This window comes from Erythrolamprus reginae, chromosome 5, assembly GCF_031021105.1.
Source record: "Erythrolamprus reginae isolate rEryReg1 chromosome 5, rEryReg1.hap1, whole genome shotgun sequence".
NCBI classification, from domain to species: Eukaryota; Metazoa; Chordata; class Lepidosauria; order Squamata; family Dipsadidae; genus Erythrolamprus; species Erythrolamprus reginae.
Genome location: NC_091954.1, coordinates 68,337,536 through 68,409,624, shown reverse-complemented (window position 1 = coordinate 68,409,624; position 72,089 = coordinate 68,337,536). Strand labels below are relative to the sequence as shown.

At 40.9% G+C, this 72,089-nt stretch overlaps 2 protein-coding genes across 7 annotated transcripts; one reads left to right on the top strand and one right to left on the bottom strand.

The window, feature by feature from the left end:
* The first annotated feature begins 22,584 nt into the window (after positions 1-22,584).
* GOT1 (glutamic-oxaloacetic transaminase 1) lies at positions 22,585-34,277 on the top strand. The gene is made up of 9 exons (XM_070752967.1): positions 22,585-23,002; positions 25,794-25,975; positions 26,928-27,051; positions 27,268-27,380; positions 29,262-29,366; positions 29,942-30,092; positions 30,844-31,009; positions 31,108-31,250; positions 32,585-34,277. The coding sequence occupies exons 1-9, from the start codon at positions 22,879-22,881 to the stop codon at positions 32,719-32,721; spliced, it is 1,245 nt and encodes a 414-aa protein (XP_070609068.1). The 5' UTR covers positions 22,585-22,878; the 3' UTR covers positions 32,722-34,277.
* Positions 34,278-35,254: 977 nt separating this feature from the next.
* On the bottom strand, positions 35,255-71,733 carry CNNM1 (cyclin and CBS domain divalent metal cation transport mediator 1). Of its 6 annotated transcripts, none has more exons than XM_070752960.1 (13): positions 70,177-71,733; positions 64,743-64,886; positions 61,137-61,277; positions 59,837-60,006; positions 58,055-58,154; positions 56,341-56,388; positions 51,685-51,747; positions 47,997-48,163; positions 43,796-43,976; positions 42,871-42,984; positions 42,654-42,770; positions 41,220-41,325; positions 35,255-36,318 (listed from the first exon to the last, which is right to left on the bottom strand). In XM_070752960.1, exons 1-12 carry the CDS (start codon positions 71,696-71,698, stop codon positions 41,249-41,251), a joined length of 2,844 nt encoding a protein of 947 aa, XP_070609061.1. In that variant the 5' UTR covers positions 71,699-71,733; the 3' UTR covers positions 35,255-36,318; positions 41,220-41,248. The 6 variants fall into 6 exon arrangements, with proteins under 6 accessions (XP_070609061.1, XP_070609060.1, XP_070609064.1 ...); XM_070752959.1 differs by having other exon boundaries at positions 42,871-43,014; positions 70,177-71,732; XM_070752963.1 differs by lacking the exon at positions 51,685-51,747.
* Between the last annotated feature and the right edge of the window lie 356 nt (positions 71,734-72,089).

Sequence of the window (72,089 nt, the reverse complement as noted above, 5' to 3'; positions counted from 1 at the left end):
TGGGGGGGGGCTTTTGGAACAGCTCCTCCCCCAGAGATTTGTACTGCCCCCACCCTCCTCACCTTCTGCAAGAGCTTGAAGACCTATTTGTGCTGAGAGGCCTGGGGCCATTAGACAGTTTATGAACTCAAGTTTTTAGATTAGTTAATCTAACTTTAATTGGATTCAGGATATTTTTATTGTTTTTTATATGTTGTGAGCAGGGGTGGGCTACTGCCCAAATGGGTGGTGGTGGTGGTAACGCTGTGGGGTAGCGAAAATGGAGCTCCACCTCAGAACACTCAATTTGCACTGAAAGATGTTGAAAGGAAATGCATAAGCCACGCCCACATTGTGGTAGTAAACATTTCGGTAGCCCTCCACTGGTTGTAAGCCAAGACTCCCAAGTCTGCGGAGAGGGGTGACATATAAATCCAATCAATCAATCAATCAATCAATTCATAGTTAGGGAATAGTAGCTCCCTCCTGCTCTTAGAACTGGGACGAAAGCCCTCTGAAGTCCTCTTCTCTCTTGGTCAAGTTTGTTCAAGCTATTTTATACCTTAAGGCAGTGTTTCTCAAGCTTAGTACCGTTTAATGTAAGCTGTGTGTACTTTGACTCCTACAATCCCCCAGGCCCCAGAAAATCTTAAGGTAGAAACACTGCCTTGAGGAGTTTATTTCCCAAGCACCTCTTCCCATACTTTGGCTGATAAAAACAACTACGGTAGCATGATATTTAATCAAGGTTCCCCCAACTATTGAAGAATCCTTAACTAAAAAGCAGCAAGGATTTGCCTCAAATATTGAATGAGAATGTCCACTGGTTTCAGCTGCTGCCGGAGGCTTGCTACAACAGAATCTTGTGCTCCTTATCTGCATCAACCATCTTTATCCTCAGGTTTTTAAAAAAGAAATGTCCCCAGTGTAGCAGGCTCTGCTGCAAGCTTAACTCTATCTTGTTTCCTGCTTCGGCATTTCTAGTAAATAACGGGCGATGCCGTGACACAAATCCCAGCGCTTAAAATGAAATGGCCACCCACTGCCTGATCCCTTAGCTGGGGCAAAACTGTGTTTGTTTGAATTCCTGGATGACTAAATACTTGGGATGATTCCGCTCAAACTAGAGGAACATTTTTTAAAAAATTAAATTGATTGCATCTTCTCTTAACTTCAGCTGACCCTAAAATCTTTTTCTTCAGCTTCCGACTTGGTGGCACTTTTCTAATCTTCATCTGAACTGCTGAATCATCCCTGTTCATTCTTTTTGGTTCCCCTGCCTGCCCCACAATGTTTAATATAGCCTTTAAACATCCCAATTTATGGATCAGAGATTTGCCTCTTCTATGAACAAAGAGAACATAAAATAGGGCAGTTCACAACAAAAGTTAAGACAAAAATATGTAAGGAATCTAAATTAAGGCAATCTAAAAACCCCAATACTTAAAATTAACCAATCACATTCATGCCATCATGCACCATCCATTCAGTCATTGGCTGGGGCTAGATGTTAAAACTCAGTGGCCCCAAGCCTGTCGGCAGAGGTGAGTTTTTAAAACCTTGAGGAAAGCAGAGAGGATGGTGGTGGTGTGAATCTCTGGAGGGAGTTCATTCCAAAAGGCTGGGGCTACCACAGAGAAGGCTCTTCCCCTAGGCCTCACCAGACGGTATTGTATGGCTGAGGGACCTGGAGATATACAAACTCAAGGTAAACTGCTCCAAACTCGATTGCAGAAAATACGACTTCAGCAACAGAGTAGTCAATGCCTGGAATGCACTACCTGACTCACTTGTTACATCCTCAAACCTCCATAGCTTCGATTGCCTACTGTGGACCTCACTCCATTCCTAAAAGGTCTGTAAGGGTGAGTGCGTAAATGCACAAGAATGGCTACTGTCCCTGTCCTACTGTCCCCATCTATTCACACTCATTTCCTGAGTTCATGTCCATGTTTATTTATTTATTTATTTTGTCCAATACACAATGAGGGTTTTAGTGGGTATATATCTATATACGCATAGTAAAATACCTGATGAAGGTTATAGAGGAGATACTCATAGTAAAATATATCTAAGAAATAATAGAAAAGAAGGTATAGTAATAGAACATATCAATGAAAGAATAGAAGAAGAGATATAGGAATAGAAGAAAGGTATAGAGATATAGGAGAGCAATAGGACAGGGGACGGAAGGCACTCTAGTGCACTTGTATATGCCCCTTACTTAGAAATCTGGATAGGTCAACCGTAGATAATCTAAGGGTAAAGTGTTGGGGGTTTGAGGATGACACTATGGAGTCTGGTAATGAGTTCCACGCTTCGACAACTCGGTTACTGAAGTCATATTTTTTACAGTCAAGTTTGGAGCGGTTAATATTAAGTTTAAATCTGTTGTGTGCTCTTGTGTTGTTGTGGTTGAAGCTGAAGTAGTCGCCGACAGGCAGGATGTTGCAGCATATGATCTTGTGGGCAATACTTAGATCTTGTTTAAGACGTCATAGTTCTAAGCTTTCAAGACCCAGGATTGAAAGTCTAGTCTCGTAGGGTATTCTGTTTCGAGTGAAGGAGTGAAGGGCTCTTCTGGTGAAGTATCTTTGGACATTTTCAAGGATGTTAATGTCTGAGGTGCGATATGGGTTCCAAACAGATGAGCTGTATTCGAGGATTATATGCTTATACCTGTTATCTCGTATATGTTTGACAAACTAAATACTGTAAATCAATAAATAAAAGGAGTGGAGGAAATCCCGATGATTGCCTGTGGTTTTCAGCCCCAAGGGCTGCCGGCCTCCAGGCTGCCCATATCTCCTCCGCAACAAATTTTGTAAGTCATGAAGTGTTTGATCCATCATTCCCCTAATTTGATGACAGACAAATTTTGAGACCGACACCAGGCTTGCCTTGCAGCTATCATTTCTTCTTTATCTGCCCATTTCATTTCTGGCTTGCCAAATGCTTATATCTGCAGTCATTCTACAACATTTTGTGGTGTCTGCTTCTTTCAGCATTTTGCTCATCTGCATTTTTTTCCCTCACTCAGTGTAGCTCTGACTCTTCTATGCATGTATTGGAAGATAAAGAATATTTGTTTAAAATTCTCATTTCTGTCTCCCTTCCCTGCTGGATCTGCTTCTGTGTGAACCAGAATCTGCAAACGTTTGCATCTTATTTCCCAATTTCTACCCTTCCAGAAAGGTTTCTATAACAGCTGTTCATACTTTGATGATGATTATGATGTTGTTATTTTTATTGTTGTTATTGTTATTATCTCTTTTATTCATTAAATATGAAACTCAGTCAACTGAACATTTAAAAAAGTGTCACAAAGGCCACTGATGGGTGCTATTGGTTGATACGGTTTGCTGCCAGCATTCTAGGTATCAAGCAAGTATCTTCTTAAAATATATGATATTCCGAGTAGTGCAGAAAGCTGCAATTTCTTGATGGGATTTGTGAAATTCTTGGACATAGTACCAGTGAAGGGCTGCAAAAAAATTTACTACCACACTGTGGCCGTGGCTTATTTTGTGGGTGTGGCTTGCTGACCATGTGACCAGGTAAGAGTGGCTTGATGATCATGTGACTGGGGGTGGCTTAATGGTCATGTGACTGGCTTAAAGGTGGCCAACTTAACATCACTCACATCAAGGCTTTGGGTTAGGGTTACGGTGCCTGGCCTCTCCTCGCCTCAAAGAGATACAATTTCCCCATCTATTTACTATTACTGAACATCGAAAATATACTATTTGATTCTATGTATATATGCCATATGTGTACATACACATTACACACAGGAACACAAAAATATACATTATCTAGTATTTAAACTGTATGTGTATGCGCACATACACACACATACGCACGCATAGCTCTTCTAAAATTATACACAACCTACCTCATTTACTGCGATAGGAAAAACATACCCAGAGCCCAGAACGGAAGAAAAGAAAAAAAAAAGAAAAAAAATTCTACTGGTTCTGCATACCTGACCGTAGCCATAGGCGCCCATCACTGCATGAAGTACCCCGATGACAATGGGTATCACTGTTACATGTGTAGTTTCAGTGTCCAGGTCGTGATATTTTGTCATTTTTTCCCCACCTCTTTTTCTTCAACTCTGCCATCTCCTACTACTCTTGTACTCTTCAGCCCTTGACAACCATGATATCTGGTGTGTTGTGTTCCAAATGACCATCTGTCTGTATTTGAAAGTCCCACAAGGTCATCACCATCTCATTTTCAGTAACTTTTTCCACTTTTTACTATGACATTTCAAATACATGTATTTAATTTTTTTACATAATGACCAATGGATTAATTTAGCAACTCGATCACGTCTAACTTTGTTTGAGCAATTTTGCTGCACTCACATATTAAGTGTGAAACAATTTCAACTTTCTCCTTGCAAATTTGGCAGTTTGGATTTTTGTATCTTCGCTTTGATGGCATTAGTTTGTAGTGCTTGTTCTTGAGCAGCGAGTATTAAACCTTCTGTTTTTTTCTTGATAGTTCCCATTTGATAGTTCCCATGCCCATGTAAGATTGTCATCACATTTTCCTTCAATGTTTTTCAAGTATTGTCCATGCAAAACTTTGGTTTTCCATCTATTTAATCTGTCATCCAGCTGTTTTTCTTTATATTCTGCCTTTGTTTCTGTTGTTTTTATAATGTTCTTCGTTTCCACAGCCTGCAGCAATTTTTCTGTACTTTGGTTCGCATAATCATTCAAACTTTGTTTTTCTTCTTGTACAGCTTGATGGATTTGCAATAGCCCTCTGCCTCCTATTTTTCTTGGCACGTACAACTTGTCATTGTCACTTCATAGATGTAAAGTGTGGTATATATTCAAAAGTTGGCATGTTTTCTGGTCCAGGTTTTCCAGTTTAGCCAAAATCCAGTTGATGATTCCAGCTGATTAACATATAGAAGTCTGACGGCAGAAAAAGGCCTCATGGTCCATCTAGTCTGCCCTTATACTATTTTCTGTATTTTATCTTAGGATGGATATATGTTTATCCCAGGCATGCTTAAATTCAGTTACTGTGGATTTATCTACCACATCTGCTGGAAGTTTGTTCCAAGGATCTACTACTCTTTCAGTAAAATAATATTTTCTCATGTTGCTTTTGATCTTTCCCCCAACTAACTTCAGATTGTGTGCCCTTGTTCTTGTGTTCACTTTCCTATTAAAAACACTTCCCTCCTGGACCTTATTTAACCCTTTAATATATTTAAATGTTTCGATCATGTCCCCCCTTTTCCTTCTGTCCTCCAGACTATACAGATCGAGTTCATTAAGTCTTTCCTGATACGTTTTATGCTTAAGACCTTCCACCATTCTTGTAGCCCGTCTTTGGACCCGTTCAATTTTGTCAATATCTTTTTGTAGGTGAGGTCTCCAGAACTGAACACAGTATTCCAAATGTGGTCTCACCAGCATTCTATATAGTGGGATCATAATCTCCCTCTTCCTGCTTGTTATACCTCTAGTTATGCAGCCAAGCATCCTACTTGCTTTCCCTACCGCCTGACTGCACTGTTCACCCATTTTGAGACTGTCAGAAATCACTACCCCTAAATCCTTTTCTTTTGAAGTATTTGCCAACACTGAACTGCCAATACAATACTCAGATTGAGGATTCCTTTTCCCCAAGTGCATTATTTTACATTTGGAAACATTAAACTGCAGTTTCCATTGCTTAGACCATTTATCTAGTAAAGCTAAATCATTTACCATATTACAGACGCCTCCAGGAATATCAACCCTATTGCACACTTTAGAGTCATCGGCAAATAGGCAAACCTTCCCTACCAAACCTTCCCCTATGTCACTCACAAATATATTAAAAAGAATAGGACCCAGAACAGATCCTTGTGGCACACCGCTTGTAACCTGACTCTGCTCAGAATACTCGCCATTAACAATAACTCTCTGATGTCTACGCTTCAGCCAGCTGCAAATCCATTGAACTATCCAGGGATTAAGTCCAATCTTCACTAATTTATCTATCAACTCTTTATGTGGAACCGTATCAAAGGCTTTGCTGAAGTCCAGGTAGGCAATATCCATGGCACCACCTTCATCCAACACCTTTGTGACATAGTCAAAGAAATCAATGAGATTAGTCTGACATGATTTGCCTTCAGTAAAGCCATGCTGATTTGGGTCTAATAAGTTATTGTTTTTTAGGTGCTGATTTATCCTCTTTTTGAGTAGAGTCTCCATCATTTTAACTACAACTGATGTCAAGCTAACTGGCCTGTAGTTACCAGCTTCTTCTCTACTGCCCTTCTTGTGAATAGGCACAACACTGGCCATTCTCCAATCCTCAGGAACTTCTCCTGTTAACAAGGATTGGTTAAACAAATCAGTCAGGGGGGTAGCAATGACAGATCTGAGTTCTTTAAGAACTCTGGGGTGGATGCCATCCGGACCCATTGCCTTATTTATCTTTAATCGTTCAAGTTCTTCTAAGACATCGGCTTCTAAGATCACTGGAGCTGAATCCGTACAGCTGGAAGCAATGCTATATCCCTCTATAGTATTATTTTGTAAGGTGTCTGCTATATCACTGGAACTGCCCATGTATTAATGGCTTTAAGTATGTTTCCAGGATTCAGTTTTGATTTTAATATTTTGTGGACTCTTCTGATGCATTCCTTTTGTGTTGACTCTTTGACTTTCCCATTCAAGATGTTATCTGTTTCCAATATGCCTAGGCATTTGTAACCATTATTATTATTATTATTATTATTATTATTATTATTATTATTAGTAGTAGTAGTAGTAGTATTAGGTTAGATTCACAATCTAAGTAAAAACATAATAATGGAAGTTTTAATCAAGGGCCATAAAATTATTAAGGCCATTTCTAAGGATATTATTACAATTTGCATTGTTATATTTGTGGTTTTTCTATTGTTCACTCTTATAGGAAATGAAAACATAAATAAATAAGTTTGTATATGCACATGGGCATGTGTATGTATATGTATCTGTCTACATATTTACCTCTATATGTCTCTGGGGAAATGTTCATTTCCCCCTTTAATTCTAAAAGGCTCTTACTAATAATTTGGTCTTAATGTTTTTTTTTAGATTTGCACCAATCTTTTTATTTAGCAGAGTTTTTAATCCATTACATTGTCTCCGATATAAGATGGCTGCTGTAACCATTAAAGCATATTTAGTGTTGTCTAGTTCTTCTACTATGCTTATAAAACAGTTGAGAAGCAGATGACACTTTTAGATTGATGCTTTCCATCAACAATGCCCAATTTTTTTAGCTCTAAACCTATCCTTAATTTGTGTCAGGCTAGCCCAAATTATTGATATGTGATGAGTCTAATCCACTACCACTCTTATAGTAACTAAAGCATATTTATTACCCTTTAATAATGCTTCACATATGCCTTTGGCTGACCCTGATATATGTGTGGACAAATTCCCAGTTGGTATAAATGAATACGCTAACCTGTTAACAATGCATGGTTAACATTGAAGGCTATTGCATATAAATCCTCAAGATTGCTACAGCACCAGAACCAATCTGCAGGGTGTTTCATTTCCTCCTCAAATGATCAGTTTCTGATGAAGTAGATTTCAATTTTGCCCATCTAGTTCTTTTCTAACAAAAAATATTTTCAGGCAGAGGAATGTAAACATGCTGGAGTTTTGCTGTCTTTGGATTTCTGGTTCTTGTCCCAGAACAAGAATGCATTAATGAGGAATCTAGGAAATTGGAGACATCTCTCTCTTTCGTCCATTCACAACACACGGCCCATAATTGTACTAGTGATTCTAAAGAGATGGCCTACAATATTAGGAGAATATATCTGTGAAATCTGACATTCTTTAGACTCTAAGGCTTAGAGGAACTTACCTAAGTGATGGTAAAGTTTTGAATTTTTTTAACGCTTCCAAGATCTCAAAAGAGGAAATGACAGTGATAAGCACGGGAAATAAATGATAGTTCATATGATTTTCAAAATAATTTGTATGTACATGCTGGGTGAATAAAGACCTCCAATATAGGCAATCACTTAAAATTACAGCAGATTCAGTAAGATGAGAAAGAACTATGAAAAAGGAAGAAAGGCTAGGAGAACAGTAGCACAACCTGGTCAACATAGTGTTATCTGATAAATATGAGCTTCAAAAAATCCCACTTCTCCAGCTCTTCAAATGGAAAAAAATAGAAGAATGTTTAACAGTATGTAAAGATGAAGCTCAAAGAGTACCAAGGGCCCCACAATTCAACTTCAAATATTCTCTTTAATCTGAATTCTCTCCAACCATACTTTGGACTCCACTGAGTCAACCAATCCAAGGACAGAAACTTAATCATATTTTGCAGCCAATCAAAACAGTAAAATTTGACTATGTTATTCTTTCCTAAAAATCAACAAGTAATTAAAACAGATGGCTCACCCATGTCCAGTCAGTGAAACTTTCTCCTGTGTTTACAGTGAAGTCCATTTGTTCTGTTTTTTCAATGTGCAGAATGTTTAAAATCCCTTATAAACATTCTTATAAAAATACTTATTCTCTTATAAGGTGGTCCAAGGGCTCCCCTTTATTCCCCCCCCCCCGGTGTTCTTATTATGCAAAAAAATTATAAGAATAGAATAGAATAGAATTTTTATTTGCCAAGTGTGATTGGACACACAAGGGATTTGTCTTGGTGCATAGGCTCTCAACGTACATAAAAGAAAAAGATACATTTGTCAAGAATCAAGTAGTTCTAAAGAGCAAAATGACTGCTTCTGAAACCATCAATTTGGCCACAAATGAGCCTGTTACAAGGCAGACATATTTCTATCCATATATTTGTCCCTAGGAAAATGACAGGGTATGATATTTGTCACTTTTAGGATTTTTCGTGGTGATGACATTGTAAATGTTCAAGTGCCAGTTACAACAGTAGGTAAACTTTCTCTCCATTTGGAACAGTTATTCCTTATGAAGCAAAAAGGGAAAAGTTAAAAAGGCAGCCTCAGTCCAACTTGTTAGTGTATCACTGCCTAGTGCCAATTTGTTCATTAATATCCAAATGATAAGCATAAAATAATCCATTCACTATTGTAATGTCCATTTGCCTATCAGACCAGGGAAGTGAAGCTTTTTCAGGTTGCATTGTTATTATAATTAGGATCAGAATATAAATTGACCGAATTCCGCAGCAACTCTGTACTGAATCTCTGACATATTTTATATCATAGAATTGCCTTTCATCTTTAGAATTGCCTGTTTTGTAATGACACCAGCCTATAACAACATAGATATAGAATAGTGATGAAGACCTATCTACCTGTTGTAATTGAGATTTAGTTAGAACTGCTGCAATACAGTAATCTTCAAACATCTTGGAGATTGCTAAATCTCTATGTCCTCAATGGAAGGCAGGTTGGTAGCAATTGTTTTTTCTGCTGTTCTGTTTATCCTCTGAAGTCTGTGTCAATCTTGTTGGGTTGCAGAACCAAACCAGACAGTTATAGGAGTGCAGATAACAGACTCAATGATTCCTCTGTAGAACTGTAAGAGCAGCTTCTTGGGCAGTTGAGCTTCCTGAGTTGGCGCAGAAAGAACATCCTTTGTTGTGCTTTTTTGACGATGTTTTTGATGTTAGGTGACCATTTTAGGTCTTGAGATATGATAGAACCTAGAAATTTGAAGGTCTTTACTGCTGATACTGTGTTGTCTAGTATTATGAGAGGTGGTAGGATGGGAGGGTTTCTCCTAAAGTCTACTACCACTTCTACGGTTTTGAGTGTGTTCAGTTCTACATTGTTCTGGTCGCACCACGAGGCTAGTTGTTCAACTTCGCATCTGTATGCGGTTTCATCGTTGTCTCGAATAAGACCAATCATTTTTATGTCATCTGCAAACTTCAGCAGTTTAACAGATGGAAAAATATTATTGTTGAAAGGATGAGTAGAGTGTGTATACATGTAAACAAATAGGGGTCTCGCTGTCTCAAACAAACCTTCCAGAATCACAATATAATGTTTTTAAAGGTTTCACTTTATCCTTCGTACGGACATGATATCCTTTTCAATTCAAGCTTGCATGTGAATCTTGAGCTAGTGTACGCAGGAGAATGAAGAGTTAACGAGGGAGATCTGGATCAGCTTTTAGAAATCAGATAATCTGAGAAACATGACCTCAAAAGTTTCTTGACCTGACCTTGGGGCTGAGAATGAAAACAGTCCACCCTTTCCCTAGTCTCGGCCTGTCCACAAGAGAACAGCTATGATCAGAAGAATGTTAACATGATCATGACTCTGATGCAACACAGTTGCCAAAGATGATAAGGAGTCCAAGCAGGGGTGGGCTACTGCCTGGATGGGGAGGGGGGACAGGACGCAGTGGGGTAGCGAAAATGGAGCTCCACCCCAGAGCACCCAATTTGTACTGAAAGAGGTGGAAAGAAAATGCAGGGCGTCCTGCATAAGCCATGCCCACAGTGTGGTAGTAAAAATTTTGGTAGCCCTTCACCAGTGAAGGACTACCAAAATTTTTACTACCGTACTGTGGGCGTGGCTTATGCAGGACGTCATGCATTTTCTTTCTATATCTTTCAGTGTATATTGGGTGCTCTGGGGTGGAGCTCCATTTTTACTACTCCACTTTTGAGAGAACATGCATTTGTGGTGCACCAGAAATAGAAGACATTGCACATGTGCTACTCAATTGTAAACTATACTCCTCAGTAAGACCGCAGTATTTACATCCCCTACTTGACAAAATCATACATTGGGACTGTACTAAACAATTATCATATTTTCTTCAGGGTACAAATATATATGTAGTTTCTAGAACCGCTAAGTTTATAGTCAGGGCTGTTCAGATGAGAATACGTGTTATAGAACATATTGGGGTGTCATGCAAAGGAGATGAACTCACTTAAGAATATTTTATATCAGTATCTTAGATTTGTTTAATATAATCCTTTGCACGAGTTATATTCTCATGTTTTACTACTCAATTTTAGCATATTATACTGCATTTTAACTTATTATTTATTCAAATTCCCTCTATTTTAGCCAATTTTATTGTATTTTAACCAGTCACAGTTTTATGACGACCGATGTGGTCCTTTTTCTCGCTTTGATATGGTCGATTGACTAATCAAATAAAGTTGATATTGATTGATTGATTGATTGATTGATTGATACTACTCCACTGCGTTTCCCGCCCCCCCCCCCGGTCCGGGCAGTAGCCCACCCCTGCCCTTCACTGAGTGCAAGTAAAACTGAAGCAAGTTGATTATGCCATCAGGGGATGGGTTATGGGGGATGGGAGGCGGGAGAAGGGGAGGCAAAGTCCAGGAGGTTTTTTTAGTACAAAATCTATACAGTACAATGCAATAGAATTGCCTTACTACGGACTGGAATAACTGACATAATGCTACTACTACAAACTTACTGTTGTCCATCCTGTGTAAAACCTTGGTCTAGACTCTAGAGCCAGTCTATAATTATCTAACCGTGCCACTAATTAGGACAGGAAACTACTTAGTAAGCATAGGAAACACTACTGGTAAAAATGCATAGCTCTGCAGCCGCCACAGATGTTCCTGAGGAGAACCAACAGATAGGCCGGAAAAACCCTGGTCACTTCTTGATCTGGAATCATCACCTATTTCCTTCTGCACTGCCATGACAGCAAACCTGAATGTGCTCAGGAAGAAGAACGACCCTTTCTTTGATACTGGTTCAGCTCCCTACCCTCTCCCCCTTTTGCCTGCTCTATAATTGATGGCACTTTGTTCTCTCATACGTGGCAAGAGAAGGGGGGCAACCTGAGATCATTATTCTACCTTTTTCGCTGTCATGGGGGAGCTAAGTCTGCCTGAGGGACTGGCCCATGGCTGCTCCGTTACTATTGATTAACTAAAATGTCAGGCAGGGTGACAGATACAACAAATGGTGTGTTTGTTTGTTTGTTTGTTCTCTGCAAAATCTTTCCTCCCCCAAGCTACCCCTCCCTCCTCCCTTTTCTTTCTTAAAAAGACACCCTTTCAGTGCCTTTGCAAGCACGTTGTTCTCTGCAAAATATTTCCTCCCCCAAGCTGCCCCTCCCTCCTCCCTTTTCTTTCTTAAAAAGACACCCTTTCAGTTCCTTTGCAAGCACGTTGTTCTCTGCAAAATCTTTCCTCCCCCAAGCTGCCCCTCCCTCCTCCCTTTTCTTTCTTAAAAAGACACCCTTTCAGTTCCTTTGCAAGCACGTTGTTCTCTGCAAAATCTTTCCTCCCCCAAGCTGCCCCTCCCTCCTCCCTTTTCTTTCTTAAAAAGACACCCTTTCAGTTCCTTTGCAAGCACGTTGTTCTCTGCTTTGTTTGTTTGTTTGTTTATTCCAATACATAATACACATTGAAGAGAATAGATATGTAATAATATAAATAAAGAAAAGAATAGAAGAAAAGATATAAACGTATAGGTGAACATATTTGAAAGGAAGAAAAGATAAATGAGATAAGCAGAGACAATTGGACAGGGGACAGAAGGCACACTGGTGCACTTATGCACGCCCCTTACTGACCTCTAAGGAACCTGGAGAGGTCAATCATGGATAGTCTAAGGGGAAAATGTTGGGGGTTAGGGGTTGACATTACTGAGTCAGGTAATGAGTTCTACGCTTCGACAACTCGGTTGCTGAAGTCATATTTTTTACAGTCAAGTTTGGAGCGGTTAATATTAAGTTTGAATCTGTTGCGTGCTCTTGTGTTGTTGCGATTGAAGCTGAAGTAGTCATTGACAGGTAGAACGTTGCAGCATATGATCTTGTGGGCAATACTTAGATCGTGTTTTAGGTGACGTAGTTCTAAGCTTTCTAGACTTTGCTAAAGAACTTGACAAAGTACAGGGAGTCCTTGGCATACAACCATTCGTTTAGTGACCATAGCCGCCCTGAGTCTACGGAGAGGGGCGGCATACAAATCTAATAAATAATAATAATAATAAATTCAAAATTACAACAGCAATGAAACAAAAAGTGACATGATATTTTTTTCTCACTATGACCATTGCAGCATCCCAACGGTCATCTGATCAAAATTCAGGTGCTTGGCAGCCGACTCCTTTTTATGATTCGGTGTCCTTGGGTCATGTGATCCCCTTCTGACCGGTAAAATCAGTGGGGAAGCCAGAGTCACTTAATAACCATGGTACCAACTTAACAACTGCAGTGGTTCACTTAACAACAACTATTTATTTGTTTGTTTGTTTTGTCAAGTAGTATTGGTGGTAATAAGATATAACAATGTTTAGATACATGATGCTAGTAAGAGAGAAACATTAGGACAGGGGATGGAAGGCACACTGGTGCACTTATGCACAACCCTTACTGACCTCCTAGGAATCAGGAGAGGTCGACAGTGGACAGTCCAAGGGTAAAGTTTTGGGGTTTAGGTGATGATGATCAGGTAGTGAGTTCCATGCGTCAACTACTCAGTTACTAAAATTGTATTTCCGGCAGTCGAGTTTGGTGCGGTTTAACTTTGTATCTGTTGTGTGCTCCTGTATTGTTGTGGTTGAAGCTGAAGTAGTCGTTGACAGGAAGGACTTTGTAGCAGATGATTTTATGGGCTATGCTATGATTTTATGGCCAAAAAAAGCCGTAAAATGGGGCAAAACTCACTGTCTAGCATAGCAATGGAATTTTGGGGGCTTAGTTGCTAGAATTTGAAGAATCCTCTTCTATGTCTAACCTCAGTCATTTTCTAGAGAAAGGGAGACCCAAGAACAAATATATTTACACCCACGCCCAGCTCTCCACATTCTCTGTGGGGAGTCCTTTTCGTAAAGGCCTCCATGGTGGATGTAAAAACATAAACATGCATCTCTGCAGGGGCCTTGCCATGGGACAGGACTATACAAGGAGTGGGGGAAGGAGAGTGTCTCTTTTACACTTGATTCAGGTGTGTGAGTTTATGTTGAGTGGCAGGTCATTTCTCGGCATCAATCATAGTCAAGAGATGAAGGGACAGGGGTGCCTCAAGGCCCCTTTCTGCATTTTCTCTTTTTACATACTTTTCCAGGATTGCTTTTGTGTACCTGTTCAAGATTAAAGTGCAGTGGGTGGGGACCTTGAGGGTGGAGTATTATCTTTCTTTTAGTAAACTGACTCAACAATCCTTGCTGATGCTTAAATACTTTTATAGATTTCTGGCTCATTTCTGAGCACAAGAAGAAAAGTTAAGTTTTTGAAATTTAAACTTTAAAAGTTTGAACTTTTTACATAGTTTTAAAGTCTTGTATAATTTGGAATTTGTAGAGAGTGTGATCTGTAAATCAGGCAGATGGAGATCAATCAAATATATTGGGTTATGGATATAACTGACAAATAAAATAGCTGATAGAGGCCAATCCAGTGGAATTTGGATATACCTTTCAACTATTAATATTTTCCTAACTTTTAGTCTGATATATTATGACATAAGCAATTTTGTTTAAGGCTGTAATCTTCAACACACTTTGGACCACAGTATGACTTGCTAATGAATAAATACACATAAGATCCCAAAATAATGGTGACTGATTTTTACAGCCCTAAGAATTCTCAGCATTATCTAAACATCTACAAGCAAGAATTGCTTGCACTTGGTTTGCCATCAACGGCGAATTAATCACTTGATAATGCTATTTATTTACTTTGGGTGACTATTAGCAGCTCTTCATTCTCAGAGCTATTTAAAATAAGAAAACTGGAGAAACAATCGCACTAAAACAATAGTCTAGAATAACTTTCTAAAATAAAACACTTTCAAATTTAAACACCAGAAACATTTAGATACAGTAGAACCTCTGGTCATGACCATAATTTGTTCCATAACTTTGGTCATAATATGAATTAGTTGTGACCCAAACTTAATTTTGGAGATTTGGTGCTTAAAAAAATAATGGTGCGGAAGGGGAAATTGCTCAGAACCCAATTTGGTCAGAAGCATTCATGACCTGAGGTTCTACTGTAAGTAAAATTATTTTAAGTTGGAAGACAGAGTACAAGGAGTATGTTTAAAAAAGCTTGAGTGTAATTATTCTTATTTTACTTTAGACAAGACACTTTGCAGCAGCATCTTGGAAGCTGTTCTAAATACCACTGTGATCCATTTATTAGGTGTCATTCAAAAAGTTATGGCTAACCGTAAGAGACCTTTCCCAGATTTCCTGTCTTGTAGTTTAAGAATGATCTGTTAGTATCCAGATTATGAAAACACTTTAAGCTTTCTGTGATAGAAAATGTCTTTAACTCAATTCCTATTTAGAGGAAACGAAGTCTTGAGCCAAGAAAGTGGTGCAGCAGTGCCTCCCAGTGGCTACATTCAAGTAACTATACTGAGCATAGAAAATTGAGAACAATGTACCAGGGATGTCCAGAAAGTAATGCACCACATTTTTTCTTCAATTATTTATTGAACACAATGAAACTTACACACAAGAAAGAATGATGTTTATTTTACCCTCCATATTTTTACACGTAATCTTTGTCCTGTTCTATGGCCTTTCTCCAGCGAGACACACGGCCATACTGTATATGCCCTGTTGATACCACTCCTTGTTCTGGTTACGAAGCCTTTTCTGCACTGTGCGAATCACTTGTTCATCATCTTCAAAATGTCTTCCGCGAATGGCATCCTTTAATGGCCCCAAAAAGTGGAAGTCTGAGAGAGCTAGGTCGGGGCTGTAGGGTGGATGGGCTAACACTGTCCAACCCTGTTTAGTGATGTGTTCAATGATGATACGCTGCTTGTAACGTACATGACTTAGAGACGCCACTTCAAAACACTGCTGCAGCTACGCCATCTGTCTGAAGAAAAGCAAAATTTACACACGCACTCCTGACAATTCAAATAATGTATATGTAAAGTTTTGCATTCATACCATTACTGTAGGCTGAGAAAAAAAATGGTGCATTACTTTCTGGGCAACCCTCGTATACAGTGATAACCTGTCTTACAAACTTAATTGGTTCTGGGACGAGGTTCTTAAGGTGAAAAGTTTGTAAGATGAAACAATGTTTCCCATAGGAATCAATGGAAAAGCGATTAATGCGTGCAAGCCCAAAATTCACCCCTTTTGTCAGCTGAAGCGTTGGTTTTTGCGCTGCTGTGATTCTCCTGAGGCTCCCCTCCATGGGAAACCCCACCTCCAGACTTCCATTGCGCTGCTGAGATTCCCCTGCTGGGATTCCCCTGCAACATCACAAAAACACGGAAGCCCGGAGGTGGGGTTTCCCATGGAGGGGAGCCTCAGGGGAATCCCAACAGCGCAAAAACAGGGGCTTCGCTGGCAAAGGAAGTCTGGAGGTGGGGCATTCCAACGGCGGCGGCGTGTTTGTAAGGTGAAAATAGTTTGTAAGAAGAGGCAAACAAATCTTAAACCCCGGGTTTGTATCTCGAAAAGTTTGTATGACGAGGCGTTTGTAAGACGAGGTATCACTGTACAGTGGAACCCCGACATAAGAACTGCTCTACTTAAGAGCAACTCGAGATAAGAGCTGGGAGGGGAGAGATATTTTTGTTCTACTTACAAGCCCAAATTCGAGATACAAGCGCCAAGGAGCAGTCTCCTGAAGCCAAACGCTAACTTCCGCGTTCGGCTTCAGGAGACAGCTGCGAAGCGGCGCGCGTGTTTTAAAAGGTTGCAGCCGGCCTGGGGGGCTCGGGGGGGTGCTTGCAGCTTTCTTTCTTGCTCTTTTTCTTTCTCTCTTTTACCTTCCCTTCCTCTATTTCTTCTTTTCTTTCTCCTTCCCACCTTCTTCCCTCCCTCCCTCCCTTCACTCATTCCTCTCTTACTCTCCCCTTTCATAAGTTTCCTTGCTTCCTTCCTCTGTTCCTGTCCCTTCCCCCTTTCTTTCTTTCTTTCTTTCTTGCTCTTTTTCTTTCTCTCTTTTACCTTCCCTTCCTCTATTTCTTCTTTTCTTTCTCCTTCCCACCTTCTTCCCTCCCTCCCTCCCTTCACTCATTCCTCTCTTACTCTCCCCTTTCATAAGTTTCCTTGCTTCCTTCCTCTGTTCCTGTCCCTTCCCTCTTTCCTTCCTTCCTTCCCACCCTCCGTCCATTCATTCACCCATTCCTCTCTTGATCGCTTAAAGCCGGTCCCTGGTGCAAAAAGGGTTGGGGACCTCTGTCCTACAGGATTGGGTGGCAGAGAAGTTGAACATATGTAAATTTAAAAGTTTAAGAAAGTTTACAAATTAAGTGAAAGAAACTTCATTATTCATTTATATGTACATGTACATTTCTTCATTAAAAACATGTCTTTCTGCATAATTTAGACTAACTTTGTGAGTTTTTTGAGGGCTGGAACCAATTAAAATTATTTACATTAATTCCTATGGGGAAAAGTCGTTCGAGATAAGAGCTGCTCGACTTAAGAGCCCAGGTCCGGAACGAATTAAACTCGTATCTCGAGGTACCACTGTATATGCATGTATTGTGTATTTATTTATTTCCCACTTTTATTAATTTTGGAAGCAATGCAAGGCAACGAACATATTCAATATATCTTCTTCCTCCTACTTCTCCCCCCCAAAAAACCCCAATCCTGTGAGGTTGGTTATTTGGGTTGAGAGAGTGATTGGCCCAGAGTTATCATGCTGGCTTTCAGGGCCAAGGCAGGACTTAATATAAATGCATGTACATTCTTTACATTTGTATGTAGTGACATTTGAAATGAGCTTTGTAATCTTTAATCGGTTATTTTTTGTGAGAGGAATTTTGTCAAAAACTTTGGGGCTTCAAAAGGTTATTGAGATGTGGGAAGTGATTGCCATGGGTAGTGTTTCAAAAATCTAATTCTTTATGGAGGATTTTACCCAATCCAAAATAGATTCCCCAACACAAAATTGGAGAACCCCCTAGTCACAACCTTCAAGAAAGTAATTATTTTGGAGTCCATATTGTTTTCTGAGCTTGATTTTTTGCTTTCAGAGCTGCACTTATGTTGCCTAGTTGATATTGGAACATCTGCAAACAAAGAACCAAGCTCAGAGAACGATAAGGACTGCACAGTTCAATCCTGAGCTACATACATTATCTTCTATTAAAACTAATTATTTTATCAATTTCAAAGCACTGCAAATAATGTACTATATTTATTAAAGTAAATAATGCAATATCAACATGAGCCAATACAGAATTATTAAATGCAATAAAATCTAATATATATTATTACAATGACATTTGCTGTCAACAGCATTACAATATAATACTCAAATTCTTTACATAATCTTTTAGATTACCAATATCCAAACCCACTTTTTAAAAACAAAGGGCATTATCATTTTTATGAATTTTGGAATAAGGAATTAGAAAGCTTATACTCTTGAATCAGTATAATCTTCTTCTAGATCACACTGAAATTACATGCCCTTCTGGAAAGGAATGATAATTTCCAAAGTAAGTTCCCCAAATCTAATGCAATTTCTAATTTATTTCTGGAAACTATCAAACCACATTAAAAATGGGGCGAAAAAAGGAACAGAGTATGCTAGACTTTTACAGAATGTTCCAGTCTTGAATTGGTTTTTTTTGTGTGTGTCATTTCTTCTTTCACTTAATATTTTTTCTTACATAATTAAATTTAACTGTAATAAAAATCCCCAGAAAAGACAAGTAATCAAAGCAGCAATGAAGCTGAGTGGGCTGAAAATGGATTCTACATGCAATGTGCAAAATGGCATCAAACCACTTCAGCTATGAATCTTTTTATATCATTAATTTGTCATTTGTAAGATAGGACTTCAGTTTTGCAGTTCTTTGCAAAAACTTCTATTTTTTCAAACCCTCATTTTTAGTCCTAAATTGAATCAAAACAGAAATCAGGAAATGGAGAAAAGCTTTCTTCCTTCTTTTTGTGCCAAGACTGTTTTCTATTTCTGAAAGGCATGAAGCTGATGTTTTCTTGCTCAGTTTCTTCAGGGGGGGCTGGGGCACCCGCTGAATTTTTGCTTGTGATGTAAAACATCTGCCAGGAAAACAAAAGTTGCAAACATTTGTTTAAATTCTTCCATCCATCTTCTGGATGAAATTGGATGCAGAAAAACATCATACATAAACAGTTTTATACTGTTGTTCAAACAGAAACAAACATTACAACGCGTTGATTCAATATTTATTGGGATAAATTATTGAGCATTGCCTTGATTTAGGAAGTGATCTGATCTAAGAGATTTGTTTAAATTAGCCTGACTAGGACACTGAGCTTGCTGATAAAAAGGGTTGGCAATTGGTGGTTCGAATCCCAGGAGTCTCCTGTGTGAACAGGGGGTTGGACTAGATGACCTTCAAGATACCTTTCATATTACTGTTAAGTTCTTGAAAGTTATTATTAATCATTTGCAGCTATCCGCCACAGTCTCTCTTAATGAAGGGGCATATACCATATAATCTTTCCTTCCAAAAGGCTCAAGAAATGAATTAAAAACCAAAATTGGATGGAATTCAAAACAACATTTTGAATTTGCACCCAAATCTGTCTCGAGGGGCAGATAGCGTTTTATAACAAGGGAAGATACTGTTAAAAAGCTTTAAAAGTCTTCCTTTTTATTGTTATTGAAGGTATCTGATGATGTCATAGAAAGAGAAGTAGATAGTTTCAGTCCTTTTTAACCACCAGTGCCGAGAGTTGAAGAGGCTTTTTAAAAATGTTATAAAATTAGGTTATGCGGAGAGGGGCGGCATACAAATCTAAATAATAAATAATAAATAAATAAATTTTCTTCAATTTATTGCTTTCCCCAAGAAAATGAGATTGCCAGTATTCAACAGTTTGCTTTCAGTCATAATACTTGAGGGTTAGTTAAAAAAACAAAACAGGGTGGTGAGTAACATATAGCCTGGTACATTGTCCATTCCCTTCACTAAGCCATAATGAAATAGCCAACACTACGTTATGAGAAACAAGGTAAGTGAAGGACAGGATACCTAGGGAGGAGTAGACCATGCCTGGGAGCACAGAAAGTGTTAAGTATAGAAGCCTTGTATTTCAGCCATCTCAGTCTTAGAATACTATATTTCTGTCTTAAAGGGTGCCGGGAGGCCCAAAGTGATGGCTGGAATAGCTATAAGCTTGGGAGTCTGAAAGCCATATTCCATGTTCTCTGGCATCCACAGTCCTGAAATCAGGGAAGAGGTATAATATTCCCTCACCACTTCACGGTTCACCTTTTGTGGATTCAGTGCATCACGGTTTTTAATATATTTTATACATGTACGCATCTACGGTCAGTGGCTTGCAGTGTCTGCCGGAACCAGCGGTGGGGTTCCACTGCGGGTGAGTAGCCAGTCAGGGTAGGGGGAAAGCTTTGGCGGCTAGGATTCTAGGGCTGCCCAGGGGTCGGGAGGCTGTGGCAGAGCCAAGGGGGAAGAGGAAGGCTCACCATCTTCTGCCTCAGTGGCTTTTCTGCTCTGGACAGGATGAGGGGAAGCAAAATTCCTACTTCACGGATTTTCCTTTATCGCGGGTGGTCCTGGAACGTAACACCCGCGATAAACGAGGGATCACTGTAGTTCCAATATGAGCTGATCCATTCTTATAGTATTGGGGAAGTTCAACTGCTATGTCCTGGAAATGGAGATGAGATGTGTTCAGGATTGCATTATCCCTGCTGCAATCATCAGCTACATGTAGTTTTAGGTTTTCCCAGCCTCAAGCCATATAGGTGGTTACTTATTAGATTTGTATTTCTTTGGATAGATGACATAGGGCATTATTTGTGCCATGGTTAGATCATTCTGGGAAAATGTGACATTGTTAGCATCCTTGACTTCCATAAGCATAAGTGCCGCGGCACCTGATGAATCCAGGAGATTTATGGGCACTTGGGGGCTTTCATTATGACTTGATGGGCAGGATTCTCATGTGCCTGGTCACTGTCTGCAACATGTAGATGGCTAGTACTTTAGACAAAATTGCTCTTGAGAAGCCTCTCACAAGAGTCAATGGCAGGGTGCCATTTGACTTGACAGCGAGCTCCAGGACATCAAACAGTTGAAGAGATGTTTAGAGCAACAAAGATAAGAAGTGAAGAATGAATACAACAAAGTTCAAGTACATCATCATGTTCAAACCCGCACTGTGGTGATTTAAAACAGCAAAGGATGCTTATTTCTCTACACTTATTCCTTTGAAAGTTCCTTTTCTGGTGACTTTGAAAAGTGTGACTTGCTCTGCAGGGAAAGAATTGACATTATTATTATATTATTTATTAAATTTGTGTGCTGCCCCTCTCCGCAGACTTGGGGCGGCTGACATGCTGATGCGTCTCAGGTTGCTAGGACATATTTCTTTGCAGATAAACTAATTCATATTCTTTTGAGTTTGGATGCTATGTGGATGATTTGGGTAATATTTTATTAAGTTGTCTGGGATTAAACATTCAAAGAATTTCATGCAGTTCTCTGTAATATAATCTGCCCGCTGTCCAATGATGTAACCTCATAAGAGGATGTAATCCCCAAAGTTGTCCTTTCATTGGATGCCCTCTTGCCTTTAAAACACTTGCCCACAGGTTCAGTTGGCACTGTTTATTTACTTTCTGGGGAGATATTAAGGACTACAGTGATACATCTACCTAAGAACGCCTCTACTTACGAACTTTTCTAGATAAGAAACGGGTGTTCAATATTTTTTTGTCTCTTCTCAAGAACCATTTTCCACTTACAAACCTGAGCCTCCGAAACTATAACTGGAAAAGGTGGGGAGAAGCCTTTGTGGGGCCTCTTTAGGAATCTCCTGGGAGGAAACAGGACTGGAAAAGGCAGGGAGAAGCCTCCGTAGGGCCTCTCTAGGAATTTCCTGGGAGGAAACAGGGCCTCCAGCCTCCTTATGGTTTCTCCAACAGCACACATTATTTGCTTTTACATTGATTCCGATGGAAAAAATTGCTTCTTCTTACAAACTTTTCTACTTAAGAACCTGGTCACAGAACGAATTAAGTTCATAAGTAGAGGTACCACTGTATTTTGTTTCAATGGACATTTAGATGCAGAAATTCTCAAACTTGGCAACTTTAAACCAAGTTTGAGAAACACTGTATTACAGAGATGGATGTATTCCAAGTGGAAACATGCCAAGGGTTGGACTCCATGACCTTTCCTGATGCAAGGATTGCTGGCACTGACAGTTCAGCTGCAGCCTTTTTCTTTTTTCTTTTTGCCTTCTGCTCAGATAGTCAGTAGTGAACTTGTCTGTGGAGATTCTCAGTTTTCATCATTATTTCCATTATTCATTATAATAACTGATGAAGTTTCTTGGATGAGAAACCAAACGTTTCTTTCTTCTTCCAGGAAAAAAACAGTTCAGTTGCCTTTTCTTAAGAAAACACTTATGAGTGAACTTCGCTTCGTTTCCCTCACGAAAGTTCTCTTCTTCAGAGAAAAGCAGCAGCTAGACTCCTTCATTCCGAAGGCCTCCCGGTGGAAATGGGCCTCCCGCTTCCTTTCCACAGGAATCCGAACGACCCTTCAAGCCCATCATCCGGGTCACTCCCATTCACCCGGCCCGCCAATAGGCAGCGCTGCGCAACCCATCCTCCCCCCTCCCACTTCATTGCGTAACCATTCCTTTGATACAACTTTAGGGGACGCCGATTGGTTGCCCCTCCCACTTCCATTCTTTGCAACATTGGATTAGCGGAGCCCGTGGCCGGCGGATTGAAGTCGCAGCCGATTCGCCGAGCGGGCTCGGCCACTCCCCCCCCCTTGAGAGCCGCAGCCTGATTGGTCCAGCGCCTGCCCTTGCCTGCCAAGGTGGAGGAACAAGGCAGGTACGGATTGGCGGGCGGCTTTCTCCGCTTCCGCCGGTGAAGGTGAAAGTCTCCTCCAGGCAGGCGGCGGGTTTGCACTGTTGGGAGCCGCTGTTGCTGCTTGGGACTCCCCCCTCCCTCCGTCATGGCTCCCGGGCCAGGATCCGTCTTCGCCGCCGTCCCCCAAGCCGCCCCGGTGGCGGTTTTCCAGCTCACGGCAGATTTCCGCGCCGACGAGGATCCTCGCAAGGTCAACCTCGGAGTGGGAGGTGAGCCAGAGAGTGAAGGCGAATAGGAGGAGAGCGCGCCTGCCTCCCTTCTGCCTTCCAGCCGCGTTCTCCCTTTAGGCGACCGCGGGGCTCGGTGCCCTCGCAGAGCCCCTGGGATCAAGTGGATCCCCCTCCGCGTTCCCGACTGGGCGCTGCTGAGTTGTGATCGGCTTTAATGAAGCAGGCAGCTGACTATGGCCGATCCCTTCTTAGCAGCCGCAGCTTCTGAAAGCTCAGCCCCCGAGTGCGAGTGTGCCTTAAGAATAGAACAGAATGTAGAATTCTTCATTAGCCAAGACACACAAGGAATTCGTCTTTGGTGCACAGGCTCTCAGTGTACATAAAAGAAAAAGATTAAACAAACAGGGGGGTAAACTCCATCCAGATGGTTCTTTTACACTGAACAGAAAATTTATGTTGGTTTGTCCATTTCCCCCTTTTGGCGACCTGACTATGCAAATGTTGGTACAGAGGTATATGAGTTTTGAGTATACAGTTATAAGTCAAAATGCACACACACATATACATATAAAAGGAAAGAAAGCTAAAGAGAGAAGGGGAAAAAGACAAAAGAAAGAAGAGGTAAATTCATACCTATAAATTTATCAAATGTCGTAAATAGTGTCAAGTTATCTCTTGACCCGATTACAGCTTTTAAGTTCTTTGCTATCAATATAAATGAAAGTTTTGAGCACTTGAATTTTCATGCACAGATATATTCCTCTTCTGTGTGAAGAATAATTATTAGTACAGTAATAGAATGCAGGTAGTCTTGGAACAGCTTGATTTAGTGACTGTTCTAAGTTACAAGGGCACTGAAAAAAGTGACATGACCATTTTGCGCACTCACGACCATTTTTCACAGTTAGTGGCCATTGCAGCATCCCCATGGTTACGTGATTAAAATTCAGACTTGGCGACTGACTCATATTTATGATGGTGGCACTATCTCGGGATCATGTGATCCCCTTTTGTGATCTCCTGAGAAGCAATGCCAATGGAGAAGCCAGATTCATTTAATTGTGTTACTAATTAAACAACTGTTTCATTAGTAACACTGAGCTATAGTAAGAAATGTCAATAGGGCAAAATTCACTTAACATATGTTTCAGTTAGCAATAGAATTTTGGGCTCAATGGGGGTCATAATTCGAAGACTACCTGTAAAGAGTGTTTTTAAATCACTGTTCTCTGCAGGAAACGGCTGAACAATGTGTGGTTTTCTTAGCAAGATTTTAGGAAGGGATTTGTCATCGCCTTTTTCCTAGGGCTGAGAGAGAGACTGGCCCAATCTCACTCCACTGGTTTTCTCTATAAGACAGAGCCAGTTAAAGTATCTCAATTTCTATACCCACCTGACTCTTGTAGTGTACTGGAGCTAGATAATTATTGAACCAGATAATTAGAACCCAAAGATCTTAAACTGATGACTCATGAGGATTAGTGTAATTTCCATTCTTTTCTATGCCATATGTTTCTTTGGTTTCACTTATGTTGGATTTCCTGACAAATATTAGCAGAGAAGTATTTGCAATGCATTAAGTAGAGTTAAAGGATCCTGCAGAATATGTAATGGCTGGTCTGATCTGCCCAAAGACTTTTGCAACAAGCCGTGATCACAGAGGGCAGTATTAGTGTCCTTCCCTTTATAAAGGACATCCAAAATTAGAGTCTACCCAATGCCTGCATTAATCCTCAAGGCACAGTCCCATGACACTTAAGATGAAAACCTATGCATTTTCCCATGATCTTCCTTGCAAATTTCTTTATTCTATTGATGTTTTTAATACCACTTACTGTCAGGGATATATTTTGGTTGTGCCACTTGGAAGTGGGTCTTTATACTTAATCATTAAAGATATAGAATTGTGATTATATTGTTGCTTATGCTTTCGAGATGATTTAAATACAGATGTGATGATGGTAGAGCTCTAGCCTGAAATTTGCAGTAATCTTTTATGACTCAGCACTGCTACTTATGTTTAATCAGCAATGTTATGGGGCCTTTTTGAATTCCCAGCAGTGGGAAAAGAGGAAGATGTCTATGGTTATGGTATAGTATGGTATGTAGACTTCTGGTGCCAAATATTCTAACTGGGTTGTGGCTGTCGAATATGTCCAAATCTTAGTTGAGCCAAACTGCAGGGCCTTGAGAGATTACCGTACTTCTTGAGTCTTGCAGGAACAGGAAAGGAGACTTTGCACCAGAAAATAAAGTCCAAATTGAATGGGCAGATTAGTTCTTTGTTAAACAGTAATTTTTGCCCCTGTATTAGATACGCACAAGTTCTTTCACCCTTTTATTGATCATTATATGGTAGAATAGCCGAAAAGTCATTCCAAAATTTTCTGCTTTAAAGGAAGTGCTTTATTCCCTTTGTACTAATGTTCCCTATACTTCTCAACTGTTGTTACCTGCTCCATTGTGCATCCTCATGATTTCAATCTGTTTCTAATAACCAAGACATTTCTTTCTGACTTAGTTTTTTCCCCCAAAGCTCCTATTCGGTTATAAACTTTAGAGCTCCCCAGATCTTATTTCTAACAGTAAAACTAACAATTTGAGTGTCTCCAAGAAAATTAAAATTAAAACTTTATTTTTAGCGTCTCTCCAGATTGATTATGCAACTGGCCCTGCATTATTGTTTGTTTTACATTCTTCAAAGGTTTTCAAGTGAAAACCAACAATGTAGAATTAGAGGGTGTCTGGCATTCTCTCTCAGTCTCACCGCCACCACCATCGCCATCATTATTCCTTGCATTTCTTAAGGTGATTCTATTCTCTCCTTCAGCTTATCGCACGAATGAAGGACAGCCATGGGTATTGCCAGTTGTTCGGAAAGTAGAAATGATGGTTGCCAAGAACACTGATTGGAATCATGAATATCTACCTATTCTGGGTATGCCGGATTTCCGTGCCAATTCCTCACGAATTGCACTAGGAGAGGATAGCCCAGCCATCAAGGAGAACAGGGTAAGCATGAGGCTAGAGAAGAAACTTTTGTTGCCAATCATAGTTGGCCTCTTAAAGGTATCTGAAATGTTGGTTCATCAACTATCCAGCCAAGCTACATTTTTTGACACAATCGTCAAAAAATGTCACAACAGCTGCGAAACAAAAAAGAAAATAACAATGAAATGACTCTAGTGATCTTAGAGAAGAAATTCTAAAAAAACGTTTCTGAGAGAAATGCACTATTTTGAAACAAGTAGTTTCCCCCTGTGTGGTATGAATCATTTAGACCAGAATATCTCCAGGACCGCCTTCTACCGCACAATTCCCAGCGACCGGTTAGGTCCCACAGAGTTGGCCTTCTCCGGGTCCCGTCGACTAAGCAATGGCGTTTGGCGGGACCCAGGAGAAGAGCCTTCTCTGTGGCGGCCCCGACCCTCTGGAACCAGCTCCCCCCTGATATCAGAGTTGCCCCCACCCTCCTTGCCTTTCGCAAGCTCCTTAAAACCCACCTCTGTCGTCAGGCATGGGGGAATTGAAATTTCTCTTCCCCCTAGGCTTATAGAATTTATACATGGTATGCTTGTATGTATGAGTGGTTTTATAAATTGGGGTTTTTTAGATTGTTTTTAATATTAGATTTGTCTACATTGTCTTTTTATATTGTTGTTAGCCGCCCCGAGTCTTCGGAGAGGGGCGGCATACAAATCTAATAAATAATAATAATAAAATAATAAATAATAGTCAAGAAATTGGACAAACTGAAACATTTGGGGCTAAGAAGGATGGACCAGACTGGTGTGTTATATTGTTCCTCCTATTTGAAGTAGAATTCATGAAATTTGATTGGATGGAACCATATGGAGAGGGCCGAGATCTGATTTTATCAGATCTTATGGCAATTTGGATGCCAATTTGAAAGGAAGGATGAATGGTCGCATTACAACTCAATATTTCTTTCCTTTTATTCCAGGTGGGAGGTGTCCAATCCTTGGGGGGCACTGGAGCCCTCCGTATTGGAGCAGAGTTTTTGAGACGGTGGTATAATGGAACCAACAACACAGCGACCCCCATCTATATTTCTGATCCTTCCTGGGGTAAGTGCAGGGAGCTGCTAATATTTTTTAATCTGGAGTGGAGCAAAAAGAAAACAAAATTCTTGATTTCTTCAAAGCGATGTATCCAGATGCTTGGACCTCCGCTCTCTATGATTTCCAGCACAGCCTTTGTTCATTGCTGGGATTTGGAAACACTAGACTCTTAATATAGACCACATGAGGCAACCTTAGGTTGAACCTTTTCTCCCCCCACAGAAAACCATAAATCTGTCTTTCTGGATGCTGGCTTCAAGGACATCCGGAACTATCGCTACTGGGATGCAGAAAATAGGGGTCTGGACATGCAAGGATTCCTTTCTGATTTGGAGGTGCGTCAGGTTGGGGGCAATTTATTTTATTTTTATTTTATTATTTAGATTTGTATGCCGCCCCTCTCCGTAGACTCGGGGCGGCTCACAACAGAATAAAACAATTCATGACAAATCTAAATTATAGTTTAAAATATTTTTAAAAACCCATTTACTAAGCAAACATACATACAAACATACCATGCATAAATTGTATATGCCCGGGGGAGATGTCTCAATTCCCCCATGCCTGACGACAAAGGTGGGTTTTAAGGAGCTTACGAAAGGCAAGGAGAGTAGGGGCAGTTCTAATCTCTGGGGGGAGTTGGTTCCAGAGAGCCGGGGCCGCCACAGAGAAGGCTCTTCCCCTGGGGCCCGCCAACCGACATTGTTTAGTTGACAGGACCCGGAGAAGGCCCACTCTCTGGGACCTAATCAGTCGCTGGGATTTGTGCGGCAGAAGGCGGTCTCAGAGATATTATATAGCAATATAAAAAGAACACCACAGAAAGCTGGACAAAGGGCATGGCAGAAAGCATCTTCCTGTGTAGATCATTTGTAGTAGCTGCACATTCTAGAGGTCAATGCAACATTATTACACTGCATTGTTTCAGAATCGCTTAACTGAACAATTGCCAGAAAGGTGATCATCTTTTACCTGCTTCATTCCACTCAGGTTCTCTTTACGTGTATGAATTCCAAGTGCTGGAAGCAGAACCTGTATACGCGTAGTACAGTGGTACCTCTACTTACGAACTTAATTCGTTCTGTGACCAGGTTCCTAAGTAGAAAAGTTTGTAAGAAGAAGCATTTTCCCCATAGGAATCAATTATTATTATTATTTATTAGATTTGTATGCCGCCCCTCTCCATAGACTCGGGGCGGCTCACAACAGTGATAAAAAACAATACATGGTAACAAATCTAATATTTAAAATCTAAAAATAACAATTTTACATTAAAAAGTCTAAAAAAACCCAATATATAAAAACACACACAATCATATCATACACAAAAACTACATGGGCAAGGGGGAGATGTCTCAGTTCCCCCATGCCTGACAGCAGAGATGTGTTTTAAGGAGTTTACGAAAGTCAAGAAGGGTGGGGACAATCCTAATCTCTGGGGGGGGGAGCTGGTTCAAGTCAGAGCCACCACAGAGAAGGCTCTTCCCCTGTGTCCCGCCAGCCGACGTTGTTTAGTCGACGGGACCCGGAGGCCAACTCTGTGGGACCTAACCGGCCGCTGGGATTCGTGCGGCAGAAGGCGGTCTCGCAGATATCCTGGTCCGGTGCCATGAAGGGCTTTATAGGTCATAACCAACACTTTGAATTTAAAATGTAAAAGCAAATAATGCATGCGATTGGGGAAACCACAGAGAGGGCGGAGGCCCTGTTTCCTCCCAGGAAATTCCTAGAGGGGCCCCATAGAAGCTTCTCCCCTCCTTCTCCAGCCCTGTTTCCTCCCCGGAGATTCCTAGAGAGGCCCCACCCTGCCTTTTCCGGTTACAGTTTTGGAGGCTTGGGTTTGTAACTGGAAAATGGTTCTCTAGAAAAGTTTGTAAGTAGAGGCGTTCTTACGTAGATGTACCACTGTACTTTTGAAGCATTTTTAAACTATATTTGTTCATCCCAAAAAAGGTCTATAGTAAATTTCAGAATTCTGCAGAAAAAAAGGACTGAATAATTTTGATGCAGGGAAATGCTAAAGTACGTTTTGATTTTTCTTCAGCCCTAATCCTTAGTAATCTTCTGAATTTTACAAGCATTATCAGATTTCCCACTTATGAGCAAGATGCTAATACTGTTAAACTACCTGCAAGATTGTGCAAGATTACATGGAAACCTATTTATGCTTGACAGCAACTTTAGCTAACTCCAGTTCTTCTGTTTCCTTTACCCAGAGTGCTCCAGAGTTTTCCATCTTCATCCTCCATGCTTGCGCTCATAATCCCACTGGCACAGACCCCACTCAGGAGCAGTGGAAACAAATTGCTGCTGTGATGAAGGTACTGACTCTTCTGATGATACTACTAGAAGGGAGATGCATTTTGTGTTCCAAAATTATTGCCATACATTTAAGTTCTTGCGGCAAAGGAATCCCAGTACAGTGTTCCCTCGCTTTTCGCGGGGGATGCGTTCCGAGACCGCCCACGAAAGTTGAATTTCCGCGAAGTAGAGATGCGGAAGTAAATACAATATTTTTGGCTATGAACAGTATTACAAACCTTCCCTTAACACTTTAAACCCCTAAATTGCAATTTTCCATTCCCTTAGCAACCATTTAGATTATTACTCACCATGTTTATTTATTAAAGTTTATTAAAAAAATATTTATTGAAAGCAGACGAAAGTTTGGCGATGACATATGACGTCATCGGGTGGGAAATACTGTGGTATAAGGAAAAAACCCGCAAAGTATTTTTTAATTAATATTTTTGAAGAACCGTGGTATAGACTTTTCGCGAAGTTTGAACCCGCGAAAATCGAGGGAACACTGTACAAAGAACTAGTCTGTGAAGATTCATTTCCCAGGAGGCAATTGAGGATATTATGGTGATATATTATCTCACTGTTCTTATAGCGCCGGTTCCTGTTCCCATTCTTTGACTCCGCCTACCAAGGCTTTGCCTCCGGTTGCCTGGATAGAGATGCTTGGGCTGTACGTTACTTTGTAGCTGAGGGCTTTGAACTGTTCTGTGCCCAATCCTTCTCAAAAAACTTTGGCTTGTACAGTGAGTATTCATGGGATCTGTTACTTAATTGGAAGATATTGTGTGTGTCCCTCCCCTTTGTATTTTCTGTTACATTATACATTAAATCAGTGTTTCTCAATTATTTTCTGTTACACACCCCCAGGAAGAAGTAAACATTTCATCCCCCCCCCCCCAAAAAAAAACCCCCACCTCTCTGCCGGAACGATTATTTGCAATATTCAACACATTTTTGCTGAAAAAACTCAAGCAGCTTATCATCATAATTGGAGTGTAATGTCTTTATTTATTTGGCTTCATGCTGTCCCCTGCAAACATTTTAGACCCAGTAAACATACTGTTCTTTTCTTGTCTCTCACCACTCACATTTTAAGCGCTACATACGCATCGTCATATTTCCTCATCTTAGCTCTTGGCAAACTTACGTTTGTCTCATTATCTCTCTCTCTCTCTCCTCCTTTCTTTTCACCCGTTAAATATTTTTCTATGGTGTCTCTTAAAGTGTGTTATATTCACTTCTATCTCCTACTCTGTGCTATTATTGTTCGGTGCAAAATAAACCACATTCCCTGCGGTCATATGCCCCCCACCCAGGCTTCGCTCCGTGCCCCCCAGGGGTGCCCGCCCCACTATTTGAGAAACACTGCATTAAACTATGAGCCATTTTTGGGAAATTCCTTTGGAATGCAGGTGGTTATATACAGAACTACTGATATGGGAGGAGCAGGGCTGGTTTCTTAGTTCATGGTTGTACTTTTCCCTTTTCCTAAAGATGAGCGAGTGGGAAACCTGTCCGTCGTGGCAAAGGATGCAGACAACGTGAGCCGTGCCCTATCGCAGATGGAAAAGATTGTGCGTACTACTTGGTCCAACCCACCCTCTCAAGGAGCACGGATTGTGGCTACAACGCTCACCAGCCCAGAGCTTTTTGCCGAGTGGTAAGTACGGAGCGGTACTTGTTTGCTGAGCAGTGAGAACGTGACAAAAAGTAGCCATTAAATCTTAAGTTATTCTTGCGGTTCGCATTCTCTGACAGGAAGGACAATGTGAAGACAATGGCGGATCGGGTCTTGCAGATGCGGGCAGAGCTCCGGTCTCGGCTTGAGGCTCTGAGCACACCAGGCACTTGGCATCACATTACAGAGCAGATTGGCATGTTTAGTTTTACTGGCCTCAACAGTGAGTACATTGGGGCAAGTGGATGGGGTGGGCGATTAAAGGTGGCAAGAGGAAGAACTGCATGCACGAGTGCCCGCACCCATAATTCAATGCCTGGGAAGCGTGAAAACAGCTTCTCCCACCCCCATGGGGGCTGGAAATGGCCTGCTTCCCAACTTCTGATGGGCCCAGTAGGTGCGTGTTTCACCCTCCCCAGGCTCCAAAGGCTTCCCTGGAGCTGCAGGAAGGTAAATGCCCTCCCCCATCCCCCGGAGGCCCTCTGGAGATCCAAAACGCCCTCCCAGAGCCTCTGTGTGAGCTAAAAACCAGCTGCTTGTTCACACATGCACATCGGAGCTGAGCTAGGGCAACGGCTCGTGTGCCAGCAGAAACAGCTCCACGTGCCACCTGTGGCACCCATACCATAGGTTCTCCATCGTTGGTATAGGCATTTAACTGTGACTTTAAGGGAGATGGGGGAGGAGCAGAGTCCTGGGAAAATATAAAGCATGAACAAGTGATTCAGAACATCCCTTCATTGACCTTGTTGCTCTTAAAAATGAAGGTTTTGGAAAGGATTCCCACTCCTTCTGAAACAAGAGACTCTCCCTGAGACATGTTTCTCAACAGGATTAATTTGAAGGCTTTGCAAAAGATTTTGTATTTTTACCATGAATTGTCATGCCTCTACCCACAGTCTAGCCATGTTGTCCATTTTGAAAAGAGTTCACAACAGGCTTGTTTCACTTGATATTAACTATACAGTGTTCCCTCGCTTTTCGCGGGGGATGCGTTCCGAGACCGCCCGCGAAAGTCGAATTTCCGCGAAGTAGAGATGCGGAAGTAAATACACTATTTTTGGCTATGAACAGTATCACAAGCCTTCCCTTAACCCTTTAAACCCCTAAATTGCAATTTCCCATTCCCTTAGCAACCACTTAGATTATTACTCACCATGTTTATTTATTAAAGTTTATTTTAATTTTTTTTAATTAAAATCAGACAAAAGTTTGGCGATGACATATGACGTCATTGGGTGGGAAAAACTGTGGTATAGGGGGAAAACCCGTGAAGTATTTTTAAATTAATATTTTTGAAAAACCGTGGTATAGACTTTTCGCGAAGTTCAAACCCACGAAAATCGAGGGAACACTGTATTTCCTCTGCGTGATGGTTTATTTTTCATTGTCCAAATCAAGCCTCCATAGAATATGGTAAAAAAAAAAAAAAGGGACTTGCTAGCTTGCCTTTTATATCTTATCTTGTGTGTGCTTCTAAGTAAAATCTGAAATGTAGCAAAAGTTGCTTGAGGGTTCTGCTGAGAACTGCTGACATTTCATCTTTTTCCTTTCCAGTTAAGCAAGTACAATATCTGATCAAGGAGAAACACATCTACCTGATGGCCAGTGGCCGTATCAACATGTGTGGTTTGACCACAAAGAACCTGGATTATGTCGCTAAGTCCATCTTTGAAGCAGTCACCAAAATCTAGGAACCCTGAAATTGGACATTGCATATATGTCACTTCCATAGTATTTTAATTGTTTTTAAGACACAAGCTATCACTGTTAGGGGGAATTTATGCACAATAGCCAAGGAGCACCACTTAACTTTTCCCCATTACCATTTTTTAGGCTTCCAATCCTTTCCTCCCTGAAACTGCTCATTGTGACTATGAGAGAGAAAATATTGTTATATTTTCGTATGTATGGAAAATTACTTGGAGGAAAATTGATAATTGTATACATTCAAAAAAAAAATTAAGGAATCCTCTAAATCATTTTGTCTCCTGCTAACTTTATTAGATTCCAAACCAGTCTTTGGATTTGGGAGATTAAAAACAAAAAAGTAGAACGTAACATGCAGTTGCATGCAATAGCTGACCTGACCTTTAATAGCCTGAAGAACTATCTCCTCCTTCCATTTTACCAAGATGGTAATCTCACTGTCCTTAATCTTTGTTGCTCAGAAGTGACTGGGAATTGCAGTCTTGTCCCAGAAGTGTCTTCTTGGCTCTTGATATGTGTCTATGTATCCATATGTCAGTTGGGACTGAAACAAAAACGTGTTACTTCTATATGTGAGATGTCAATTTGCACTTAGAATTAATAGCACCTGCTTCTGGAATGGAAGCATACAGCCATTTCCTGCTGCCTTGTATGTGTACATTCTGCACTTTATGTAACTGACCCCATCTGACCGGAGCCTGATGAAGCAAGAGGACAGTGCCCTAGGGGCGGATACAAAAATAATTAGTCTAGTAGTTATTGACTGTGTGGGGTTTTTCAAGAAGCAAGATTGTTAATTACTGCTGGCTTTCAGTCTCGCATGAACGGAGACTGTAAACCATTAATTGTACCTTATCCCTCAATGCAGAATAAATATTTCTTCATGTAGCTCCCATTTATAAGCCAACGTAAGTTTAAATATTGTATGTTTATATATTCAAAGCAGTATCATGATCCTGTGCTTGACATAAAATAATGTATTGCTTCTTCCTAGGAACTTGAGGACAAAAGAAAGGAACACGGGTTTGTTTGTTTTTTGCTTTTTTGTGTTCCCTAAACTACCAGAAAACTTTATTTCCAATGGGTAAATTAATATCTTAAGATTCCCTTTTGAGCCCACAAGGCTGTATACCCAAACATACCTGGATTTATCTGAAACGTATTTTTTGTAAGGAAGCTTAACTTGGTGCAAAGTGGCTATCCACTATCTTATCTAGGTTTAATTTTCCATGGTCTCTGTAAGGCTGCCACCATCTTGTTATGCCTAAAGTAAATGGGTTCTTAACCGCTCTGGAAAACAGGTAGCGGAAATTTTGAATAGTTTGGAGAACCAGTAAATACCACCTCTCACTGGCCCCACCCCCATCTATTCTCAGCCTCCTGAGTCAGAGTCCCAGCTGATCAGGAGGAAATGAGATTTTGGAGTAACCTCCCCCTGGAGTGGGGAGGGAATGGAGATTTTACAATATCCTTCCCCCTGCCATGCCCACTAAACCAAACCACGCCCAAAGAACCGGCAATAAAAAAATTTTAAATCCCACCACTGGTCTAAAGTCATGATTCTTTTCACATCATAATTACACTAAGTCATAATGTAGTGGTACCAAATTTGGATTACAAAACCCCAGATGAACACACCAGGGCAGCAAAGAACAATCTCTTTGCTGCCATCAAATGGCTTTCCAGTTTTTTATAATGCAGTACAATTCATAGTAGTTGGTTTGTTCCTTGGTCTAGTGTGTGAAGCTAAATATTTTTTTTTTAAATTAGATTTGTATGCCGCCCCTCTCCGAAGACTCAGGGCGGCTAACAACAATAAAGAAAACAATGTAACAAATCCAATATCAAAAAGCAATCTAAAAAACCCTAATTTAAGAGACCAATCATACAAACAAGCATACCATGTATAAATTCTATAAGCCTAGGGGAAAGGGAAAAAAAATCAATTCCCCCATGCCTGACGACAGAGGTGGGTGGAGCTTGCGAAAGGCAAGGAGGGTGGGGGCAACTCTGATATCTGGGGGGAGCTGGTTCCAGAGGGTTGGGGCCACCACAGAGAAGGCTCTTCTCCTGGGTCCCACCAAATGACATTGTTTAGTCGACGGGACCCGGAGAAGGCCAACTCTGTGGAACCTAACCGGTCGCTGGGATTCGTGCGGCAGAAGGCGGTCCCGGAGATATTCTGGTCCAATGCCATGAAGGGCTTTATACATCATAACCAATAAATATGCTTTTTCTGCTACTTTTCACAACACCCCCACAGTTAAACACATTTTTGATATGTCATCTTGAAATGGATTAATATATCTATTAACGGTTGTATTTGGAACATGCTACATTTACATTGTCCATATTCTCACCAGCAACCAATTTTAAATTATGCAGAATGAGAAATTATATCATTACTAGAGCCAGGTTGCACAATCGTACTGGAAAGTGGATAAGATTTTGAGATGTCAAATAAGGAGACTTCAGATAATGAAAAATCACAATATTAAGGAAACCAGTGCTACAGTCTTACACGAACTTACTTTGATATAATTTATTTTTAATTCAGCAAGTTTAAATTTTAGGAAAGCAGAAAACTCTTTAAAAAAATAAACAGAAGCAATGGTATCCCATAGAGGCAGAATAAATATTTTCTTTTTACTTCACATGCAAATACTGCCTCTCCCTTACTCGAAGAACAATAAAACTGCAGTAAATGACTCTTCAGAAATACCTCTGTGGACCTGCCACTGTTAGATGTGTCTGTCCATGAAATGTTAGTTGTGCCACTTTTGGATCTACCAGCTAAACAGTTGAATAACGGACTTCAAAACCTATTTTAAGCATTCAATTATCTCAATTTTGAGCCTGATGAAAAAGATGCATAAAGGTCACATTTGGGGGCATTATTGGGGTCTATTAAAACATTTTTTTCTTTATCTCCCCATCTCTCCTGTATGTGTAAGCTATACATCAAAGGAACTAAATTTAAAACAAGTGCATTTTATTTTTCCCAGAGATATATCAACTCTTTTTTTTGGTCAATTGATTTGAAGTCAGAATATCAGGGTCAAAAGCCCATTTATTCACAGGTTACAAATGACAAGGTGATTTGTACCATGATCTGCACTTCATACCATCAACCTAAACCCTGTTGGTGTTGTTTACCAGTACCAATATGTCTAGGGCTGACTTGGATAATGCACAGATGCAGGTGGACTCTGAGTATATGGTGCAATGTTGTTGCATATACATGCACTCTTCTCCTGGACTACACTAATGGGAGTGGCACATTTAGGAGGACAGAAGGTCTGGTTGCCCTCCTTTACGTTTTTCCCCAGTGATAGTAACTCTGAGATGGTGAGGACACTGCCCTGCTAGGCTACCTAAAGGAATTGTTATACTCCACGGATATACTGTTTCATTTCCACTTTTCCCTGAGACTTTCTCCGCTCATATTTGCTTATGCCACTTTTGAAGCTTAAATGGCTGTGGTCTCTTTAACCCTAAAGGTATGGGGTGGTTAATGTTGGAAAAGCAGGTGCAGTCACATACACATGAATCTGGTCACAGTCGGCTGTCATGCTGCAGACCTGGGAAAGAAGACAACTGTTAGGCTTATAAGTTTACAAAAACCTTTGCTTTTCCTGCTTTAATTCACACAAACTGATTGATTTACTAGCCAGAACAGAACTGGTATCTCCCTACACACCATGGGAGAAAATTTGGGGCTCCTTGGCTCAAGGACAATGCATGTCGTTCCTCATAAGTCACCTTCAAAAATATGATTATTTCTTACATTAGACTAAGCATGCACAAGAACTGTTTTTAGCAGCACAAACAGGACAGGAAGTTTACAGAAGGTTGAAAGAAAAATATCAAGTCTTGAAAAAAAAACCTGTTTACATCTGTGTAAACTTGAATCAGTAAATAAATGGAAAATGGGAGGATCATGCCTCTCAACACTTTCATCTTAAAATGCTTGCAAGTTCACATTTTTGTAATCAATATAATGATTATAAATCCTTTCTATGTGCCTTCCCATCTCCTTCCTGTTTACAGATTATTTTAAAGTAACATTTGTAGCAAAAGAGGTGAACTAAGAATTAAGTAATGACTACTAGGAAAGGTACCCCAAGTCATAACATCTACTACTCTTCAAGTAAAATAATATTTTCTCATGTTGCCTTTGATCATTCCCCCAACTAACTTCAGATTGTGTCAGATTACTACCTCCACTAGAAGTTGGTTCCAAGCTTCCACTACACTTTTTGTGAAGTAATACTTTCTAATGTTACTTTTTGGACTTCCCTCTTGTTAGTTTGAGGTTTTGCCCCCATGTTTTTTGACATTTGCTTCCTTGTTTCCTTGGTGGCCTCATTGAACCATGCAAGGCCACTAGTCAGAAGTGATAGTATTATAGGTCTACATGAAATAGGGGAAGAGCTATGAAAAAATTCAAATGTAATTTCATACAATACATTGGACTGGCAATTATTTAGTGTGGATAATTTTGTTGGATAAATATAGTTTGAGAGTCTATTACGGGCCCAACTGAAAACAGTATCTTTATGTGCTATTTGAAAATAAATAAAAACAAATATAGGGGGGTCACCCAGAAAGTAATGCACCACCATTTTTTTCTCAGCCTACAGTAATGGTACGAATGCAAAACTTTAGATATACATTATTTGAATTGTCAGGAATGCGTGTGTAAAGTTTGCATTTTTTCAGACAGATAGCGTAGCTGCAGCAGTGTTTCAAAATGGCATTTGTAAGTGATGTACGTTACAAGCAGCATGTTGTTACTGAACTTCTCACTGTGGAGAAACTATTGGGAACATTTAGAAACGTCACAAATGTGGACTCCCACTTGTTTGGGCTATTAAAGGATGCCATTTGTGGAAGACATTTTGAGGATGACGAAGAGGTGATTCGCACAGTGCAGAAATGGCTTTGTGACCAGAACAAGGAGTGGTACCGACAGGGCATACACGCCCTTGTGTCTTGCTGGAGGAAGGCCATAGAACGGGATGGAGATTATGTGCAAAAATAGGGAGTGTAGAAGAAACATCATTCTTTCTTGTGTGTAAGTTTCATTGTGTTCAATAAATAATTGTTGAAGAAAAAAATGTGGTGCATTACTTTCTGGGCGACCCTCGTAAGTACAGTTCTCTCCAAGTTGATTTGTGCCATTATGATTAGCCACATTGTTTTAAAATATTTATTTTATTTTTATTTATTTATTTTGTCCAATACACAATGAGGGTTTTAGTGTGTATATATATATATATACACACATAGTAAATACATGATGAAGGTTATATAGGAGATACTCATAGTAAAATATATCTAAGAAATACAGTAATAGAAAAGAAGATACAGTAATAGAAACATAGAAACATAGAAGTCTGACGGCAGAAAAAGACCTCATGGTCCATCTAGTCTGCCCTTATACTATTTTCTGTATTTTATCTTAGGATGGATATATGTTTATCCCAGGCATGTTTAAATTCAGTTACTGTGGATTTATCTACCACGTCTGCTGGAAGTTTGTTCCAAGGATCTACTACTCTTTCAGTAAAATAATATTTTCTCATGTTGCTTTTGATCTTTCCCCCAACTAACCTCAGATTGTGTCCCCTTGTTCTTGTGTTCACTTTCCTATTAAAAACACTTCCCTCCTGGACCTTATTTAACCCTTTAATATATTTAAATGTTTCGATCATGTCCCCCCTTTCCCTTCTGTCCTCCAGACCAGTGATTTTCAACCTTTTTTGAGCCGCGGCACACTTTTTACATTTACAAAATCCTGGGGCACACCACCAACCAAAATGACACAAATCCAATAAATAAATAAATAAATAAATAAATAAATAAATAAATACATACATACATACATACATACACACATACATACATACATAAATAACCCCCTCATATATATAATCCCATGTAACATCCCCTTATAAATACAGTCAATCATCAATCATCCCTCCTGAAATTTATACCACTGTCTCATTTATGGGTACTTCTCCTGTCTTTCCCCCTTTTCTCTCTCATGTTTCTCATTTCTCTCTCTTCCTCCCTTTTTCCCTCATTCCTTCTCCCTTTCACTTCTCCTCTTTTTCCATCCCTGTCTCTCTCCCCCCCTTATGTGTGTGTATGTATACACACTCCAACCATTTCCAAAACCAGGTGAGGGCTGGGGTTTAATTCTCTTTTATTCTTTTCAAAAACAGGTGAGGGCTGGGGGTTTTTTCTTATTATTTGGGTGCTTTTTACCATATGCTTCAAGAATCACCTCTCTCTCTCTCTTGTTTCTCTCTCCTCTCATTCTCTGCCTCAATCATTTTCTCATTTCTCCTCCCCTTTTTGTTCTCATTTCTCTCTCTCTCTCCTTTCCTCTTCCTGTCTCTCTTGCTTTCTTTTTTTCTCTCTCTCTCTCTTGCTTTCTTTCAGTATCTCTTGCTATCTCTCTTTTTCTCTCTTGCTTTTCTTCTCTCGTGCTTTTTCTTGTTCTTTCTCTCTCTCTGTTGCTCTCTCTCATTTTCTTATTTTCTCTCTCTCTTTTCTTTCTCTCTCTCTTAGTCTCTCTCTCTTGTTCTCTCTTATTTTCTTTCTCTCTCTTTCATGCTTTCTCTCTCTTGTTCTTTCTCACTCTCTCTCTCTCTCTCTCTGTTGCTCTCTCTCGTTCTCTCTCTTCCTTTCTTCTCTGTGGAGGCCAGCGAAGGTTTCCCTTAGTTTGAATGTTCCGAGCAAGCAGCCCCTTTACTGACAGCCCGGGACGGGACTGTGAGAGGGGTGGGCGTTCCCACAGCGCTTGGAGCGCCTAGCGGCCGGATCGCCAGCGCCGCTGCAGCCACCGCTGTGGAAGAAGCCGCACCCAAAAAAATCCGGAGAGAAGGAAGGATCGGGCTGGCGGGGACAGCCACAAGTGGAAGCCTCAGCCCTGGAGCCCCCTCGCGTCCATGGCTTCTCGTCGATGTCCCTGCCTGCCCGATCCGCTGGAGTGCTAATAGCAGCTGCGGGCAGGAGCCCCCCCCCGCTATTCCCGCCGCCGCCACCGCTATTAGCACTCCCGCGGATCGGGCAGGCAGAGGCATTGACGAGAAGCCATGGGCGCGAGGGGGCTCCAGGGCTGAGGCTTCCACTTGCAGGAGCCCCCCCCCCGCTATTCCCGCCGCCGCCGCTATTAGCACTCCCGATGCCTCAAGTGAAAGCCTCAGCCGCTGCTATTGCCACCGTGGGGAGGCAAGGGCAGCCGCGGCTCCCTTTACTCCTACTGCCGCACCTCCCTGCCCCTGCCTCCCCACGGTGCCTCCGGCCAAATGCGCCCCTGGCTTCTCCGCCCTGCCCCATTGCCTGCCCACTCTCCTCCGCCGCCGCCTCCTGCCTTGGGGCGAGCAATCCGGGAGTCCGGGACTGTGTGGCTTTGCGCCATGAACAGAAAACGGCAGCAGGGGAAAGTCGGCCGTTTTCTCTTCATGGCGCAAAGCCACACAGTCCCGGACTCCCGGATTGCTCGCCCCAAGGCAGGAGGCGGCGGCGGAGGAGAGTGGGCGGGCAATGGGGCAGGGCGGAGAAGCCAGGGGCGCATTTGGCCGGAGGCACCGTGGGGAGGCAGGGGCAGGGAGGTGCGGCAGTAGGAGTAAAGGGAGCCGCGGCTGCCCTTGCCTCCCCACGGTGCCTCCGGCCAAACGCGCCCCTGGCTTCTCCCCCCTGCCCCATTGCCCGCCCGATCCGCCCACTCTCCTCTTCCACCTCTCGCCGCGGCACACCGGTTGGGAAACGCTGCTCCAGACTATACAGATTGAGTTCATTAAGTCTTTCCTGATACGTTTTATGCTTAAGACCTTCCACCATTCTTGTAGCCCGTCTTTGGACCCGTTCAATTTTGTCAATATCTTTTTGTAGGTGAGGTCTCCAGAACTGAACACAGTATTCCAAATGTGGTCTCACCAGCATTCTATATAGCGGGATCATAATCTCCCTCTTCCTGCTTGTTATACCTCTAGCTATGCAGCCAAGCATCCTACTTGCTTTCCCTACCGCCTGACTGCACTGTTCACCCATTTTGAGACTGTCAGAAATCACTACCCCTAAATCCTTTTCTTCTGAAGTATTTGCTAACACAGAACCGCCAATACAATACTCAGATTGAGGATTCCTTTTCCCCAAGTGCATTATTTTACATTTGGAAACATTAAACTGCAGTTTCCATTGCTTTGACCATTTATCTAGTAAAGCTAATAGAACATATCAATGAAAGAATAGAAGAAGAGATATAGGAATAGAAGAAAGGTATAGGAGATATAGGAGAGCAATAGGACAGGGGACGGAAGGCACTCTAGTGCACTTGTACTCGCCCCTTATTGACCTCTTAGGAATCTGGATAGGTCAACCGTAGATAATCTAATAGATAACCTATTCAGAGTGAGTGACTTAGGAAGTGACCAGTACTGCCAAGAACTGGGAAATGTATAGTACCAACCTGTGAGAAAGGTAGAGCCATGTTGCCACTCATGTGATAAGCGATGTGAAGTTAGTATTATCATCTGAACTTTTCTCACTGTCTGCTGAAGGTTTTCTCCTTCCACCTGCAGTATTAAACAACAGTGTCATTGCTAATCATTGTTTGAGTGGGGAGAGGGAACACTACCTTAAAACTAATAGCTCTGAAAAGGGAGACTTTCTAGGTACCCTATCAGTCAGTTCAGCCCTTTAAGCTCAGGAGTCATGCTGGTTGGTATATCCTAGATACTTGTGCAATTTGTCTCAGACTGGTCTAACACCTGGCAACTTCAAATATCAACCAACAAATGCTCTACCCTCCACATCGGCAAAAAGAATCCAAACCGCACATACGAAATGAATAAACAATCTCTCACTGCTAACCCACACTCAGTAAAAGACCTTGGAATACTAATATCTAAATAATACAAATACAAATCTAAATAATAAATAAATAAAATAAAATCTAAATAATAAATAAATAAAATAAAATATCGAATGACCTAAGTGCTAAAGCCCACTGCAACAATATCGCCAAAAAAGCTTCTAGAGTTGTTAACCTGACCCTACGCAGCTTCTGCTCAGGCAATCTCACACTACTCACAAGAGCCTACAAAACTTTTGCCAGACCCACCCTAGACTACTGCTCATCTGTCTGGAACCCACACCACATCTCAGACATCAACACCCTTGAAAATGTCCAAAGCTATTTCACCCGAAGAGCCCTTCACTCCTCCACTCGAAACAGAATATCCTACGAAAATAGACTAACAATCCTGGGCCTAGAAAGCCTAGAACTACAGCACTTAAAACACGATTTGAGTATTGCCCACAAGATCATATGCTGCAACGTCCTACCGGTCAATGACTACTTCAGTTTCAATCGCAATAACACAAGAGCACGCAACAGATTCAAACTTAATACGAACCGCTCCAAACTTGACTGTAAAAAATATGATTTCAACAATCGAGTTGTTGAAGCGTGGAACTCATTACCGGACTCAATTGTGTCAACCCCTAACCCCAAATATTTCTCCCTTAGACTCTCCACGATTGACCTCTCCAGGTTCCTAAGAGGCCAGTAAGAGGCGTACATAAGTGCACTGGTGTGCCTTTCGTCCCCTGTCCAATTGTCTTTCCTTTCTTTCACCTATCATATATATTCTCTTCCTTTCATATATCCTCTCCTCTAAGTTCACTTTTACCCTCATATATATTACCACATGTCTATTTTTCTTCCTATGTATTTGTGTATTGGACAAAATGAATAAATAAATAAATAAATAAAAACAATATCAAGGATAAATGGAGTGGGGTGAGGGGAGGGCAGTGACTGTATTTGAGCAGCCAAAACTGCATTCCATATGCCATGAATGTGAACAAATCCCTCCCCCAGGACTTTCATACGACTTACTAAGTGTCCAAAGTAGCTTCTTTCCTAGGAGTTCCTGAGCAGCACCTGGAGATGTGCTGAGCTCCATTTCCCTGTTTGAGGACTCAGGATCCAGCCTGACAATATAGTCTTCATTTTCTGCAAGGCAGCAATAATCAAAATAAGGCCAGGATTTTTCCTTTCCTCACAGCTCATCGCATTCTTCCTGCCCTGCTATAAGGTGCTCCTAAATACTCACTCTGCATGCTGACGTCTGGGTGGCCTGTCAACTCCTCCTGGTTGTGGGGGATCCCCTCCATGTGCAGGAACAAAGTGTCTGTAGGGCTCTTTATATTCCCTTCTGACTTGCTGGCTGCATGATATAAAGAGACCTCAGCAGCACCTGTCAAGGCACACGTCTCTCATCATCAATGGATCATGAAATATACAAATCTGGTACAGGCACAGGATATGGTAATAAAATAGTTGGTTTAACTTATCCAAGCTTGGCCTGATTAAGGTGGGTATAAATTTAAAACCGAATTAAAATAATGAGGCTCCCATAGGCATCTTTTTACAAAGTCACTTTACAGCAGTGTTTCTCAATTATTTTCCGTAAATCCCCCCCGTAAACATTTTGCACCACCCCAAGTCTCCGCCGGGACAATTGTTTGCAATATTCAGCACATTTTCGCTGAAAAAATTCAAGCAGCTTATCAGTGTGATTAAGGTATAATGTGTTAAGTGACGCCTTAATTTATTTGGCTTCATGCTGTCTGTGGCCAACATTTTTAGACACAATAAACCTACCGCTCTTTCCTCGTCTCCCACCAGTCACAGTGAAGTGAAGCGCTACATACGCTTCATCATATTTCCTCATTTTAGCTTTCAGAGACTTATGTTTGTCTCATTATCTCCGTCTCTCTCCTCCTTTCTTTTCATCTCTGTTAAATATTTTTCCATGGTGTCTCTTAAGGGTTTGTGATATGCACTTCCAATCTCCTACCCTGTGCTGTGTGCTATTGTTTGGTGCAAAAAACCCCTACTTCCTGTAGCAAAAAAAGAGCATGTTCCCTGGGGTCACGCCCCCCCCCTCCCGGCATTGCTCTCCACTTCCCCAGGAGGGCCTGCCCCACTATTTGAGAAACACTGCTCTACAGGAGCATGTTTGGTGCTACACCTACCCACAATGCTACTTCTCTCATTCAAGAGGATAGCAGGTTCATCCTTGGGAGTCTGTGGGGTGCCTCTGACTGTGGGAGCCTTTGTGGAATCACCATCATTGAAAACATCCATGTCAGGGGTCTGGGGAGAGCTATCCATGCGGCTGGCAGCCAGGGCGTTCTGATACTGTTGCCGAGTAATCTAGGAATCAAACAGAGGAATGGCCAGATAAATACCCAATTCTGCACATTCATTTCTCCAGTTGTTTCTAATTTCTACTGTGTTTCTGTGTATTTCCCCCAATCTGATGCCAATGAAGAGGGGTTGTATGCCCAACAAACCTAAAGTCACCTAGGCAATGGATTTGGAGAGATGTTCTGCTACCACATACAACCCCATCACTTTACATCCTGAGTGTAAGGGCTTTTTCACTTTATACATCTCCCTTTTTTTTCATTGACACTGGGAAATTGCTGTAAAATTACACAAAGCTGTTTTCATCAGAAGCCTTTCAGATTTGGTGTGTGTGTGTGTGTGTCCTATGTGCCTTCAGGATTACTATATTTTTCGAAGTATAAGATGCACCTTTTAACACACACACCCATAAGAGGGTGAAAACTTGGGGGCATCTTATACACCAAATGCAGCCCCACTCAGCCACCCACACTCTTTGGTCTATGCCTGCCAGCAATTTACCTCCTCGCAGCAAACAGCAGCAGAGACAAGCTACTGATCTGCCTCTTGACACTCAGCTGACTGATTGAAGTTGCCGGCAAGCATTAAAGCTGCACTGAGGCCAATTGCTGCAGGGAGAGGCAAAGGCTGAAACTGGCTGTTTGTTTTTTGCTGCAAGGAGGTAAATCAATAACTATAAATGTCTATAGAATGTTCAAATTATTAGACTTATGTTTTAAAGACTGCTCTATTATTGTTCTAGACAACTTAACAAAATGAAGAAGCTTTTTAAAATAAATGCTTGATTTGAAGAGGCCCAGTGCTATTGTATCTCTGGTATCTTCTTTTAAATAGCTACTTCCAGAAAGCCACATCAATTTTAAAGATCTGTAAAAGTATAATCTGAAATGTCCTGTTTTAGTATTAAGTATTAGTATTAACGTAAGGCAACTGAGTTAAGCCCTCACTTAATCATGTTTGGAGTAGATCTATTTAAATAATTGGTAGAAATTATGTACATTTCTCCAATTCTTTGCTATTTCTATGGGTCAGACACACATGCACAGAAATACACAGCAAACAGTGTATATCTTCTGGGCTGTTTGCTGTTTGGCAAACTGCTGGGAGGCAGGGCCTTTTTTCCCTTGTTTTCCACCCCCAAAACTAAGGTGCATCTTATACTCTGGTGCATCTTATACTCTGCAAAATACGGTATACTATTTCATATTTTCCACAAATCAGGTCTTTAAAAAATTCCTTTGTCTCATCTTCCCAACTGTGATTCTTTTTCACCGCAGCTCTGTGCAATTCTCACCTGTGAAGATACACCCTTTGCTTATTTCATTTCATCATTTGCATTACAAATGCAGGAGGGTCAGTTTTTGACTCTGGCAACTGCCTGGCCTAGTACCTCTTGTTTTTTTGGTTATACTTTTCAGAAATGGTTTGCCACTGCTTTCTTCCTAGGTCTCAGAGAGAATGACTGATGCAGTCACCCAACTTAGACTTTGTGCCTAAGGTGAGATTTGAACTCACAATCTCCTGGTTTCTAGCCCAGTGTCTTAACCACTACATTCTCTACACCTTTCTTTCCTGCAATGTTATTTAAGGTTTACTATTCTGCTCCATAGGAATATAACTTTCCTCAACATATTAACTTTCAAAGCTGCATTCATCACATTGTTTTTATCTTTTTCTCACAAAATTCAAGCAGAGAGTAATCAAATCCTTTTAGTTTTATTCCAAAGTTGTTGCATTCCAGGTCCAGCACGACCTGAAATCATTATACCTTTCAATATTTGGAAGGAGCTCATTTTTGCTGCTGTTTAAAAAGCAAGAGAGTAAAGAAAGAAATGTATACATCCTAATGTCAGATATAAAATATAGTTAATTTTATTGGTGTTGAAATGTATAGCAGGGCTGAAATGCTATTCTGTTACAGAATACCTTTTTTAAAAAAAATAACATATTATTTGTAAAATAAGTGAGGATTTTTATCATGTGCTGGCCATTATGCCATGACATCTACGTTTAGTGATTTGGTAGAGGTTAGTCAAGTAAATTTATAGTACAGCTGGCAACCATCTCATCTCATGATGTACCTATTTCAGGTGCTGTCGGGGGGGTTATCGGTATGTAAGGTTAAAGAGTGGGACAAAAAATTAAATTATTGGATTGAAGAAGATAAGAGACCAAGAATAAGAAAAGAGTGGTTAATTGCGAATGAAAAAGAGGGGGGATGGGGAGTTCCATGTTTGGAGCTGTATAGAGAAGCATTTCAAATGGAAAGGTTAATGGAGTTGCAATTAAGTGAAAATAAATGGGCGAAATTGGAAAAACAGATAAACGGGATGAACAATAGAGAATTAATTTTTAGGAAGTGGAATAGGAGTGATATAGGTAAATTAATAGGCCCAATGAAAGGGACTATGGAAATTTGGAAAAACTGGCAACGGAAAATAGGATTATATAAATCTAAACTGTCATCGCTTTATGTAATAAATAGAGAAAACGAAATTAACTTAAATAGGGTTATAGGAGAGTTGAAGGGAAGAGGGATAACTAAGATAGAACAGTTATACGAGAAGGATGGCAGGCCAAGTAGAAATCGTATAGAATGGTGGTTAGGTAAGGGAAGGTGGCTACAAATAAATGCAATGTGTAAATATCTAAATGAAAGGGAGAATAAAGAAGTATTATGGCGGGAGGAGACAGGGTTAGAGAAAATAATAAGAGAAAAAAGTGAGGGGATAAAGGCGCAAGCAACTAATATATACAAACTGCTAGTGCAGTCAGATGGGGATACGATTGATGGATTGACTAAATGGTGGCAAAATGAGATATTAGTAGAGGTATAAGAAATGGAAAATATAGTAGAAGATATAAGGAAAATTAAAAATACAAGAATTAGGGAAATGAGAAGGAAAATATTACATAAGTGGTATATCACTCCCGTTCAATTTGCACACTTTCAGCAGAATGTCAGGGGGAATTGTTGGCATGGTTGTCAAGATAAAGGAGTGTTTATGCATATGTTTTGGGAATGCCCGATAGTGCAGGAATTTTGGCAAAAAGTGAAAGAGGATATCAATAGAATGTTAAATATACAATGGACAATCACTAAGGAAATGGCAGTACTAGTAAAAAGTAATGCGATGGGAGAATTTAGAGAAATAAAAAAAGCAGCAATAGAAAGCGCTCAGGCAGTAATAGTTTTGGGTTGGGAGGATGCGACAAAATGGACAATGCAAAATTGGTATAGGTACATGGTGGACCATATTCAATTTGAAATTATGGAAAAAAGGATAAATTTGGATAATGAAACTGAGTTGGGACAGCTGATGGGACGGTGGGACAAGGTAAGACGATATATGACGAGCAGAATCCGAGACCAAGCTACAAGAAATAAACTGGAATCACTCTATAATATGTAAACAGATATATTGCTCTTGGGTTAAGTGGATTATACAAGAAATACCCCCAATTTGGTGGTGGGGAATGTGTGTATGTCGGGGTGGTGGGCACAATTCACAACGCACTGTTTTATGTTGTGTGATTTTAAATTGTTAAAAATCAATAAAAAAAAATATTTATAGTACAGCTGGCAATAATGAAGAGTAAAATTGCATGTTCCCCACAACTACACTTTCCATAATTTTTAGGCTACACATTTGTACTTATCGGAAGCCAAAGGTTTACGAGGATGCCTTGCCTCTTCTAAAAAGTCAAAATGGTATGTAATACTCTACCGATTTAACATTCTCTCACCTATTTTTCCTTTATCACTCAATTTTGTCTTATCTCTTCACTTCTAATTCAAGTTAGTAAGTTCACCACTCACATTATCCCTGTGTTATGTCCAGCATGCTTGCTAATTAATGATGCAGTTTACAAACCTATTTTCACATGAAGTGCAATGTTGCATAGGCATTTTTTTGGACATGATACATGAAGCAATCCTGGCATGAGGCTATTAATAATCCATGGCATAAAAGAACAATAAGGGGGGGGGGGGCACTTCTTTCAATCACTCAGTCCAGCAGATACCTTGACAAACTGTATGTCACACAGAATATGAACAGAGTAGTCTGGAGTGTATATGTTGTTGTTGCTGCCACTATGAAGTTGGGTGCTGCTGCCTCCATAGTCATTACGCTCTCGAATTGGAGACTCAGAGCGGTTTAATCCACTGCAACGGGATGGGGATTGATTCACTAGAAATAAAGAAGAAGTGATGAGCAACAGAAAAAACACAATGCCTAAAATTTGGCTTCTATGAGCTAAGGGGAAGGATTGCTTAAGATTCTCTTAATTGCTCTTAACACTGACAATTTCTCTGGAATGAACTCCACCCATAACAATTGGCTTTTCATTTTACATAAACTTCCCCTCAAAAATCTGAATGTTGATGTGTCAAGTTATTCTTTTGGAAATCTCCACAACAAAACGTTTTTGATTTGTCTTTTTGGAAGGAACCCATTTTGATCGGGGGATTAAAATCATTTAAATCTCTCTGCCGTTATTGATGCCAAAATTTTATAATCTGTATTTAGTAATAATATATATATATAATGTATAGTTCTTTATCCATGTGAAATCTGAGTTTTCTTTCAGAATTAAATCACATTAGCATATATCCAAGTGTTTTATATCTTAGCTTCTAACAAAACCTCATTGTAAACCTCTTCACATTGACAAATTCAGCTATCCTGTAATTGTTTATATACTTTTGCTGGTAGTCCATCTGATCCTGGAGTTTTATTATTATTTTTGTCTTTTTGTCACCTCTGTCAGCTCTATCATTGTTATTTTTTCATTTAACATATTTTTAATATTTTCAGTCAGTTTCGGTAATTTGGCTTTTTCCAGATATTACATTATCCTTTCCTCTGGAATTTTTCCTTTGTCATATAATTTATCATAGTATTTCTGAATTATTTTCTTTTTAATCCTCATTTTGGAACTGTAAGTTTCCTTTTCCATCTTGTAATTTACTTATCAATCTCTTCTCTCTCTCCTTTTTCAATTGTTATATCACAAAATGTTACATAGCGTTCCCTGGTTCCTATATGTTGAGCTTTCTGTTCAGGGTCATAGAACAGGGACTTTGTAACAATGCTCACTGGTTGCAAGGCCAAGATGATTGAAGCCTAAAAGCACAATTGAAAAAGAAAAGTACTAGATTTTTTTTTAAAAAAAGGAAAACAAAAGTATATTCCAACAAAATCTTCTTAGTTTAATACCTCAGTGAAATATAAAACTGCATGTCAACTATCTTCTACTAAAATGCCTGGATTGAGCGGGGTAGGGATCAGCTTTTATGCTGCTGCCTTTTATATTGAATCTTCTTCCAGAAATTGAGGTAGCTGGTTCCTCTCTATGGTGTATCTTTTATTTATTTATTTTTATTTATTTATTAATCAGATTTGTATGCTGCCCCTCTCCGCAGACTCGGGGCAGCTCCCAGCAATAATAATACAATGTAAACAAATCTAATATTTAAGTTAATTTAAAACCCCAATTTAGAAACCAACCATACATACTAACATACCATGCATAAATTTTATAAGCCTAGGGGGAGGGAAAGTCTCAATTCCCCCATGCCTGACGACAGAGGTGGGTTTTAAGGAGCTTACGAAAGGCAAGGAGGGTGGGGGCAACTCTGATATCTGGGGGGAGTTGGTTCCAAAGGGTCGGGGCCGCCACAGAGAAGGCTCTTCCCCTGGGTCCCACCAAACGACATTGTATCTATATCTAACAGAAGAATCTTTTAAGTATCTCTTTATCTTTCTAGTGCCAAATTCCTATATTCCTCCGAGTCTGCGGAGAGGGGCGGCATACAAATCTAAATAAATAAATAAATAAATAAATAAATATTTAAATTCTCTTGTCCTCCACTCTCCTTTTTGTTTTAAAATTTTCTTGCTTGTATTAATATCCCCATTTATTTTTTGGTTTCCTATTCTGGAAAAGCTACTACAGAAGCCTGCAGCACCCCGTGTCTTCTCAAATTAAAAACCTATACCAAGAATAACTTATTACTGGGAACTGTATATAGACATAGAGCCTTAACTATTTAAATTAAAATTCTGAGTTTCATATTTTCTTAACTTTATGTCTGAATATAATCAGTAGTTTTTTTTTAAATTAAAGACAGTCTACTGACCACAACAGGATGTATTTTTGACTGGACATGCGAGAATTGTGAATAAACTTCTCATGGCACAAGGCTTTATAAACTGTGATTACTTCAAGAGGCAGTAACCTAAAAGTGCACCTTCCACACAATCTTAATTATTTCTCTTTTAATGATCTGAATTACAGCACATAGGTGTTTGAGTGAATGCATTATCTACGGAGAGGGGTGGCATACAAATCCAATAAATTATTATTATTATTATTATTATTATTATTATTATTATTATTATTATCATCATCATTACTTCTTTCCACCCTTCAATTATTGCCACCTGGATGCCTTATTAAGAAGATCTCTCTTAAGTAAGACTCTCCCTCGCACCAATGAGAATATGTTTCTATTATCAACCAGAAGCACGTATGGCTGCAGCAGTGAACCACACATACAGCTAAAGAGTTTCAGCCCTCTTTAAAATAGCTTTCTCCTCACTTGAATTGGATGACTGGAACATACTTTTGAGTTACACATTTCCTAGGGTGGAAAGGGTTAAACCATTGAGATTATGTAGTGTCGATTTTCAAAAAGTCGTCGTGATGAGCACAGCAATCCCAAAATGCCCATTTTATGCAAAACAAGCCAGCCTCCAAATTATTCTTTATAAAGTCAATGATTTATTTATTTAATTTTATTTAATTTATATGCTGCCCAACTCCCTAAGGCAGTGATGGCGAACCTATGGCACAGGTGCCACAGGTAGCATGTGGAGCCATATCTGCTGGTACGTGAGCTGTTGCCCTAGCTCAGTTCCAACGTGCATGTGTGTGCCAGCCAGCTGATTTTTGGTTCAGACAGAGGCCCTGGGAGGATGTTTTTGGCTTTCAGAGAGCCTCCGGAGGGGATGGGGGAGGATGTTTTTACACTACCACCACCCCGGCTCCAGGGAAGACTTTGGAGCCTGGGGAGGGCAAAACATGAGCCTATTGGGCCCACCGGAAGTTGGGAAACAGGCCGTTTCCGGCCTCCAGGGGGCCTCCGGGAGGGTGGGGGAAGCTGTTTTCACCCCCCCAGGCATTGAATTATGGGTGTGGGCACTCGCGCATGTGTGATAGCACACGCCCACGCTTTTTTGGCATCCGAGGGAAAAAAGGTTCCCCATCACTGCCCTAAGGACTCTGGGTGGCCTACAGCAAAAAACACATTTAAAACGAGTCCTTTGTAAGGGACCCAAGCATTTTTTTATAAATAAGCCCAATGACAGCTTAGTCCTTTGCTTTGGACTATACTAGCTTCTTCTTTTATTAAAAAACAATCTTTTAAAAATTGATTCTCTCCTGATATGACAATAGCATGAGAAAAATAGTCATTGTTGTCATAATATGCGTGGGTCTGGACACAAAATATTGCTCAGCATGGACAAAGCTGTAGACCAACAAAATACATGTACACAGGTTCACAATGATTTGTTTTGCAAGCATGCAGGATATTCTAAGCCTGCATCTTTCATAGGAGGAAAGAGTCGGAGAAGGACACACACCCAGAATTATAACACAGCCAAACTGGGGTTCTTTCTGGGTGGTATGTACAGTATATTATTACCTGGGGACCCAGCCAAAGATTCCCCTCGGCTGAAGGCAAAGGTACGAGACACAGACATGGGCACTAGAGAGAAGACAAGGGTCAGGCGAGGAAATCCAGGAGAAAAGGGGAAAGGAGCAAGGAAACTTTAGAAGGAACAAATGGTGAGCTAATCAGCATCATTAATATTACACAAGCTCTTTTCACTTTGTAAAATTTCATTTCATTTCGAGATAACACGGGCAACAAGTAAACCAAATGTCAGGGTTTTTGGGAAAATGTTCCTCTGCAGGCTTCCTAGCATTATATCCTGGATATTGCATCTCAGTTCACATCACTACACTGAGACTCATAGAAATTAAAAACATTGGATAAATGTTTAAATAAATACAGTGGTACCTCATGATACGAACCCAGGGTTCAGAAAATTTTTGATTCTTCTTATGAACTTTTTCCTTCTTACGAACCCGCCGCCGCCGCCGAGAAGCCCCGCCGCCCGGCTGTCACTTTTTGAAACAGCCGGGGGGCTTCTCAGCGTCCTCCTGAACCCGAACGCCACACCCGAACTTCCGGGTTCAGCATTCGGGAGGCCGCCAAGAAGCCTCCCGGCTGTTTTAAAGGGTGACAGCCAGCCGGCGGGGCTTCTCAGCGGCCTCCCGAATGCCGAACCCGGAAGTTCAGGTTTGGCGTTTGGGTTCAGGAGGACACTGGGAAGCCCCCCGGCTGTTTTAAAAGGTGACAGCCAGGCGGCGGGGCTTCTCAGCGGCCTCCCGAACCCGAACTTTTGCCGAACTTCCGGATTCAGCGTTCGGGAGGCCGCTGAGAAGCCCCCGCCGCCCGGCTGTCACCCTTTAAAACAGCCGGGGGGCTTCTCGGCGGCCTCCCGAACGCAGAACCCGGAAGTTTGGGTTTGGCGTTCGGGTTCAGGAGGACGCTGAGAAGCCCCCCCTGGCTGTTTTAAAAGGTGACAGCCGGGCGGTGGCGTTTTTTTGCGTTGTTTTTTTTTCCATTGCACGGATTAATTGATTTTACATTGTTTCCTATGGGAAACAATGTTTCGTCTTACAAACTTTTCGTCTTACGAACCTCCCCCGGTACCCAATTAGGTTCGTAAGACGAGGTATTACTGTACTTATTAAATAAATATTTACTTATAAATACTTCACAAGCATTTACAGATCCGAGATGCAATTCCACAAATCACCATTTGATGGCACCAATGACACAGACAATGGAATGCAGGTAGCTAAACACCAAATTAGTTTTAAAATATTCATGAGTTACAGACCCAAGCTTTAGAAGTTGCCTTATTTTTACAGACTTACCTGAACTACACTGAGTGCACATTTATTTGACTGTATTATTATTCAGAACAGTTTATTGAGGGCCAGCTCCAGCTTTCAAAGGCAAAGGAATTAATGCAAAAATGTACACATTTACAGAATGTCTGGCACAAATTATCTTCTTTTTCTGCTCTGGATTGAGCACTAAGGCAGAGGGAGGGAGAATTATTGGTAAGAAAACAAAGAAATGGGGCCAGCAGAAGTGACTAAATAAGTCAAGGATGATGGGATGAACTTTAAAATATAGTGATACCTCGTCTTACGAACCCCTCGTCATTTTTGAGATACGAACCCGGGGTTTAAGATTTTTTTGCCTCTTCTTCCGAACTATTTTCACCTTACAAACCCGCCGCCGCTGGGATGCCCCGCCTCCAGACTTCCGTTGCCAGGCGAAGGCTCCCCTCGTTGGGAAACCCCACCTCCGGACCTTCCGTTGCCAGCGAAGCGCGCGTTTTTCGACTGCTGGGATTCCCATGCAGCATGGCAAAAACGCGGAAGTCCGGAGGTGGGGTTTCCCATGGAGGGGAGCCTCAGGGGAATCCCAGCAGCGCAAAAACGGGCGCTTTGGCTGGCAAAAGCGGTGAGTTTTGGGATTTCATGCATCAATCGCTTTCCCATTGATTCCTATGGGAAACATTGTTTCGTCTTATGAACTTTTCACCTTATGAACCTCATCCTGGATCCAATTAAGTCCGTAAGACAAGGTATCACTGTATAGACATATTGAGCCCTCAGTAAGAGATAATGAAAAGTAGAGAAGAAAATGAAACCAGAAATGACATGGAGCTACAATAGATGCTGCTGTTAGTTAAAACTGTCTGCAGAAATCTCCCTAGGGGGCTATAGACACCTGTGGCAGATATATTAATATACAACTCATCAGTCAACTGAAGGTTAGATTTTATATGGTTGCCCTTGATTTGTTCATTACAGAAAAGGAATAGGAAAGAAAAAATATATTATACCAACCTCATTTACTAGAAATCAGTGATGGCTAACCTTTTTGTCATTTCGTGCAGAAAGTGTGCATGCACGAGTGTGCCCGCACCCATAATGCAATGTATCCCCTCCCCCTGCACACTGTTTTGAGCCTGAAAGGCCTCCTGCACCACCCTGGAAGCCAAAACAGAGACTGGGGGCACTGTGCATGGCCTCTTGCACCCCGTTTGAGGCCTGGAACGCCTCCTGCACCAACCTAGAAGCCAAAATGGGGTGTGGGGCGTCACACGAGGGTCCAAAATGCAATGTGAGCACCTCCTCTGTGACACACGTGCCGTAGGTTGGCCATCACGGCTATAAATTAACTATGTTGACTGATAAATAAAGAAGTCCATAATGGAGGTCTGGAAAGAATCAACTTGGTGATCAACATATTTAAATATCTCACCAATAAATTGAGTATTAAATGGACTGTTAGTAGCAAAACAGGGTGTTCACCTTTTTCTCTGGGATGTTTATGATACCTTTATGATTTTTTCATTCCTCACTCTGCTGTGACTTCCTCCCTATTTCCCACTGCTCCTGAGATGCTCAAACTTTTCCTATTGGTAAAATAGACTATCCACTGTTGACCTCTCCAGATTCCTAAGAGGTCAGTAAGGGGCGTACATAAGCGCACTAGAGTGCCTTCCGTCCACTGTCCTATAGTCTCTCCTATATCTCGTATTTCTTCTCTACTATATCCTCTATAACCTTCATTGTGTATTATTGTGTACAGTGGTACCTCATCTTACAAACGCCTCTTCTAACGAACTTTTCAAGATACGAACCCTGTGTTTAAGATTTTTTTGCCTCTTCTTCCGAACTATTTTCACCTTACGAACCCAAGCCGCTGCTGCTGGGATGAAGGGGTTTCTTTCCCCCCCCTTTTTTGAAGAAAGAAAAGGGAGGGGCGGCTTGGAGGGGGGAAAAGACTCCATTTAAATAACTAGGAGAACAGCGTGTTTGCAAGCACTGAAACGGTGTCTTTTTAAGAAAGAAAAGGGAGGGGCACCCCCCTTGCCTTTCTTCCTTCCCACTCACCCTTTAGCCTAGCCTTGCTTCTTCCACCCGCCCCCTTTAGCTGCTCCTCTCTGCCCTCTGTTCGCCTCCCTTCTAAAGTTTGGGATTTTCCTGAAGGATTTGCACGCATTATTTGCTTTTACATTGATTCCTATGGGAAACATTGTTTCGTCTTACGAACTTTTCACCTTACGAACCTCCTCCTGGAACCAATTAAGTTCGTATCATGAGGTACCACTGTATTGGACAAAATAAATAAATAAATAAATAAAAATAAATGCCATGAATTGCTCTGGAGGGGACCAATACTTTACTGTGGAACTGGTTCAGGCAGATCTTTGTGTTTATATAACCTTAAACTGAGAACTTCACAACTCTCAGCATGAGTTAACTAACACACTTGGTTCCATATTACACAGGCCATGATTTGCTTAGGGCATTTTGCAAATAAGACCAGGTATTTCTTGTGTAGTTAACCAATCTGGGTCATTCTTTGTCAAGTGGACCAGGTGTCCACTTGACTGATTTTTGCAGCCTTGTTTGAAAAGAAACCATCACAAAAACAACATATATGATATAATTTTTTTAAATCTATTTATTATTTATTTTATTTTTATGCCGCCCTTCTCCTTAGACTCAGGGCGGCTTACAACATGTTAGCAATAGCACTTTTTAACAGAGCCAGCATATTGCCCCCACAATCTGGGTCCTCATGTGGGGCTCTGTTTCATCACCTTCAATCATCTTCATTAGAAAGAGCACTTTTTTTCTATGGCTCCGTTTTCTCATCTTCAATCATCTTCGTTTTTATTTCATTAGAAAGAGCACATTTTTTCTATCATATATGTTGTTTTTGTGATGGTTTCTTTTCAAATAAGACTTCAGTTTCACTTGGTCCACTGGACAAAGAATGACCCATCTTAAAAATAGCTTAAAAATTTTGGCTCAGCCTAAATTTACAGTTCTATCAACTATGTTATTATACGTGTTACTCAAAAACAGGGTTCTCTAATCTTGGCAGCTTTAAGACTTCTACTTCCTACTTCTACTACTGGGAGTTGAAGTCCACAAGTCTGCCAAGGTTGGAGACCCCTGCTTTAAAATATGTATATCAGATTATATATATTTTTAAAAATTGTTGCAAAACTACATGATAAGACTACCTACTGTAGCTGACCCACCCCATCCTGATTCATAATTCTGTTGTAGAAGGATTGGGGTATCAAGAGAAAGTGGACTTTATTTAACTTTTCTGGCAGAGCTGCCAATGCTTAGTAAAAATGGTCGTCTGTACCACCTTATTAAAAAAACACGTCAGGTAGAATGTACATACACAAGAAAGATGATCCAGCCAGACTGCTCATTTTACGCCCATCATTATCTGAAAAGACAGGGAAAAATAGGTGAATCCCCAATCATACCTTTATTATTTATTTATTCATTTGTCCAATACATAATACATATGGAAGAGAATAGACATGAATATATATAAAGATAATATGTAAAAATAGAGAAGATATATGAAAGGAAGAAAATATATATGATATATGAGATAAAGGAAAGACAATTGGACAGGGGACGAAAGGCACACCAGTGCACTTATGTACGCCCCTTACTGACCTCTTAGGAACCTGGAGAGGTCAATCGTGGATAGTCTAAGGGAGAAATGTTGGGGGTTAGGGGTTGACACTATTGAGTCCGGAAATGAGTTCCACGCTTCGACAACTCGATTGTTATAGTCATATTTTTTACAGTCAAGTTTGGAGCGGTTAATATTAACTTTGAATCTGTTGCGTGCTCTTGTATTGTTGCGGTTGAAGCTGAAGTAGTCATTGACCGGTAGGACGTTGCAGCATATGATCTTGTGGGCAATAGTTAAATCGTGTTTTAGGCGCCATAGTTCTAAGCTTTCTAGACCCAGGATTGTTAGTCTATTTTCGTAGGGTATTGTGTTTCGAGTGGAGGAGTGAAGGGCTCTTCTGGTGAAATATCTTTGGATTATTATTATATTATTGTAACATCCCTGCTCTGAAGAAGGAAAAGAGACATTTTCAGGCATATAGAGACAGAAAGTTAATATCAACTAGGAGGGCCTTTTTTGGAAGGGGGGGGGTTCCTTTTATTTTTAGTTTTATTGAATTTTTATTTTTAAATATACAACAGTATCAATATATGAACAGTGTGGTCTCTGGGTATAATTCATTTTGATACAAACAGCAATGATTATAATAATAATAGTTGTTACGTTAATCAAACTTATATAATCCTAGTATTGATCTACAGGTTAGTTATTCAATATTTCAATGTACCATTTTCATGCCAATGATATTATTAAGAATACATAGCAATACCTGTCACCATGAAGCCATTTTACTTGGGATCTTTGGCCCACCACACTTTATGCTATTTTAAAATGTATTCTTTGCTATGGGTATATGGGAGGGGGCTGTCTTCATGTAGCTATAACAAATTCCTAGATTGTCAAGGTCATCCTTTGTATTTGTACTCCTGCACCTGCACAGAATGAGATGGGAGTTGCTGCCAATTTCAGATGAAGATTGGTCAATGTGAAGAACTTTGGGTGTGTGGGAACAAGAGCCTGAACTTTCAACTGGATGGAGTAACCCCTGGGATTTCAGATTTCAGTATCTCCCAGATGTGCCAACATGACTTTGCTAATAAATTGGAAATTTGAGGAATACCTTGCCTCGGAATCTGATTTAATTCTTGATGCTATATGGAACTCTGACACTAACCCGAATCTCCCTTAAAACTCAACAAGCTACCCTGAATCCTCAAGGTGCTGTTTGGGGTAATGAGTCCCTCCACCAACCCAGCAACAGGAGGTGTGGAGACTCAGGGAGGATGGAAGAAAAGAAGCAAGCCATGCGGAAGCAAAGAGAGGGCGGATTGGATGTTCACATCAAGATCCTCTACGTTGCTTCCAAAATGATTTTGAATATTTTAGTTTCTTTTTATTTTGAATATTTCAGTTCTTTTTCTGTGACTTCAATCATTCTATTCTGTGCTTAATTTTAGATTTCTACCTGAACAGATGACAGTCATGATTGCTGGGACACCATAGTATGTGAAAGCACCATTTTCAAATCGCAATCCTTCTTTTCCCACTTCTACCTCCACTTTTCCCTAAAAAACAAAACAAAACAGACAAAACAAAGGAATGTAATACAGCTGTACCAGTAATTTCTCTCCCATGATATCTGATCACCCATTGAAAAAAGGAAAAATATACATAATGTAACCCAAGAAAATGACTTCAGGTAAGAACAAGGCCAATTCATTCACAAATATTTGTACGCGTTCCTTCATAAAAGGGAAAAAACCCAGAAATATGAATTAAAATAGCTGCGGAACATCAGAAAAGCTATCTTGAAATGTTAGGTTGGGAATAAGAGTAGTTACAGAATGTAGAGAATCTATATTTGGTTTAAAGTTGAAAGAACTGAATAATATAGCAGCTATGGGAATATCAAAGGGAAGGACAGTAGAACTAAAGATCCTAAGAAAAAATGAGCTATGTTAACCAATCCTATGGAAATGTATTAGGGTATTAATTTGACTGGTATTAAAAAGAAATGCCCATATCTCACCATCACTCCACAGACTGCATTGGCTACCAATTTGTTTCTGGACACAATTCAAAGTGTTGGTTATGACCTATAAAGCCCTACATGGCATAGGACCAGATTATCTCTGAGACCACCTTCTGACGCACGAATTCCAGCGACCAGTGAAGTCCCACAGAGTTGGTCTCCTTAGGGTCCCGTCGACCAAACAATGTCAGCTGGCGGGACCTAGGGCTAAGAGCCTTCTCTGGGGGGCCCCGGCCCTCTGGAATCAGCTCCCCCCAGAGATTCGTACTGCCCCCACCCTCCTTGCCTTCCGAAAAAGTTTAAAAACTCATCTTTGCCGCCAGGCCTGGGGTTCCTTAGACCTTCCCCCCTGACCGATGAATGCTTAGTTTGACTGCTGAATGAATGATATTGATAGTTTTTAATTAGAATTTTAAGATTGCTTTTTTAAGGTATAATTGGATTGTTATTATTGTTTCCTATTTTTCTGTACATGCTGTGAGACGCCCCGAGTCCTCAGAGAGGGGCGGTGTATAAATCCAAACAAACAAAAAATAATAAAATAAAACAAAACAATACCAGTCAAACTAAAACATAATCTTTTAGTAGTAATTCCAAATTTATGGGACTCAAGTAACTCTTTAAATTTAAATGACTAGTTGAATAATATTTAAATTAAAAATATGAATAATGTGTTACAGTGATAGAGGAAAGCATATTGTTAAACCTATTTGGATAAAACTTAGTCACTTTAAGCCAAATTTCTAAAATTATTTTTGACTTCTAAATTGTTCTTTATTTTAAAGCTTGAAACAAATATGCTGTATATAAAATTGAAACTCAGATCTGGATTTTTATTTGTAGGCCAACTATCTATCTGTCTATTCTTTATTCTCTAATAAGTCTTGTGCAAGTTACTTGAATGAACTTGTAATTTTTAGAAAGATTTTTTCATGATCAGAACTGATGTAGCCATCCGTGAGAAATATCTAAAGCAAATCCTTGCAAAAATGGGCCTTTCCTATTTTGGGTACAAAGATTTCATATTGATATAAAAAAAATTATTTCCCATTTTTTAAAAAAAGACTAATTAATCATACAAATGCTTTGTGTAGAGCATAGGCACCAAGACAAATTCCTTGTGTGTCCAATCACACTTGGCCAATAAAATTCTATTCTATTCTATAGTAAACAATAAAGCTGATGTTACAAATTTCCGTCACAATCTTGACAAACCTGTAAAATGAGCACAAAATAGTCAACTGGCCGGTTACGCTGGTAAAGGTAGTGTTCAGGTGCTCGCTTGTTTTTGTGATCAAATTTCATCTCCTGGATGACATTGGGGTGTTTGAGAAGCCTCAGCAGGATCTTCTCTGAGAGATGGGGCATCTTGAAAGGCCCTACCTCTGCAAAGGACCAAAGGAGGAGGAAAGCACTAATTATACTTTCTGTACTTGCATAAGTCAAGAGAAAGTTAATAGGAGAAAGATTTTTTGTTTTTTCCCAAATTAAAAAAAGACTAAGAATTTAAATTATACCGGTAGCAGTAATACTAATACAAACTAAGCTGAGAATAAAAGAATGGAAAGAAAGAATTAGCGGTGCAGGAAGAAAAAAGAATGAAGAAAAAAGAAAGAATGCACAGATATCTCTTCACTCAATATCTCATTCCTTATCTATAGGCAAATTTATAGAACATCAACTTTTCAATCCTACTACCGGGATCAGCAGAAAGTCTATAAAAGGTTGCTAGAATATTTCAAAAAGGTCTTAGAACAGTGATGGGAACCTGTTTTTTCTCAGGTACCAAAAGAGAATGTATGTGTACTATCGTAATGCGCGAGTGCCCACACCCATAATTCAATGCCTGGGGAGGTTGAAAACAAACACACACACACACCAGGAAGTCCTCTGGAGGCCAGAAATGGCCTGTTTCTCAACTTCTGGTGGGCCCAATAGACCCGCGTTTTGCTCTCCCCAGGCTCCAAAGGCTTCCCTGGAGCCAGGGTAGAATAAAAACGCCATCCCCCATCCCCCTGGGGGTCCCCTAGAAGCCAAAATGCCCTCCCAGTTCCTCTGTGTGAGCCAAAAATCAGCTGGACAGCACACACTTGCATGTTAGAGCTGAGCTAGGGCAATGGCTTGTGTGCCAGCAGATCTCCTGTCATTTCCTTAATTGGAGAGGTGCCAAGGAAACAGTTCATTCACTAGTTCCTTAGACTTTGCTACAATTGTCAACTATGCTTTTGCAGAGGTGTCTTCGGGTCACCGTATCTTGCACCATTGGAGAAAGACAGTAGTGAATGAAAATGATGCCCTTTCACATCTAATCCACTTTTCTCTAAATTAAACTGGCTGCTTAAAACATAAGCCATAGAAGAATTGGATGACAAATCTTAAGATTAAAAAAAAGCATTAATGCCATTCTAGTCTTAGAAAAACATAATTCCAAGATACTCATGATACTTGTCAACAGCATGGGTAGCAAACAATAAGTATAAAAAATGCAGCAAACATCCTGAGAAAAGCCAGATACCTGTAGCCAGGAAGCGATGAGTGGCCAGTAGCAGCTGTGGAGTGATTTTCACTCTCATCTCACTATCTGAAAGTCTGAAGATGGAGAAATCATGAGGTTTCCTGCCCCGATGGGGGATCCTTTCCTTTTTCTGATTGTCTGCTGAGGATTAAGAAAGTAAAAAATATAGTTATATCTTTGAGAATTTAGAAAGGATCCACTTGTATCTTAGTTCCTAACCTCATAGCAACATTTTGGGTGTGCTGGTCTTACACTGACACAGCTCCCTTACCTTAAATGAAAGACAGCAATTCTCTACAGCATTGAAAATACAATTCGTAAGGTGAAAAGTTCGTAAGACGAAACAATGCTTCCCATAGGAATCAATGTAAAAGCAAATAATGCATGCAAATCCTTCAGGAAAATCCCAAACTTTAGAAGGGAGACGAACAGAGGGCAGGGAGGAGCAGCTAAAGGGGGTGGGTGGAAGAAGCAAGGCTAGCTAAAGGGTGAGTGGGAAGGAAGAAAGGCAACTTTCTTCAAAATACACCCTTTCAGTGCTTCTGCAAGCACACTGTTCTCCTACTTTTGTTTTGCAAAGTCTTTCCCCCTCCAAGCCGCCCCTCCCTTTTCTTTCTTCAAAAGACACTATTTCAGTGCCTCTGCAAGCACACTGTTCTCCTACTTTTGTTAATGCAAAGTCTTTCCCCCTCAAAGCCGCCCCTCCCTTTTTTCTTCAAAAGACACCCTTTCAGTGCCTCTGCAAGCATGCTGTTCTCTGCAAACTCTTTCCCCCTCCAAGCCGCCCCTCCCCTTTCTTTCTTCAAAAGACACTATTTCAGTGCCTCTGCAAGCACACTGTTCTACTTTTGTTAATGCAAAGTCTTTCCCCCTCCAAACCGCCCTCCCTTTTCTTTCTTCAAAAAAGGGGAAAAAAAGAAACCCCTTCATCCCAGCAGCAGTGGCTTGGGTTCGTAAGGTGAAAATAGTTCGGAAGAAGAGGCAAAAAAATCTTAAACACTGGGTTCGTATCTTGAAAAGTTCATTAGAAGAGGCGTTCGTAAGATGAGGTACCACTGTATTATCAACTCTGTTCAACCCACAGCTACAGACCCCTTCTTTTGTGTGTGTGGAGCTTTATTAAAATACAAACTACAATACCTAAGCAAAAATTACTATGTGAAATGTAATACATTTCAAGGGTTACAAAGCTTAGGCCTTAGAATCAATGGTTCTCAACCTGGGGGTCAGGACCCCTTTGGGGGTCAAATGACTGTTTCACAGGGGTCGCCTAAGACCATGGGAAAAGACAAATTTCCCATGGTGTTAGCAACTAAAGCTTCTATTCTGGCACCTTGAAACATATTTTTACAATCCGACCAATCCGACAGTGGGGGTGTCTCTCTGACCTTCCTGCCAATCAGCTTAAAACTCTGTTGGGAGAATTGACACTAGACTTATGCTTGGGGTCATCACCACAATATGAGGAACTGTATTAAGGGGTCATGGCATTCAAAAGGTTGAAGACTACTCTTAGATTAATAGGATAATGCCACAGATACAATATATAATATGTAATTTAAAAAAGAAAGTGAGTATGAGAAAAAGAAAATAAGAGTTTTCAAGCAAACGTGTCATATTTCCTTTCAAGCAAAGCTACAGTCATAAACATTTTTACTTTCAATGCAATTTATTTCTAAGTAAATACGTACAATCAGCATTAGAGGTGCTGGTTTTTTTCTTAAGAATAAATACCATGCCTTCTTAAACTTTTCTTTGTTTGTGTGACTTCAAGTCAAGGTTAACTCCTGGAGGCAGTTTTCTTGGCAAGGTTTTGGAAAAGGTTGCCCACTGCCTCCTTTGTAGAGCTGAAAAAGTGTTACTGGCCCAAGATCACCCAGTTTGATGCAACTGTAGAACTCAGTTTCCCAGTTTATAGCTTTGTGCCTTAATTATTTTATTTATTTATTTATTATTTATTAATCAGATTTGTATGCCGCCCTTCTCTCCGCAGACTCGGGGCAGCTCACAGCAATAATAATACAATGTAAACAAATCTAATATTTAAGTTAATTTAAAACCCCAATTTAGAAACCAATCATACATACTAGCATACCATGCATAAATTTTATAAGCCTAGGGGGAGGGAAATTATCAATTCCCCCATGCCTGACGACAGAGGTGGGTTTTAAGGTGCTTACGAAAGGCTAGGAGGGTGGGGGCAACTCTGATATCTGGGGGGAGTTGGTTCCAAAGGGTCGGGGCTGCCACAGAGAAGGCTCTTCCCTTTATTACACCAAACTAAAATCTAGTCAGTAAGATTGTTGTTGTCTCCAATCTTAATCATACATAATAACATCTCCCAGGTATTTTTTTCTTAGCCCATTAATGTTCAAGGGTTAGTCTTCCAAGAAAAGAGAAGGAATGAGATGAAGTGAAACGTCTCATTCTGGAATATGCTATTTTAAGGATCTGCATTTGTGCTAATGTGCTATTAGTATCCAAGGAATCGACATTTACTTATCCCATTTCATTTAGATGGACACTGAAGCTGAGATGCGTGGGATTCTGGTTTGTCATCAAAGCAATTGCTGCTTGATTCCCTAGCTGAAAGCTGTTATTACACAGGAAAAACCGCAAGAAGAAAAGACTGGCAAATTCTATATGGCCTAATTGGAGAATAAGAAAAAGCTATGTTCATCCAAGCTATCATATTAGGTTTTACTATTTCTTCAATATTTTCGTAATTTAGTAGATAATTATACATTTTGGTTGTGACCAACTTTGGCTATGCGATTCAACTGGAAGACTGGGAAAAACTATGGTCAGTAAACTATAAGATGACTCTATCAACACCTTACAAAGAAAATCTTTATAAAATGTTCTTCCGATGGCACTATGCGTCAGCGTGCTTAGCCAAAATGAACGTAAATGTAAGTAACAAATGTTGGAAGTGCAAAAAAGAGGTAGGAACATACTACCACATTTGGTGGCAATGTAAGGAAGCAAAAAAAAATTGGATCCAAATACAGACATGGATGGAAGAAATATTGGATTATAAACTTGAGATAAAACCGGAAATGTATTTACTAGGCATAATCAGAGGCAAACATAGTAAAGAAAACTATAACTTAATAAATCATTTACTCACAGCCGCAAAATTAGCTTATGCACAAGTATGGAAACAAAAAAAGACTCCAAACAAAGAAATGGTGATTAAAAAAATATTAGACTGCGCCAAATTTAGCAAATTAACATATGAGATACAAAATCAATACAATAAGGACTATTATAGAGTGTGGGAGAAAATATACAACTGGGTGGAAATTAAGAAAAAGGTATAGCAAACAGAATTGTAAAAGATAAATTTTGTATAGTATATATAAATCGTAAATGTTTAATGTCGTTTTGTATGGTGTTTAAATGTTTGTATGTTAAATAAAAATATATATATATATATTTTAAAAAGCTATGTTCAACAAATAACAGTTGTAGAAAGGGAAATGAGGAGATTTTAGCAAGAATTGTATAATTGCTAGAAACAACAGTGAACAAAATATAATCCCAGTGTTGTCATTTATCACCCAAATTATTTGGAGTCTTCTTAGTGGGTCCCCTAATACTTACTATAGAGATCCGTCTCATCCAGAATCTCCGATTTGATTATCTCTTCAATCACATCCTCCAGAGTGACAATTCCCATCACCTCATAGAAAGGATCTCCTTCCCCTTCATCATTCACTCTTTGCACGATTGCAAGGTGTGATTTACCTGGAAGGAAAGAATGAGAAAAAACAAATTGTGCAGGAGATATTGTGTTTAATGCCCACTGCACCCAAATAAGATAGGAAGTGGATTACTTGAGGATTCTGGGCTTTTGACTAATGTTCCCTAAGAAATAGCCCCCTTTTCAAATGGAAATGAAAAGCAAAGTTATTCCAACCATCTGTTCTTCCGTAACATAAGCAATCAAGTCTAAGCAATGCAAACATAGACTTGATGTTGCTTCTTGAAATTCAGGAATATATGCTACTTTTCATACAGTGAGAAGTAAATTAAAGGAGATGTTATCTTGGGCCCTGGAGAAGGGAGGAATTTATGATCGGAGAGAAAAGGAAAGAGGTAATGAAACAATTACTTTGGGATAGCAGAAAATGTCCAATCAAGGATTGTATACTCCCCCACAATGAATTATATAGTATTTCCCACAATTTCACTGGCATTGAAAGTGTTATAAAACAGCCTAAAATTCAAGATATTTGCCAATATTCAAATCCTATGAGGGCAAGCATTTTAGATAACCAAGGTGATATACTTAAGATGTCAATACTTTCTGTATAAAAATATGTTTGTGAAACATCTGAAAACCTGACACTTCCTTTAAAGACCATGAAACAAAGGTAATCTAGTTTGATTTTCAATTTTCCTTTTTAAAAAGTATGCCAAATTAGCTTGACTTTTTATTATGGTTCTCTCCCTACTAGGCCTTATTCCTGACTATATAATGGTAATAGCTGACTTTTATCATGTGCAAATCCTGCCAATGTACTAAGTGTGGAATAACTTATTAAGAAAGCAGACTGAACATTACTCAATTAGCACAATTAAAGCAAGCCATACAAATACAGGATTGGTGGCCCTACTTACACCTGAAATTGAGATACAAAAAGGACATTGAATGAATGGGTATAGACACTGATCCACAACAATTAGATAAAATTCTGATGGGCCCAGATGAAAAAATATCAAAATCATACAGATACTTATTGGAATTTGACAAAATGGAAGAAATCGTTAAAGATTCTATGACAGCATGGGCCAAAAACCTAGGACATAAGTGTCCCCTTGATTTTCGCGGGTTCGAACTTCGCGGAAAGTCTATACCACGGTTTTTCAAAAATATTAATCAAAAAATACTTTGTGGGTTTTTTCCCTATACGTTTTTTCCCAGCCGATGACATCATATGTCACCGCCAAACTTTCATCTGCCTTTAATAAATATTTTTTAAAATAAACTTTAATAAATAAACATGGTGAGTATTAATCTGAATGGTTGCTAAGGGAATGGAAAATTGCAATTTATGGGTTTAAAGTGTTAAGGGAAGGCTTGTGATACTGTTCATAGCCAAAAATAGTGTATTTACTTCCGCATCTCTACTTTGCAGAAATTCGACTTTCGCGGGCGGTCTCGGAACGCATCCCCCGCGAAAAGCGAGGGAACACTGTATACATCTGGCTGACTAGGAGAGAACTTGGAATACAAACTGTAAAATAACAAAATCTGTAGCACGTAAAGAGAATTATTATAAAATGTTTTACAGATGGTATTTAGTTCCGTCAGGATTGGGCAAAATATACCCAAATGCTAATTTGGCTTGCTGGAAATATAGAAAAAATAGGCACCTTCTTTCATATGTGGTGGACATGTCCCAAAGTGAGGTGTTATTGGAAAAAAGTTCACAAATGGCTGCAAGAAATCATGGAAATAATAGAATTTACCCTGGAATTTTTCTTGTTGGGAATAATGAGGAAACAGTACCCCCTAAATATGCAATACTTAACATTACATATTATAATGGTGGCGAGAATAGCATATGCACAGAATTGGAAGAATAATCAAACTCCACTGGAAAATGTACTAATGGACAAAATATATAGGTGCGCCAAAATGGATATGCTGGCCATTGAATTCAAAGGACAAAATAATCCGGAATATTATGAAATATGGATTAAATGGTTCACCTGGACTAAGAAAAAAGGAAAGGAAAGACTATGAGACAATGTGAGACAAGGATTAACATATGGGATTTTGTAAATATATGAAATACTGTATACTATCAAATAGCAATAATGTACGAAAATGGGTGATGATCTATGTTAAAATATTGTGATGTTTAAAGTGAAAAACAATTAAAACAAATATAGGATTGAACACTAGCTAAATCTCAGTTGGAATACCTTGAGTAGCTTTGGTCACCATTTATAATTCTCTTTCAAGTGGTATTGCTGCATAATGTTTTAAAAATGCTAATTTTTACACTTTCTGACATTAAGCACACTGCTCCACTTAAATTCTGATCATCTACTTTATGGTATATAAAATACAGGTTTTACTAGATACTCATTCTACATAATGCTTTTACATAATGTTTTTACTAGATGCTCATTCTACATAATGCTACTTAACAACAATGAGCTTTCTGTGCTTATTTTAGCTGCTTATACAACTAGCCACCATACCCATCATAGCTCTGAAATAAATATAATTTGGGGGTATCTGTTCCTTCTATCTTGTTTAGGCACATCATAGGCAGTATCTCAAAAACTGAAGTTTGGGGAGGACTGAAAATAAAAACTCCACGTATTTCAGTTACTCCAGTTTTAGTAGCTGATATTACAAGGTTCACAATAAAATTGTGAACGCTTATGACCCTGAACAACATCAATGAGTCTTAAGGATTTCCATATGGCTACTGAAGAATGGAGAAGCGTCAAGGGAGTGTGTAGTGCACCTCTGGAGATTAACAAAAGAAGGCAAATTCAAGACCAAATGTTCAATACCCCACTTTTCAAGAGGACAGCTGCTTTAGATTGCTGGCATCTGCCATATCTAGTTCAGCTGAATTACACTAGTATCAGTTAGGGATACTGTATATGGTGATATGTGGAAACAACAACGGCCATTCTCTTGAAAGTGATCTTACTGTACTCTGATCCAACATGTTCACAGACACCAGAAATACAAAATACTTTTCTGAGAAAGAAGATGATTCTTCTGAAGGCAAACTATAACAGTGCAAAGTAAATTGTAACAGTGCAACTATGTTTCGTTTCTTCTTCCCAGGATGAGTTTTATCACTAATTGCAGAACCCCCCAACATTTCTCCCTTAGACTCTGCACGATTGACCTCTCCTGGTTCTTTAGAGGCCAGTAAGGGGCGTACATAAGTGCACTGGTGTGCCTTTCATCCCCTGTCCAATTGTCTTTCCTTTCTCTCACTTATCATATATATTCTCTTCCTTTCATATATCCTCTCCTCTAAGTTCACTTTTACCCTTATATATATTACTACATGTCTATTTTTCTTCCTATGTATTTGTGTATTGGACAAATGAATAAATAAATAAAATAAATAAAACTAAATCCAAAACCACAATCAATCCTGTTGACAAAGAAAAAAAGCCATAGATTTTGTATAAATGATGTCTGGAAGCCCAGAAGTAGCCGTGGATTCTGGGTTTGCCAACCGTATCTCACGAGCATTCTTGTATGACTAAATGTTTGTTTTTCTCAATTTAGGTGAGCAAAACCTTTGCATATAGCCTGTGTCAGCAATCCAAAATCTCATTCTCTCCAAATATTTGGGATTTCATTTACAATTACCAACAAACACAGAACATGGTTACACTGACTATAGAATTATGGAAGTTAAGGACCATGCCATTCAATGTATGCAGAATTCCCAAGTTTATTGGTTCTGTATATGAAACCTACAAAGCTAAATTAAACATTGATAACGTATGATGTGCTTTGTTGAATGACTCCAGATTTCTTCACAACCTCACTCAAGTTTGCAAAGAGCTGAACCTCTCTTTATCGTTATTTTTTGCAATTTCTTTTTTTTTCTTGCTTCCATGTTAACAAATTAGACACCGTTCAGTCCTATGTCTGAACAGGGTATCGAAGTTGTAAAGACTGCATTAATTGTCCTATAATAATGTTGCTGCTGAAGACTAGGTTTACAACTGATATTAGGACAAGAAATACAAATTTTACATGAGATGAGTCAAAGCTTCATTCTATAGCACATGCTTTATGCACAAGACTCAGATTTAATCAGCAGAGTAACCAGATTGGACTGAAAAAGACTAATGCCCTGCCTGAGACCTGGGGGTTAACACTGGACAATGTTTTTCAACCTGGTGTCCTCTAGTTATGTTGGACTTTAAAACATAGCATTTCTGAGTCAATATGGATCAGACTTGACTATTATAATCAGACTTATAATAGCTCCACATGCTCAAGCAAGAGTATCCTGCAACATTTCTAACACTTTCCTGGAATAGGAAAATTATGTCTCATTTCTTGTTTAGAATTACCATTTAACCAATCAATAACCTGGTTATACCTATGGGATTGTCTCTTGCCTCATGTATCCCATCAACTGGTTGGACCCATGGGCTTGGCGTTCTCCTGATCCCGTCGGCCGGATAGTGCCGGCTGGCGGTCCCTGGGGGAGGGGCCTTCTCTGTGGCTGCCCCTGCCCTCTGGAATCAAGTCCCCCCAGAGATCCGTGCTGTTCCCACTCTTCCGGCCTTGTGGAAGATTTTGAAAGCATATTTGTGCTGGCGGGCGTGGGGTTGTTGAGCTTGGTTATATTGTGCCGGGCCCTATTATTGTCTGACTGTTGGAGATATGACAGTTGTATGAGGTAGGCTGTCTGTGATATGTTTTAAGTTAAGGGTTTTTTTATAGGGATCTTTTATAGTATTGTTTTATTTAATTTTGATTTCTTCCATTGTTATATATCAATATGTTGTCAGCCGCCCCGAGTCTCAGGAGAAGGGCAGCCTAGAAATCAATCAATCGATCAATCAATCAATCAATCAATCAATTGAAGGTAAAGAAATAAGACTCCAATTTCAGCTCAAGCTTTCTCCTTACTGAATGGATATGCATAAAGTTGTAAGCAGAAAGATTGACAACAGCATGTCAGTTCATATAAACAGTGGGACAAAATGCTATTAGAGTTTCAGGACAAAAATCCCTTAGTATATATGGTAACTTATTTGGAAAACCTTTCGGATAACTCCAGTGATTTACATTGAGCCATATGTGATAAGAGCATAAACGGGAACACACCCACACATATATACACACAGACACATTGGTGTGCTGTTCCAAGAATCCAGCCACACCATCCAAGCTACAGAAAGAGGGCAGACCAGTGCAGGAGGGGGCACAGTGGGACCCCGGGGTACCTCGCAAGCAGGGTGCACAGGGAGTAGAGAGGCATGTGATGCTGGCAGGAGGCGAGTGGCTGGGGCCCCGGGCCCTCACCCTTCTTGAACTCCTCGAGCAGCGTATCTAGGCGGGTGTCGTGGAAAACACAGTGCAGCGGGCGGTGATAGAAGCGAGTAACTGTCTGCAGCGGCGTGCAGTCATCCGGATCCACGAAAGCCAAATCTTTGACAAACAGCAAGTCGACGATGTTGTCTCGCCGCTCGCCTTCGTACACGGGGATGCGGGTATAGCCCGAGCGAAGAATCTCAGAAACGGTCGTGAAGTCAAGGATGGCGTCGGAGTGCAACATAAAGCAATCGTTCAGAGGCGTCAAGATGTCCTCGACGACCTTGGTGCGCAACTCCAGCGCGCCCTGGACCATGGCTAGCTCCCCGCTCACCAGATCCCCGTGGGGGTCAGCGGCCCGCAGGGTCTCGAGCAGGTGCTCCCTGGTGGAGAAAGTGCTCAGCTCCTGATGCAAAGCCCAATCCAGCAAACGGCTGAGCGGGTAGCAGATGGGGAAGGTGACGGCCATCAGCAGGCGGGTGAGAAAGAGGGTGTGCGCGGCAATGGCTAACCCGTGGCGGGAACAAATGGAGTAGGGCAACACCTCCCCGCCCAAGAAGACCACGCCGGTGCAAAGCAGCACGGGCAGCCACGGCACCCCTTGGCTCTCTTCGGGCACGGAATCGTGACCGGCTTGCAGGGCAGCGCATAACCAGCCGGCCAGCGTGGCGTTGGCCCCAGCCTGTCCCAGCAACAGAGTGCACAGGAGGTAGGTGCCGCTTCCGCCTCGGCCGCGCGCAGCCTCCACCTTGCGCGCCTGGTCCCGCTCCGCCGCCGAGCCGCTGTTGCGCAGCACCCGCAGCTCCATCGGGTCGAGGGACAGCACGGCCAGGCGGAGGCCGCTGAACAGCGCCGACAGAGCCAGCAGGATTAGCGCGCCCAGAGCTCGCCACCAGCCGGCGGCGGGTAACGGGATAAGCCACGCGCCTAAGCCCTCCGCCGGCGCTTCCACTTGCAGCACGAAGCCCCCCGGCGCGCCGTGCAGGTGCCAGGCTCGTCCGTCCCATGTGCAGAGCCCGAAGCGGCGCCCTTCAGGCCCGGCGCCGGGCTCTCCCTTGCGCGGTTCCTTCACTCTCACCTCGGCTAAAGCCGAACCGGCCGAGCCGCCGGGCAAAAGCGGGCCCAGCACTTCCACGTCCGAGGCCCAGGCGCTGCGTTCCGAGCAGCGCTCCACCCGGGCTGGCTCCTCCACGAAGACGACGCGGCGCTCGACCTCCTCGCTCGCGCCGCTGCCGTTAGCGGCGGCGCTCCCTTCGGCGCTGGGCGGCTGGAAGTAGAGGCGCAGCAAGAAGCGGGAACCCTCGGCCGCCCGCAGCGCCCCCCCTTCGAGCCACACGCGCCCGGGCGCCGTATCCTCCGGCCGCAGCCCCAGGAGCCACGCCGCTCCGCCGGGGGGCCTGGGCGACAAGGAGAAGAAGAGGAGCAGCACCGCGCCTCGGCTCCGACCCCACCCGCCGCCGTGCCTGCGCTCCAGCCCGCGGCCCAAAGCTGCCGCCGCCGCCTGCCCCACCATCCTCAGCAGCCGGGCGAGAGACGGGGCTTCGAGAGGAGCAGGCGCCGGCCGCACGTGACGCTCTCGAGGCGCTGGGGGCGGCCGCTGGACCACGTGGGCAGGGCGCGAGACTGCCGGCCTCAGGGGGTCGGTGTGTGGGGTGGGGAACGTTCCGTTTGCCCTCACGGTGGGCGGTTGGCGTGTGAGGGGTTGCTGAGCTGCGCTTCTCTTCAGTGTGGAACCCACCCACGTTCCCCTTTCCCTGAGAAATCCGTGGGCCTCTTGTGAACAGGGCCTTTGGTCCTGAGGGTCCCTGTGCCCAGCTGGGATTATTTGGGGCAGGGACGCCTCATGAAGCGCGGTGAAAACGCGCAGCCCTTAAATGCGTCCTTGACCCGCTTGTTTGGGCAGC

Excerpts from the sequence above, each read along its gene's own strand:
- GOT1 (XM_070752967.1), top strand. The coding sequence starts at position 22,879 with ATGGCTCCCGGGCCAGGATCCGTCTTCGCCGCCGTCCCCCAAGCCGCC. Across the intron at positions 25,976-26,927 it reads CAGCCATCAAGGAGAACAGG|GTGGGAGGTGTCCAATCCTT; the intron begins GTAAGCATGAGG and ends CTTTTATTCCAG. Across the intron at positions 27,381-29,261 it reads GATTCCTTTCTGATTTGGAG|AGTGCTCCAGAGTTTTCCAT; the intron begins GTGCGTCAGGTT and ends TCCTTTACCCAG.
- CNNM1 (XM_070752959.1), bottom strand. The coding sequence starts at position 71,698 with ATGGTGGGGCAGGCGGCGGCGGCAGCTTTGGGCCGCGGGCTGGAGCGC. Across the intron at positions 61,278-64,742 it reads GGATGAGACGGATCTCTATA|CAGACAATCAGAAAAAGGAA; the intron begins GTAAGTATTAGG and ends CTTAATCCTCAG. Across the intron at positions 56,389-58,054 it reads CATGACTGTCATCTGTTCAG|ATAATGATGGGCGTAAAATG; the intron begins GTAGAAATCTAA and ends CTGTCTTTTCAG.